We start from the raw sequence: 71,085 nt of genomic DNA, 5'->3' as shown, positions 1-71,085 counted from the left end.
TAGGGTCAGGGAGGGACAGGTAGGGACAGTCTTTAGGGATAGGTAGTTAGCATTAGGTTGGTAGTGAGGGTCAGAGAGGGACAGGTAGGGACAGGTAGGGAAAGATTGGTAGGGCGGTAGGGACAGGTTTTTCTTTTTCCTTAATAGGGAGGGACAGGCTGTTTGTGTGTTAGAGCAGGGTGAGAGCCTCTGTAGTCTCCAGTTTCCTGGTGGTGGGCTGCTCCCCTCACATTTGTAGTTTTTTGTTTTACGGTTCAGAATCTGAATATAGGGCTTGCAAGCACTGAACTTGGGTCTGATCCTTTGGTTCATGTTTAGTAGTCTTACGGTTAAGTTGTTATGTCATGATGATTTGGTTAGTTGTTGTTACATCGTTATGTTGTGTTGTATATAAATAATGTATGTGTATTGTGTGTGTGGGGGGGTTAGTTTAGGTTGGGTGGGGGGCTTTAGGGGGGAGGGGGGAGGGGTTTGCGGTGGTTTTGTGAAAAATGTGGACGTCCTGCGGGATGCCGGAAGAGGCAAAGGGACCTTTTTGTGTGTGAAATGGCCACAAACTTTAGTGGGGCTTGTTGTGATAAGGCCACAGACTCTCGTGGGACCTTGGGTGTTAAAAAATGGTGGTGGGGAAAAAAAAAAAAAAAAAAAAATAATATAAAAAAACTACAAAAAAAAGGTTTGCTGTGCATTAAGTTTTGTTTCGGCCAGGTGGCCTATTTCTTTGTTTTTGGCAGTGGGCCAGTTATTTAGTTTTCCTTTTTTGTTAGGGGGTTAGGTATGAATGTGCAGGTATGGATGTTGTGTATGCTGGGGGTCGGGTGCGTTTTAGGGCGCACCCTGGAGTTATGGTAGGGTCTTCCCTTGCTGGGGGGTCTCCTACAGAGTCTGCTGGAGGACTTGAACTTTGTGTCGTCTTATATTTCTTTGTTGGACTCTATATAATTTCAGATTTTAGGTTATGTCTTGCTGGGGTTTTGTTGGTTGTTAGTTGTTTGTTTGTTGTATAATTGTATCTGTGGTTTGGTTTTTGTGTTTTGTATATGTGTTTTTGTACTTTTATAATAAAAGAGCTCCAGTTCAGCCTGCTGCAGTTCCCTACAGGAAGTGGTGGAGGTGGAGCCTGCAGTGAGCTGTGTGCCGTGTGCTTCCTGGACTGTGTGGCTGCGTTTGGAGAGAGCTCCTGGGAAGGGAGGTTTTTTTTTCCATCTGGGACTTTTTGTCTGCCCCCTTCCCAGGAAGGAAAGCTTGTGGTGGGACTGGCCTCCGGGGCTGGGCCCCCGGCTCCCACCTCCCGGTCCAAGCTGGCGGGGGGTGGGAGAAACACCAAGCCGGCTAAGGCCACAAGATCTGGCCAAGGCAGCAAGGGGTCCGGCATGAGGACCCGGAGGACCCCCGAGGCTATGACCGCGGCGGCTCCTCCCTCCGGAGGTGGGTCGAGTATGAGCGGAGGTGCTGCAGCGGTGCCCCCTGATTGGGGTACCAAGGCGTCGAGGGAGGCAACCGTCACCTATGCCTCCCGTATACATGCACACCTCTGCGAGTATGAGGACGCCACAAAGAAGCTGAGTTCCCTCTGGGGGGAGTTGAGGGTGGCTCAGGAGAGGTCCGTGAGGGCCTCTGGCAGTAAGAAGCCTGAGCTATCCGCCGCGGTCCGGAAGATCAAGCGGGCCATACAGGACCTGGAGGACCGCAGGAACACCATCATGGCGGGCAGCGGACCATTTAAGGAAAAGCTGCAGAATGATAGCCGGTTCAGAGCCATGACCGGTGGGGCTCTGGAGGGGTCGCAGGGCCCCGGCCAGGCGGTGGAGGAGGAGGAAGAAGAGGTATGCGTGGAGGAGGTCGCACCCTACCCACCGCCTGGTGGCCTGGTAAGTGATCTCCAGGCATCGTATAGCGGGATAGCCCCTGAGCAGATGGCTCTCCCGTCGGATTCTAGCCCTTCAGAGGGCAGCGGGAGCGAGGGGGAGGATGAGGAGGATGGGAGCAGTAGCAGTGAGGGGGGCTGCCTTATCATGCAGCAGATCCAGCAGATCGAGTCCCCGATACGTTTTGGTCAGCTTACGTTCGGGGATGAGATCTGCGAGGATGAGGCACCCGTGAGGGGGATGAAGAGAAAAGCAAAAAAAAAGAGAAAAACAACTGTTGCGCACAAATTTGTGTATGTCCCCCTCTCTGGGGCCCCCCTGTCCCGTTGTGCGGCACCCGCTACCCACCCCGGCTTGGACTCTGTTGTGGGTCCACAGCGAGGGAGCGGGGAGAACATAGGCCATGGCACGCAGAGCGCTGCCTCTGTTTGTGGTAATGGAGGCAGTGGGTCCAAGGTGTCTGATATGGAGCATGGCGCGGAGGGCGGCCCGATGGTGGGAGTCATCAGTGGAGGTGCTCGGGCTGGATCCCCTGTAAAAGGGGGGTCTGGCCTGGCACCTGGTGCGCCTGCTGGCGTGCGGGGGGCGGCGTGTACATCCGCCGCTGCCTCCTGCGCTGCCGGCGGTGCACCGACAGCCGGGGCCGCATCTCCGGCGGCGTGTGCTGGGGTGTCTGGGTCCCTCACGCACGGATCCACTAAATCTGGATCACTTTCAGGGACCCAGAGACCTGGTAAGGTGAAGGGCGCGGGGCCTGCGGCTCCGGCAGAGCCGGCTCATAAACGAAAGGTGGGGCTTGCTCCCCTGGCAAAATCCGTGGCGAGGTCGGGGCCCCCTGCGCAGGGGCCCAGTAATGGGTCAGCGCGGGGGGCTCCACCGCCGCTGGGTGCCGAGGGGGAGTGGCCTAGCCTGGGGCCGGCCACCGGAGCTGGGGTGGCCAGGCTTTTTGTGGCAACGGGTGTGACGGTAGGGGGTGCTATGCCCCTGAGAGCTGGTGCCGCTGGTCCAGGGGCCCCTGTGAGTAGACCCGGCTCCGGGTCAGCTTCGGGGGTCCCTGCGCGGCCGGCTTCGGGGGGTGTGGCCTCCCAGCCGTCCACAGCGCCAGTGGGAGTGGCCTCTGGGGCCCCCACCGTGCTGCCTGGTGCGGGGGGCGTGGCCTCCCTGTCACCAAAGGCACCGGTGGGAGTGGCCTCTGGGGCCCCCGCCGTGCTGCCTGGTGTGGGGGGCGTGGCCTCCCTGTCATCCACGGCACCGGTGGGAGTGGCCTCTGGGGCCCCCACTGTGCTGCCTGGTGCGGGGGGCGTGGCCTCCCTGTCACCCACGGCACCGGTGGGAGTGGCCTCCGGGGCCCCCACCGTGCTGCCTGGTGTGGGGGGCGTGGCCTCCCTGTCATCCACGGCACCGGTGGGAGTGGCCTCTGGGGCCCCCACTGTGCTGCCTGGTGCGGGGGGCGTGGCCTCGCGGGTAAATCCCGCACAAGTGGGCGTGGCTTCACCCGAAAAGGGGCGGGGCTTAGCGCCGGCAGCTGCTGGGAGCAGTGGTGCCACAGTTGTGGCTAAAAATGGAGGTGGTGCCTGCCTGCCGGTGTCCTCTGTGCCCACGGGCTTATCTGGGGCAGGGGCGCCGGCAAAAATAGCTGCAGCACCAGGCTCCCAAAACCCCCCGGCAGGGAAGGTGCTGCCAGCAGGTGGCAGCAGTAGTAATGCTGGTGGAAAACCTGCTGGCAGAAAGTGTGTGGAGAAAAGAAATAACTGTGACCCCAGTGTGCATGTGAGTGGGAGTGGGGCAAGTGGGGTCACTGTCGGTATGGATGTGTCTGTGGTGGAGGAAGCGAGTGCTGGTGTGTCTGTTGCTAGTGGGGGGAGTGGGGGTGGGGCTGGTCCATCTGCCCCCCCGGCTGCTGGTCCCCGGAGTTTTGCGGGGGTAGTAGCCGGGGCCTCGGGGTCTTCTCGGGGGGCTTCCTCACCTCTGGACCTCAGGGATGGTGACTTGCGACGCCGTTTCCTGGAGGCCCTCAAGAAGGGAGAACGGACGATCCAGGTAGAGGGAAGAGAGGTGGACCTGGCCTTTTGGCTAGATAGGCATGGCCTGGCCGCCTTCCAAGATAAAAAGGAGGGGGAGACAGCGTGGTCCCTCCCGACAGCCGGGCAGGGGGTGGCCAGGAGGAATGTAGTTCGTCTTCGGTGGAGGGGCAGTGAAGCGTGCCCGCCAAGAGCAAGGGTCGTGGAGCTCCTCCTGAAGATGAATTTCAGGGCGACTGACATCTTTGCCCTGATCCATCCTTTTGGTACCCCCATCTTCGACATCAGTTTTGTTCGGCCGGAGGGCCTAGAGCTTTTTTGGTCGAATTTTGAACTGGTGAAGGGGGAGCCCGGCTGGCGAGACTTTGCCGTGCAGGCGGTGTCTCGCCAAAATGGAGTAAAGAGAGTGACCGTTCTAACTAATAACGAGTCACTCTCTGGGGTCGATATTATGACGTGGCTTTCCCGCTATGGGGAGGTCACGGACGTCCCAAAAAAGAACAGGGACGAGTTTGGCATCTGGTCAGGGGGCTGGACCTTCATGATGAGGTTGAAGGTCTCAGGCGGTACTGTCACCCACATCCCCTCCTCAGCATTCCTGGGGAGGGACAGGATCCTGATCTTCTACCAGGGGCAACCAAAGGTCTGCCACAGGTGCGGTGATCCCCGCCACTTCAGCGCGGGCTGCAAGGTGCAGAAATGTGCCTTGTGTGGCGGGGTAGGTCATCTTGCCGCGGCCTGTGGTGACATTAGGTGTCACCTGTGTGGTGACCTAGGTCACCCGTACAGCCGCTGCCCCCGCTCCTTTTCTAACACCATCTCTGGTCAGGCGGGGGAGAGCCATGGGGGGGTCCCCAGCGGTGCATCCTCTGCTGGAGGTGGGGGCGGGAGAGGAGCTGAGGGGTCGGTGAAGGAAGGCGTGGCCAGTACATCTGCCCACCAGTGGCATCAGGTGAGGCGCCGTGGGGGTAGGGGGCAGGATAAGCCCCAGGCGACTGGGGTGATGTCTGTACCCTCCTTGGAAGCGGCAGCCGGTGCCCCTGAGGCCCTGGGGGAGGAGGCGGTGAGCGAGGAGATCAGGAGGATGGAGAGGGAGGAGGTGGCTGCTTCTGATGACTCCTCCCAGTATGAAAGTCTGGACGAGGAGGTGGTGGAGCAGCCTAAAACAAAAGGTGACAATAAGACCAGTAAGAGTCGGAGGAGGAAACGAAAAGGGGCAAAAACATCTAAGGCCCCCCCCCTGGCCACTAAGGTGCCTACGGAAGGGCTCACCGGCTCCCCTCTGATCCCCCTCTCCAACCGGTTCCATGCCCTCGATGACTCTGCTGTGTCGGAGGTCGGGGGTGAGGGACCGGCAGTAACATCTGAGGTGCCTTCAGGGAGCGGCGGGGTCCGTCCTCCGGAGGGCTCACTTTCCTCTGGGGGGGGGACTGCCCTGGGGTCCAGGGGTGAGGAACCCGGTACTGGGAGGGTGGTGACGGGTGCTATGGACACCTCGGTGTCACTAAAGAGGAGGGGAGAGTCTGGCTCCTCCTCTGAGGGTGAGCACAAAAAATCTGGGGGTACGGTCAAAAAGAAGGCCGTCTAACTCAATCACCCATGATGGCGGAACCTACCCCGTTGACTCTGGCGTCGATTAATGTCGCCAGTATAAAGTCAGATGCGGCCAGATTTATGGCCTTTGATTTTTTCAACCGAGTTGAGGCTGACATTTTATTTTTGCAGGAGACCAGACTAACAGACATGGGGGCCATTTACAAAGCAAGGAGGGAGTGGAGGTGCGGGCCCTCATACTGGTCTCTTGCGGCCGAGCCGTATAGCGGGGTAGCGGTCCTTTTTAAGGCTGCTTCGGTGGAATGCAGACGGGTGATCGAGGTAGAAATGGGGAGGTGCTTGGTCCTTGACGTCTTCATGGGGGGACAGGAGCTCCGGCTCATTAACATCTATGGTCCACAGTCAGAGTGGGACCGTAAATGTCTCTTCCTGAAGATCAAGCCCTATCTTTTTACCAGCCGGCAGGTGGTCTTCGGTGGGGACTTTAATACTATAACTAGACCCCGTGATAGGGGAGGCCCCGGAGACCGAAGGCTGGCTTTTGATAGTAATACCCTCAACAGCATAGCAAGCGAAGCTCGCCTGGTGGATGTCCACATCCGGCACACCCCAGGTCACGGGGGTTTCACCTTTCATAGGGGTAGTTGTAGGTCTAGGATAGATAGGTTTTTTTTAAAGGAGGAAGCCGTCTCTTCTGCAGTGTCCGCTGTTGAGGTGGAATTCTCCGATCACTGTTTCATTTCCTTTTCTTTGAATGTTGCAGAGACTCCCCGGATAGGGAGAGGCCTATGGAAGCTGAATTCGTCCCTGTTGGAAGAAGCGGATGTGAGACAATCCTTTGAGGAATTTCTTCAGAGCCAGGTACCTCTCTTGGGTCTCTGTAGCAGTAAGTCTGAGTGGTGGGAGATCTTCAAAACAAGGGTTGCGGGGTTCTTCCGTCGGCTTTCGAGCCTCAGAGGCCTGAACAGGTACCGCCTGTATCGGGAGCTGGGGAGGAAACTCGAGCAGCTCGTCTCGACTGGAGGGGACCGTGAGGAAATCTCCAGGGTGAAGGCCTTGCTCAAGGGGTGCCAGTATGATAGGCACACATCCTTAGTTTTTGAGAGGGATTTCGGGAGGTACCGCTCGCCCGACCCCTACAGGAACTGCAGGATGTCAGTGAGTTGCAAGATGGTAACAGGACTGATCGACAGTACAGGTTCCCTGAACAGATCCAAATCCGGGATCCTGGAGGTGGTCAGATCCTTCTACTCGCATCTCTTGGGAAGGAGGGATCCAGATCGGGATGAGATGTCGGCTTTCCTGGCTGAAACCATCCCTGAACCAGGGGATGACCCCTCTCTTCATGGTTTGGCAGAAGCAATCAGGGAAGAGGAAGTGAGACGGGCCATTGATGGGCTCCGGCCCAAAAAATCGCCCGGTCCGGATGGCTTAACATCCGAGTTTTACAGGACTTTTAGGGACTCTTTGGTCCCCCTCATGACTGAGGTTTTTAATGAATGTCTCTCCTCGGACATTCTTCCCGGTTCAATGAGGAAGTCCGCCCTGATTATCCTGTCAAAGGGTAAAGACTCGTCCCGTATTGAGAATTGGCGTCCCATAGCGCTTCTCGATACGGACCGAAAGGTTCTGGCAAAGGTGCTTTTCAATCGGTTGGTGAAGTTTGCACCCCGGCTCCTTTCGGGGGCCCAGCACTGCTCTGTTCCAGGCCGCAGTACTTTTAGTGCTGTGCTCGGTGTCCGAGAGGCAGTGGAGCAGGGCAGGGCAGGTCTCTGGAAGGGGTACTTGCTGTCCTTAGACCAGGCGAAGGCCTTTGACCGGGTTAACCATGAGTACCTCTGGTCCGTCCTTCTGAGGTACGGTCTGCCCGGGAGGTTTGTTGATTGGTTGAGAGTATTATACAATGGGGCAGAGACTTTTCCGCTTGTGAACGGTTGGGTCGGACCCCCTTTTGAGGTGAGGTCTGGTGTCCGCCAGGGCTGTCCTCTGAGCCCACTGTTATACGTGTTCGCGATCGACCCCTTTTTAAGGAGAGTGGAACGCGGACCGTTGGTGGGAGTCGGGATGGACTGGGCGGAGCCAGAGGCCACCTTGAGGGTAGTGGCGTACGCCGACGACGTTTCCCTCTTTGTATCCTCGAGAGAGGAGGCGGACTGGGTCATGTCTGAAGTTGAGCGCTACTCGGTGGCTTCTGGGTCCATGATCAACCGGGATAAGTGTGAGAGTCTCTGGCTGGGAGGGGGAGATCCAAGTTTCGATCTCCCGGACACCCTCCCAGGGCCTCAGGCCACAGCAAAAATTTTAGGCATCAGTTTCGGCCCGGGGGACTATCCCCAGCAAAACTGGGAGGGCAGACTTAAGATTGCCGCCCAGAAGGTGGATCAGTGGAAGGGTTGGTCCTTGACCCTGAGGGAAAGGGTTAACCTGGCCAAGGGGTATTTGCTCCCTTTATTAATATACCTGGGCAGCGTCTGCATCTTGCCAGAACCTCTTTGGACACGGGTCTACAGCCTGTTCTTCCAACTATTATGGGGGAATAGGCTGAACCTGATCAAGAGGGAGGTCACGTACCGCACGAGGAGACTAGGAGGGTTGGGTATGGTCAACCCGGTGGTGTTTCTAGTAAACACCTTTCTTAAGGCAAACATCGCCAACCTCTGGTTAGAGAGGGCTCCTCCGTGGGTATTCTCCTGTAGGGGGTGGTTTCGGCCTTTCTTCCAGGAATGGGAGACAGGAGGGCGGGTGAAGGACCTTCGCACGCCTCATGGGCATCTTCCGGCTTATGCTACCCTGGTTGTGAAGGCGATCCGCCGGTGGGGTCTGGGAGTGTGGGAGATCAGGACCTTGTCAAGGAGGTTACTTGACAATAGGGTTCTGTTGACCCACTTCCAGAAGCCCCTGGCCCTCAAGGATTGCCCAAGCCGGGATCTGGAGGTGGGGCTCGGGTTATTAAACTCTAAGCGGATCCCCTTGAAGTTTTGGGACTTGACTTGGCGCTGCTTCCATGGGAGACTGTATGTGAGGGGCAACCTGAAGTACAGGAACTCTGATGACCGGGATTGTCCCCGCGAGGAGTGTGGCGGCATGCTTGAAAGCATGGAGCACTTCCTGCTTCAATGTCCCTTTAATACAGAGGTCTACAGTAGGGTGGGTGCTTCCATTGGCTGGCCTAGGCTGGCAGGCCTTTCCTATGCGGAGTGGGCCTATGGGGCATTCAGGTCCCTTGGTGGCCGAGATCGGGGCACTGTCTTCTTAGTTAGTTTAGTGACTAGGTTTTACACGTGGAATGCACGGTGTTTAGTGTCCACCCAGCATAAAGTCCTCCCCCGGGAAGAGGTGATTAGGAACATCCTGGGTGACCTGGCAAAAGTGCGCTCGCTGGAGTATGAGAGGCTGGGTGCAGGGAGGGCTTCCCTTCTATGGAGGGGGTTCTCATTTAATGTGCCCTAGGGAGAGTTAGGGTATGTGTGTCTGTGATAGGGTTAGTTTAGTCCTTTCTATATTTTATATTTATTTGTAGGGTCAGATGGATGTGTAGGGTCAGGGAGGGACAGGTAGGGACAGTCTTTAGGGATAGGTAGTTAGCATTAGGTTGGTAGTGAGGGTCAGAGAGGGACAGGTAGGGACAGGTAGGGAAAGATTGGTAGGGCGGTAGGGACAGGTTTTTCTTTTTCTTTAATAGGGAGGGACAGGCTGTTTGTGTGTTAGAGCAGGGTGAGAGCCTCTGTAGTCTCCAGTTTCCTGGTGGTGGGCTGCTCCCCTCACATTTGTAGTTTTTTGTTTTACGGTTCAGAATCTGAATATAGGGCTTGCAAGCACTGAACTTGGGTCTGATCCTTTGGTTCATGTTTAGTAGTCTTACGGTTAAGTTGTTATGTCATGATGATTTGGTTAGTTGTTGTTACATCGTTATGTTGTGTTGTATATAAATAATGTATGTGTATTGTGTGTGTGGGGGGGTTAGTTTAGGTTGGGTGGGGGGCTTTAGGGGGGAGGGGGGAGGGGTTTGCGGTGGTTTTGTGAAAAATGTGGACGTCCTGCGGGATGCCGGAAGAGGCAAAGGGACCTTTTTGTGTGTGAAATGGCCACAAACGTTAGTGGGGCTTGTTGTGATAAGGCCACAGACTCTCGTGGTACCTTGGGTGTTAAAAAATGGTGGTGGGGAAAAAAAAAAAAAAAAAAAAAAAAAAAAAAATATAAAAAAAACTACAAAAAAAAGGTTTGCTGTGCATTAAGTTTTGTTTCGGCCAGGTGGCCTATTTCTTTGTTTTTGGCAGTGGGCCAGTTATTTAGTTTTCCTTTTTTGTTAGGGGGTTAGGTATGAATGTGCAGGTATGGATGTTGTGTATGCTGGGGGTCGGGTGCGTTTTAGGGCGCACCCTGGAGTTATGGTAGGGTCTTCCCTTGCTGGGGGGTCTCCTACAGAGTCTGCTGGAGGACTTGAACTTTGTGTCGTCTTATATTTCTTTGTTGGACTCTATATAATTTCAGATTTTAGGTTATGTCTTGCTGGGGTTTTGTTGGTTGTTAGTTGTTTGTTTGTTGTATAATTGTATCTGTGGTTTGGTTTTTGTGTTTTGTATATGTGTTTTTGTACTTTTATAATAAAAGAGCTCCAGTTCAGCCTGTTGCAGTTCCCTACAGGAAGTGGTGGAGGTGGAGCCTGCAGTGAGCTGTGCTGAGTGTGCTTCCTGGACTGTGTGGCTGCGTTTGGAGAGAGCTCCTGGGAAGGGAGGTTTTTTTTTCCATCTGGGACTTTTTGTCTGCCCCCTTCCCAGGAAGGAAAGCTTGTGGTGGGACTGGCCTCCGGGGCCGGGCCCCCGGCTCCCACCTCCCGGTCCAAGCTGGCGGGGGGTGGGAGAAACACCAAGCCGGCTAAGGCAACAAGATCTGGCCAAGACAGCAAGGGGTCCGGCATGAGGACCCGGAGGACCCCCGAGGCTATGACCGCGGCGGCTCCTCCCTCCGGAGGTGGGTCGAGTATGAGCGGAGGTGCTGCAGCGGTGCCCCCTGATTGGGGTACCAAGGCGTCGAGGGAGGCAACCGTCACCTATGCCTCCCGTATACATGCACACCTCTGCGAGTATGAGGACGCCACAAAGAAGCTGAGTTCCCTCTGGGGGGAGTTGAGGGTGGCTCAGGAGAGGTCCGTGAGGGCCTCTGGCAGTAAGAAGCCTGAGCTATCCGCCGCGGTCCGGAAGATCAAGCGGGCCATACAGGACCTGGAGGACCGCAGGAACACCATCATGGCGGGCAGCGGACCATTTAAGGAAAAGCTGCAGAATGATAGCCGGTTCAGAGCCATGACCGGTGGGGCTCTGGAGGGGTCGCAGGGCCCCGGCCAGGCGGTGGAGGAGGAGGAAGAAGAGGTATGCGTGGAGGAGGTCGCACCCTACCCACCGCCTGGTGGCCTGGTAAGTGATCTCCAGGCATCGTATAGCGGGATAGCCCCTGAGCAGATGGCTCTCCCATCGGATTCTAGCCCTTCAGAGGGCAGCGGGAGCGAGGGGGAGGATGAGGAGGATGGGAGCAGTAGCAGTGAGGGGGGCTGCCTTATCATGCAGCAGATCCAGCAGATCGAGTCCCCGATACGTTTTGGTCAGCTTACGTTCGGGGATGAGATCTGCGAGGATGAGGCACCCGTGAGGGGGATGAAGAGAAAAGCAAAAAAAAAGAGAAAAACAACTGTTGCACACAAATTTGTGTATGTCCCCCTCTCTGGGGCCCCCCTGTCCCGTTGTGCGGCACCCGCTACCCACCCCGGCTTGGACTCTGTTGTGGGTCCACAGCGAGGGAGCGGGGAGAACATAGGCCATGGCACGCAGAGCGCTGCCTCTGTTTGTGGTAATGGAGGCAGTGGGTCCAAGGTGTCTGATATGGAGCATGGCGCGGAGGGCGGCCCGATGGTGGGAGTCATCAGTGGAGGTGCTCGGGCTGGATCCCCTGTAAAAGGGGGGTCTGGCCTGGCACCTGGTGCGCCTGCTGGCGTGCGGGGGGCGGCGTGTACATCCGCCGCTGCCTCCTGCGCTGCCGGCGGTGCACCGACAGCCGGGGCCGCATCTCCGGCGGCGTGTGCTGGGGTGTCTGGGTCCCTCACGCACGGATCCACTAAATCTGGATCACTTTCAGGGACCCAGAGACCTGGTAAGGTGAAGGGCGCGGGGCCTGCGGCTCCGGCAGAGCCGGCTCATAAACGAAAGGTGGGGCTTGCTCCCCTGGCAAAATCCGTGGCGAGGTCGGGGCCCCCTGCGCAGGGGCCCAGTAATGGGTCAGCGCGGGGGGCTCCACCGCCGCTGGGTGCTGAGGGGGAGTGGCCTAGCCTGGGGCCGGCCACCGGAGCTGGGGTGGCCAGGCTTTTTGTGGCAACGGGTGTGACGGTAGGGGGTGCTATGCCCCTGAGAGCTGGTGCCGCTGGTCCAGGGGCCCCTGTGAGTAGACCCGGCTCCGGGTCAGCTTCGGGGGTCCCTGCGCGGCCGGCTTCGGGGGGTGTGGCCTCCCAGCCGTCCACAGCGCCAGTGGGAGTGGCCTCTGGGGCCCCCACCGTGCTGCCTGGTGCGGGGGGCGTGGCCTCCCTGTCACCAAAGGCACCGGTGGGAGTGGCCTCTGGGGCCCCCGCCGTGCTGCCTGGTGTGGGGGGCGTGGCCTCCCTGTCATCCACGGCACCGGTGGGAGTGGCCTCTGGGGCCCCCACTGTGCTGCCTGGTGCGGGGGGCGTGGCCTCCCTGTCACCCACGGCACCGGTGGGAGTGGCCTCTGGGGCCCCCGCCGTGCTGCCTGGTGTGGGGGGCGTGGCCTCCCTGTCATCCACGGCACCGGTGGGAGTGGCCTCTGGGGCCCCCACTGTGCTGCCTGGTGCGGGGGGCGTGGCCTCCCTGTCATCCACGGCACCGGTGGGAGTGGCCTCTGGGGCCCCCACTGTGCTGCCTGGTGCGGGGGGCGTGGCCTCGCGGGTAAATCCCGCACAAGTGGGCGTGGCTTCACCCGAAAAGGGGCGGGGCTTAGCGCCGGCAGCTGCTGGGAGCAGTGGTGCCACAGTTGTGGCTAAAAATGGAGGTGGTGCCTGCCTGCCGGTGTCCTCTGTGCCCACGGGCTTATCTGGGGCAGGGGCGCCGGCAAAAATAGCTGCAGCACCAGGCTCCCAAAACCCCCCGGCAGGGAAGGTGCTGCCAGCAGGTGGCAGCAGTAGTAATGCTGGTGGAAAACCTGCTGGCAGAAAGTGTGTGGAGAAAAGAAATAACTGTGACCCCAGTGTGCATGTGAGTGGGAGTGGGGCAAGTGGGGTCACTGTCGGTATGGATGTGTCTGTGGTGGAGGAAGCGAGTGCTGGTGTGTCTGTTGCTAGTGGGGGGAGTGGGGGTGGGGCTGGTCCATCTGCCCCCCCGGCTGCTGGTCCCCGGAGTTTTGCGGGGGTAGTAGCCGGGGCCTCGGGGTCTTCTCGGGGGGCTTCCTCACCTCTGGACCTCAGGGATGGTGACTTGCGACGCCGTTTCCTGGAGGCCCTCAAGAAGGGAGAACGGACGATCCAGGTAGAGGGAAGAGAGGTGGACCTGGCCTTTTGGCTAGATAGGCATGGCCTGGCCGCCTTCCAAGATAAAAAGGAGGGGGAGACAGCGTGGTCCCTCCCGACAGCCGGGCAGGGGGTGGCCAGGAGGAATGTAGTTCGTCTTCGGTGGAGGGGCAGTGAAGCGTGCCCGCCAAGAGCAAGGGTCGTGGAGCTCCTCCTGAAGATGAATTTCAGGGCGACTGACATCTTTGCCCTGATCCATCCTTTTGGTACCCCCATCTTCGACATCAGTTTTGTTCGGCCGGAGGGCCTAGAGCTTTTTTGGTCGAATTTTGAACTGGTGAAGGGGGAGCCCGGCTGGCGAGACTTTGCCGTGCAGGCGGTGTCTCGCCAAAATGGAGTAAAGAGAGTGACCGTTCTAACTAATAACGAGTCACTCTCTGGGGTCGATATTATGACGTGGCTTTCCCGCTATGGGGAGGTCACGGACGTCCCAAAAAAGAACAGGGACGAGTTTGGCATCTGGTCAGGGGGCTGGACCTTCATGATGAGGTTGAAGGTCTCAGGCGGTACTGTCACCCACATCCCCTCCTCAGCATTCCTGGGGAGGGACAGGATCCTGATCTTCTACCAGGGGCAACCAAAGGTCTGCCACAGGTGCGGTGATCCCCGCCACTTCAGCGCGGGCTGCAAGGTGCAGAAATGTGCCTTGTGTGGCGGGGTAGGTCATCTTGCCGCGGCCTGTGGTGACATTAGGTGTCACCTGTGTGGTGACCTAGGTCACCCGTACAGCCGCTGCCCCCGCTCCTTTTCTAACACCATCTCTGGTCAGGCGGGGGAGAGCCATGGGGGGGTCCCCAGCGGTGCATCCTCTGCTGGAGCCGGAGGTGGGGGCGGGAGAGGAGCTGAGGGGTCGGTGAAGGAAGGCGTGGCCAGTACATCTGCCCACCAGTGGCATCAGGTGAGGCGCCGTGGGGGTAGGGGGCAGGATAAGCCCCAGGCGACTGGGGTGATGTCTGTACCCTCCTTGGAAGCGGCAGCCGGTGCCCCTGAGGCCCTGGGGGAGGAGGCGGTGAGCGAGGAGATCAGGAGGATGGAGAGGGAGGAGGTGGCTGCTTCTGATGACTCCTCCCAGTATGAAAGTCTGGACGAGGAGGTGGTGGAGCAGCCTAAAACAAAAGGTGACAATAAGACCAGTAAGAGTCGGAGGAGGAAACGAAAAGGGGCAAAAACATCTAAGGCCCCCCCCCTGGCCACTAAGGTGCCTACGGAAGGGCTCACCGGCTCCCCTCTGATCCCCCTCTCCAACCGGTTCCATGCCCTCGATGACTCTGCTGTGTCGGAGGTCGGGGGTGAGGGACCGGCAGTAACATCTGAGGTGCCTTCAGGGAGCGGCGGGGTCCGTCCTCCGGAGGGCTCACTTTCCTCTGGGGGGGGGACTGCCCTGGGGTCCAGGGGTGAGGAACCCGGTACTGGGAGGGTGGTGACGGGTGCTATGGACACCTCGGTGTCACTAAAGAGGAGGGGAGAGTCTGGCTCCTCCTCTGAGGGTGAGCACAAAAAATCTGGGGGTACGGTCAAAAAGAAGGCCGTCTAACTCAATCACCCATGATGGCGGAACCTACCCCGTTGACTCTGGCGTCGATTAATGTCGCCAGTATAAAGTCAGATGCGGCCAGATTTATGGCCTTTGATTTTTTCAACCGAGTTGAGGCTGACATTTTATTTTTGCAGGAGACCAGACTAACAGACATGGGGGCCATTTACAAAGCAAGGAGGGAGTGGAGGTGCGGGCCCTCATACTGGTCTCTTGCGGCCGAGCCGTATAGCGGGGTAGCGGTCCTTTTTAAGGCTGCTTCGGTGGAATGCAGACGGGTGATCGAGGTAGAAATGGGGAGGTGCTTGGTCCTTGACGTCTTCATGGGGGGACAGGAGCTCCGGCTCATTAACATCTATGGTCCACAGTCAGAGTGGGACCGTAAATGTCTCTTCCTGAAGATCAAGCCCTATCTTTTTACCAGCCGGCAGGTGGTCTTCGGTGGGGACTTTAATACTATAACTAGACCCCGTGATAGGGGAGGCCCCGGAGACCGAAGGCTGGCTTTTGATAGTAATACCCTCAACAGCATAGCAAGCGAAGCTCGCCTGGTGGATGTCCACATCCGGCACACCCCAGGTCACGGGGGTTTCACCTTTCATAGGGGTAGTTGTAGGTCTAGGATAGATAGGTTTTTTTTAAAGGAGGAAGCCGTCTCTTCTGCAGTGTCCGCTGTTGAGGTGGAATTCTCCGATCACTGTTTCATTTCCTTTTCTTTGAATGTTGCAGAGACTCCCCGGATAGGGAGAGGCCTATGGAAGCTGAATTCGTCCCTGTTGGAAGAAGCGGATGTGAGACAATCCTTTGAGGAATTTCTTCAGAGCCAGGTACCTCTCTTGGGTCTCTGTAGCAGTAAGTCTGAGTGGTGGGAGATCTTCAAAACAAGGGTTGCGGGGTTCTTCCGTCGGCTTTCGAGCCTCAGAGGCCTGAACAGGTACCGCCTGTATCGGGAGCTGGGGAGGAAACTCGAGCAGCTCGTCTCGACTGGAGGGGACCGTGAGGAAATCTCCAGGGTGAAGGCCTTGCTCAAGGGGTGCCAGTATGATAGGCACACATCCTTAGTTTTTGAGAGGGATTTCGGGAGGTACCGCTCGCCCGACCCCTACAGGAACTGCAGGATGTCAGTGAGTTGCAAGATGGTAACAGGACTGATCGACAGTACAGGTTCCCTGAACAGATCCAAATCAGGGATCCTGGAGGTGGTCAGATCCTTCTACTCGCATCTCTTGGGAAGGAGGGATCCAGATCGGGATGAGATGTCGGCTTTCCTGGCTGAAACCATCCCTGAACCAGGGGATGACCCCTCTCTTCATGGTTTGGCAGAAGCAATCAGGGAAGAGGAAGTGAGACGGGCCATTGATGGGCTCCGGCCCAAAAAATCGCCCGGTCCGGATGGCTTAACATCCGAGTTTTACAGGACTTTTAGGGACTCTTTGGTCCCCCTCATGACTGAGGTTTTTAATGAATGTCTCTCCTCGGACATTCTTCCCGGTTCAATGAGGAAGTCCGCCCTGATTATCCTGTCAAAGGGTAAAGACTCGTCCCGTATTGAGAATTGGCGTCCCATAGCGCTTCTCGATACGGACCGAAAGGTTCTGGCAAAGGTGCTTTTCAATCGGTTGGTGAAGTTTGCACCCCGGCTCCTTTCGGGGGCCCAGCACTGCTCTGTTCCAGGCCGCAGTACTTTTAGTGCTGTGCTCGGTGTCCGAGAGGCAGTGGAGCAGGGCAGGGCAGGTCTCTGGAAGGGGTACTTGCTGTCCTTAGACCAGGCGAAGGCCTTTGACCGGGTTAACCATGAGTACCTCTGGTCCGTCCTTCTGAGGTACGGTCTGCCCGGGAGGTTTGTTGATTGGTTGAGAGTATTATACAATGGGGCAGAGACTTTTCCGCTTGTGAACGGTTGGGTCGGACCCCCTTTTGAGGTGAGGTCTGGTGTCCGCCAGGGCTGTCCTCTGAGCCCACTGTTATACGTGTTCGCGATCGACCCCTTTTTAAGGAGAGTGGAACGCGGACCGTTGGTGGGAGTCGGGATGGACTGGGCGGAGCCAGAGGCCACCTTGAGGGTAGTGGCGTACGCCGACGACGTTTCCCTCTTTGTATCCTCGAGAGAGGAGGCGGACTGGGTCATGTCTGAAGTTGAGCGCTACTCGGTGGCTTCTGGGTCCATGATCAACCGGGATAAGTGTGAGAGTCTCTGGCTGGGAGGGGGAGATCCAAGTTTCGATCTCCCGGACACCCTCCCAGGGCCTCAGGCCACAGCAAAAATTTTAGGCATCAGTTTCGGCCCGGGGGACTATCCCCAGCAAAACTGGGAGGGCAGACTTAAGATTGCCGCCCAGAAGGTGGATCAGTGGAAGGGTTGGTCCTTGACCCTGAGGGAAAGGGTTAACCTGGCCAAGGGGTATTTGCTCCCTTTATTAATATACCTGGGCAGCGTCTGCATCTTGCCAGAACCTCTTTGGACACGGGTCTACAGCCTGTTCTTCCAACTATTATGGGGGAATAGGCTGAACCTGATCAAGAGGGAGGTCACGTACCGCACGAGGAGACTAGGAGGGTTGGGTATGGTCAACCCGGTGGTGTTTCTAGTAAACACCTTTCTTAAGGCAAACATCGCCAACCTCTGGTTAGAGAGGGCTCCTCCGTGGGTATTCTCCTGTAGGGGGTGGTTTCGGCCTTTCTTCCAGGAATGGGAGACAGGAGGGCGGGTGAAGGACCTTCGCACGCCTCATGGGCATCTTCCGGCTTATGCTACCCTGGTTGTGAAGGCGATCCGCCGGTGGGGTCTGGGAGTGTGGGAGATCAGGACCTTGTCAAGGAGGTTACTTGACAATAGGGTTCTGTTGACCCACTTCCAGAAGCCCCTGGCCCTCAAGGATTGCCCAAGCCGGGATCTGGAGGTGGGGCTCGGGTTATTAAACTCTAAGCGGATCCCCTTGAAGTTTTGGGACTTGACTTGGCGCTGCTTCCATGGGAGACTGTATGTGAGGGGCAACCTGAAGTACAGGAACTCTGATGACCGGGATTGTCCCCGCGAGGAGTGTGGCGGCATGCTTGAAAGCATGGAGCACTTCCTGCTTCAATGTCCCTTTAATACAGAGGTCTACAGTAGGGTGGGTGCTTCCATTGGCTGGCCTAGGCTGGCAGGCCTTTCCTATGCGGAGTGGGCCTATGGGGCATTCAGGTCCCTTGGTGGCCGAGATCGGGGCACTGTCTTCTTAGTTAGTTTAGTGACTAGGTTTTACACGTGGAATGCACGGTGTTTAGTGTCCACCCAGCATAAAGTCCTCCCCCGGGAAGAGGTGATTAGGAACATCCTGGGTGACCTGGCAAAAGTGCGCTCGCTGGAGTATGAGAGGCTGGGTGCAGGGAGGGCTTCCCTTCTATGGAGGGGGTTCTCATTTAATGTGCCCTAGGGAGAGTTAGGGTATGTGTGTCTGTGATAGGGTTAGTTTAGTCCTTTCTATATTTTATATTTATTTGTAGGGTCAGATGGATGTGTAGGGTCAGGGAGGGACAGGTAGGGACAGTCTTTAGGGATAGGTAGTTAGCATTAGGTTGGTAGTGAGGGCCAGAGAGGGACAGGTAGGGACAGGTAGGGAAAGATTGGTAGGGCGGTAGGGACAGGTTTTTCTTTTTCTTTAATAGGGAGGGACAGGCTGTTTGTGTGTTAGAGCAGGGTGAGAGCCTCTGTAGTCTCCAGTTTCCTGGTGGTGGGCTGCTCCCCTCACATTTGTAGTTTTTTGTTTTACGGTTCAGAATCTGAATATAGGGCTTGCAAGCACTGAACTTGGGTCTGATCCTTTGGTTCATGTTTAGTAGTCTTAAAAAATCGGTTAAGTTGTTATGTCATGATGATTTGGTTAGTTGTTGTTACATCGTTATGTTGTGTTGTATATAAATAATGTATGTGTATTGTGTGTGTGGGGGGGTTAGTTTAGGTTGGGTGGGGGGCTTTAGGGGGGAGGGGGGAGGGGTTTGCGGTGGTTTTGTGAAAAATGTGGACGTCCTGCGGGATGCCGGAAGAGGCAAAGGGACCTTTTTGTGTGTGAAATGGCCACAAACTTTAGTGGGGCTTGTTGTGATAAGGCCACAGACTCTCGTGGGACCTTGGGTGTTAAAAAATGGTGGTGGGGAAAAAAAAAAAAAAAAATAAAAAAAATAAAAAAATAAAAAAACTACAAAAAAAAGGTTTGCTGTGCATTAAGTTTTGTTTCGGCCAGGTGGCCTATTTCTTTGTTTTTGGCAGTGGGCCAGTTATTTAGTTTTCCTTTTTTGTTAGGGGGTTAGGTATGAATGTGCAGGTATGGATGTTGTGTATGCTGGGGGTCGGGTGCGTTTTAGGGCGCACCCTGGAGTTATGGTAGGGTCTTCCCTTGCTGGGGGGTCTCCTACAGAGTCTGCTGGAGGACTTGAACTTTGTGTCGTCTTATATTTCTTTGTTGGACTCTATATAATTTCAGATTTTAGGTTATGTCTTGCTGGGGTTTTGTTGGTTGTTAGTTGTTTGTTTGTTGTATAATTGTATCTGTGGTTTGGTTTTTGTGTTTTGTATATGTGTTTTTGTACTTTTATAATAAAAGAGCTCCAGTTCAGCCTGTTGCAGTTCCCTACAGGAAGTGGTGGAGGTGGAGCCTGCAGTGAGCTGTGCTGAGTGTGCTTCCTGGACTGAGTGCTGCTGTGGAGAGAGCTCCTGGGAAGGGAGGTTTTTTTTTTTCTATCTGGGACTTTTTGTCTGCCCCCTTCCCAGGAAGGAAAGCTTGTGGTGGGACTGGCCTCCGGGGCTGGGCCCCCGGCTCCCACCTCCCGGTCCAAGCTGGCGGGGGGTGGGAGAAACACCAAGCCGGCTAAGGCAACAAGATCTGGCCAAGGCAGCAGGGGTTCCAGCATGAGGACCCGGAGGACCCCCGAGGCTATGACCGCGGCGGCTCCTCCCTCCGGAGGTGGGTCGAGTACGAGCGGAGGTGCTGCAGCGGTGCCCCCTGATTGGGGTACCAAGGCGTCGAGGGAGGCAACCGTCACCTATGCCTCCCGTATACATGCGCACCTCTGCGAGTATGAGGACGCCACAAAGAAGCTAAGTTCCCTCTGGGGGGAGTTGAGGGTGGCTCAGGAGAGGTCCGTGAGGGCCTCTGGCAGTAAGAAGCCTGAGCTATCCGCCGCGGTCCGGAAGATCAAGCGGGCCATTCAAGACCTGGAAGACCGCAGGAGCACCATACTGGCAGGAAGTGGACCCTTCATGGAGAAGCTGCTTAATGATGACCGGTTCAGAGCCATGACCGGTGGGGCTCTGGAGGGGTCGCAGGGCCCCAGCCAGGCGGTGGAGGAGGAGGAAGAAGAGGTATGCGTGGAGGAGGCTGCACCCTACCCACCGCCTGGTGGCCTGGTAAGTGATCTCCAGGCATCGCATAGCGGGATAGCCCCTGAGCAGATGGCTCTCCCGTCTGATTCTAGCCCTTCAGAGGGCAGCGGGAGCGAGGGGGAGGATGAGGAGGATGGGAGCAGTAGCAGTGAGGGGGGCTGCCTTATCATGCAGCAGATCCAGCAGATCGAGTCCCCGGTACGTTTTGGTCAGCTTACGTTCGGGGATGAGATCTGCCAGGATGAGGCACCCGTGAGGGGGATGAAGAGAAAAGCAAAAAAAAAGAGAAAAACAACTGTTGCGCACAAGTTTGTGTATGTCCCCCTCTCTGGGGCCCCCCTGTCCCGTTGTGCGGCACCCGCCACCCACCCTGGCTTGGACTCTGTTGTGGGTCCACAGCGAGGGAGCGGGGAGAACATAGGCCATGGCACGCAGAGCGCTGCCTCTGTTTGTGGTAATGGAGGCAGTGGGTCCAAGGTGTCTGATATGGAGCATGGCTCGGAGGGCGGCCCAACGGTGGGTGTGATCTGTGGTGGTGCTCAGGCTGGATCCCCTGTAAAAGGGAGGTCTGGCCTGGCACCTGGTGCGCCTGCTGGCGTGCAGGGGGCGGCTTGTACATCTGCCGCTGCCTCCTGCTCTGCTGGCGGCGCACCGACAGCCGGGGCCGCATCTCCGGCGGCGTGTGCTGGGGTGTCTGGGTCCCTCACGCACGGATCCACTAAATCTGGATCACTTTCAGGGACCCAGAGACCTGGTAAGGTGAAGGGCGCGGGGCCTGCGGCTCCGGCAGAGCCGGCTCATAAAGGAAAGGTGGGGCTTGCTCCCCTGGCAAAATCCGTGGCGAGGTCGGGGCCCCCTGCGCAGGGGCCCAGTAATGGGTCAGCGCGGGGGGCTCCACCGCCGCTGGGTGCCGAGGGGGAGTGGCCTAGCCTGGGGCCGGCCGCCGGAGCTGGGGTGGCCAGGCTGTTTGTCGTAAAGGGTGTGACGGTAGGGGGTGCTATGCCCCTGAGAGCTGGTGCCGCTGGTCCAGGGGCCCCTGTGAGTAGACCCAGTTCCGGGTCGGCTTCGGGGGTCCCGGCGCGGCCGGCTTCGGGGGGCGTGGCCTCCCAGCCGTCCACGGCACGAGGGGGGGTGGCCTCCGGGGCCCCCACCGTGCTGCCTGGTGTGGGGGGTGTGGCCTCCCTGTCATCCACGGCACCGGTGGGAGTGGCCTCTGGGGCCCCCACTGTGCTGCCTGGTGCGGGGGGCGTGGCCTCCCTGTCACCCAAGGCACCGGTGGGAGTGGCCTCTGGGGCCCCCACTGTGCTGCCTGGTGCAGGGGGCGTGTCCTCGCGGGTAAATCCCGCACAAATGGGCGTGGCTTCACCCGAAAAGGGGCGGGGCTTAGCGCCGGCAGCTGCTGGGAGCAGTAGTGCCACAGCTGTGGCTAAAAATGGAGGTGGTGCCTGCCTGCCGGTGTCCTCTGTGCCCACGGGCTTATCTGGGGCAGGGGCGCCGGCAAAAATAGCTGCAGCACCAGGCTCCCAAAACCCCCCGGCAGGGAAGGTGCTGCCAGCAGGTGGCAGCAGTAGTAATGCTGTTGAAAAACCTGCTGGCAGAAAGTGTGTGGAGAAGAAAAACAACTGTGACCCCAGTGTGCATGTGAGTGGGAGTGGGGCAAGTGGGGTGACTGTCGGTATGGATGTGTCTGTGGTGGAGGAAGCAAGTGCTGGCGTGTCTGTTGCTAGTGGGGGGAGTGGGGGTGGGGCTGGTCCATCTGCCCCCCCGGCTGCTGGTCCCCGGAGTTTTGCGGGGGTAGTAGCCGGGGCCTCGGGGTCTTCTCGGGGGGCTTCCTCACCTCTGGACCTCAGGGATGGTGACTTGCGACGCCGTTTCCTGGAGGCCCTCAAGAAGGGAGAACGGACGATCCAGGTAGAGGGAAGAGAGGTGGACCTGGCCTTTTGGCTAGATAGACATGGCCTGGCCGCCTTCCAAGATAAAAAGGAGGGGGAGACAGCGTGGTCCCTCCCGACAGCCGGGCAGGGGGTGGCCAGGAGGAATGTAGTTCGTCTTCGGTGGAGGGGCAGTGAAGCGTGCCCGCCAAGAGCAAGGGTCGTGGAGCTCCTCCTGAAGATGAACTTCAGGGCGACTGACATCTTTGCCCTGATCCATCCTTTTGGTACCCCCATCTTCGACATCAGTTTTGTTCGGCCGGAGGGCCTAGAGCTTTTTTGGTCGAATTTTGAACTGGTGAAGGGGGAGCCCGGCTGGCGAGACTTTGCCGTGCAGGCGGTGTCTCGCCAAAATGGAGTAAAGAGAGTGACCGTTCTAACTAGTAACGAGTCGCTCTCTGGGGTCGATATTATGACGTGGCTTTCCCGCTATGGGGAGGTCACGGACGTCCCAAAAAAGAACAGGGACGAGTTTGGCATCTGGTCAGGGGGCTGGACCTTCATGATGAGGTTGAAGGTCTCAGGCGGTACTGTCACCCACATCCCCTCCTCAGCATTCCTGGGGAGGGACAGGATCCTGATCTTCTACCAGGGGCAACCAAAGGTCTGCCACAGGTGCGGTGATCCCCGCCACTTCAGCGCGGGCTGCAAGGTGCAGAAATGTGCCTTGTGTGGCGGGGTAGGTCATCTTGCCGCGGCCTGTGGTGACATTAGGTGTCACCTATGTGGCGACCTAGGTCACCCGTACAGCCGCTGCCCCCGCTCCTTTTCTAACACCATCTCTGGTCAGGCGGGGGAGAGCCATGGGGGGGTCCCCAGTGGTGCATCCTCTGCTGGAGCCGGAGGTGGGGGCGGGAGAGGAGCTGAGGGGCCGGTGAAGGAAGGCGTGGCCAGTACATCTGCCCACCAGTGGCATCAGGTGAGGCGCCGTGGGGGTAGGGGGCAGGATAAGCCCCAGGCGACTGGGGTGATGTCTGTACCCTCCTCGGAAGCGGCAGCCAGTGCCCCTGAGGCCCTGGGGGAGGAGGCGGTGAGCGAGGAGATCAGGAGGATGGAGAGGGAGGAGGTGGCTGCTTCTGATGACTCCTCCCAGTATGAAAGTCTGGACGAGGAGGTGGTGGAGCAGCCTAAAACAAAAGGTGACAGTAAGACCAGTAAGAGCCGGAGGAGGAACCGAAAGGGGGCAAAAACATCTAAGGCCCCCCCCCTGGCCACTAAGGTGCCTACGGAAGGGCTCACCGGCTCCCCTCTGATCCCCCTCTCCAACCGGTTCCATGCCCTCGATGACTCTGCTGTGTCGGAGGTCGGGGGTGAGGGACCGGCGGTAACATCTGAGGTGCCTTCAGGGAGCGGCGGGGTCCGTCCTCCGGAGGGCTCACTTTCCTCTGGGGGGGGGGACTGCTCTGGGGTCCAGGGGTGAGGAACCCGGTACTGGGAAGGTGGTGACGGGTGCTATGGACACCTCGGTGTCACTAAAGAGGAGGGGAGAGTCTGGCTCCTCCTCTGAAGGTGAGCACAAAAAATCTGGGGGTACGGTTAAAAAAAAGGCCGTCTAACTCAATCACCCATGATGGCGGAACCTACCCCGTTGACTCTGGCGTCGATTAATGTCGCCAGTATAAAGTCAGATGCGGCCAGATTTATGGCCTTTGATTTTTTCAACCGAGTTGAGGCTGACATTTTATTTTTGCAGGAGACCAGACTAACGGACATGGGGGCCATTTACAAAGCAAGGAGGGAGTGGAGGTGCGGGCCCTCATACTGGTCTCTTGCGGCCGAGCCGTATAGCGGGGTAGCGGTCCTTTTTAAGGCCGCTTCGGTGGAATGCAGACGGGTGATCGAGGTAGAAATGGGGAGGTGCTTGGTCCTTGACGTCTTCATGGGGGGACAGGAGCTCCGGCTCATTAACATCTATGGTCCACAGTCAGAGTGGGACCGTAAATGTCTCTTCCTGAAGATCAAGCCCTATCTTTTTACCAGCCGACAGGTGGTCTTCGGTGGGGACTTTAATACTATAACTAGACCCCGTGATAGGGGAGGCCCCGGAGACCGAAGGCTGGCTTTTGATAGTAATACCCTTAACAGCATAGCAAGCGAAGCTCGCCTGGTGGATGTCCACATCCGGCACACCCCAGGTCACGGGGGTTTCACCTTTCATAGGGGTAGTTGTAGGTCTAGGATAGATAGGTTTTTTTTAAAGGAGGAAGCCGTCTCTTCTGCAGTGTCCGCTGTTGAGGTGGAATTCTCCGATCACTGTTTCATTTCCTTTTCTTTGAATGTTGCAGAGACTCCCCGGATAGGGAGAGGCCTATGGAAGCTGAATTCGTCCCTGTTGGAAGAAGCGGATGTGAGACAATCCTTTGAGGAATTTCTTCAGAGCCAGGTACCTCTCTTGGGTCTCTGTAGCAGTAAGTCTGAGTGGTGGGAGATCTTCAAAACAAGGGTTGCGGGGTTCTTCCGTCAGCTTTCGAGCCTCAGAGGCCTGAACAGGTACCGCCTGTATCGGGAGCTGGGGAGGAAACTCGAGCAGCTCGTCTCGACTGGAGGGGACCGTGAGGAAATCTCCAGGGTGAAGGCCTTGCTCAAGGGGTGCCAGTATGATAGGCACACATCCTTAGTTTTTGAGAGGGATTTCGGGAGGTACCGCTCGCCCGACCCCTACAGGAACTGCAGGATGTCAGTGAGTTGCAAGATGGTAACAGGACTGATCGACAGTACAGGTTCCCTGAACAGATCCAAATCAGGGATCCTGGAGGTGGTCAGATCCTTCTACTCGCATCTCTTGGGAAGGAGGGATCCAGATCGGGATGAGATGTCGGCTTTCCTGGCTGAAACCATCCCTGAACCAGGGGATGACCCCTCTCTTCATGGTTTGGCAGAAGCAATCAGGGAAGAGGAAGTGAGACGGGCCATTGATGGGCTCCGGCCCAAAAAATCGCCCGGTCCGGATGGCTTAACATCAGAGTTTTACAGGACTTTTAGGGACTCTTTGGTCCCCCTCATGACTGAGGTTTTTAATGAATGTCTCTCCTCGGACATTCTTCCCGGTTCAATGAGGAAGTCCGCCCTGATTATCCTGTCAAAGGGTAAAGACTCGTCCCGTATTGAGAATTGGCGTCCCATAGCGCTTCTCGATACGGACCGAAAGGTTCTGGCAAAGGTGCTTTTCAATCGGTTGGTGAAGTTTGCACCCCGGCTCCTTTCGGGGGCCCAGCACTGCTCTGTTCCAGGCCGCAGTACTTTTAGTGCTGTGCTCGGTGTCCGAGAGGCAGTGGAGCAGGGCAGGGCAGGTCTCTGGAAGGGGTACTTGCTGTCCTTAGACCAGGCGAAGGCCTTTGACCGGGTTAACCATGAGTACCTCTGGTCCGTCCTTCTGAGGTACGGTCTGCCCGGGAGGTTTGTTGATTGGTTGAGAGTATTATACAATGGGGCAGAGACTTTTCCGCTTGTGAACGGTTGGGTCGGACCCCCTTTTGAGGTGAGGTCTGGTGTCCGCCAGGGCTGTCCTCTGAGCCCACTGTTATACGTGTTCGCGATCGACCCCTTTTTAAGGAGAGTGGAACGCGGACCGTTGGTGGGAGTCGGGATGGACCGGGCGGAGCCAGAGGCCACCTTGAGGGTAGTGGCGTACGCCGACGACGTTTCCCTCTTTGTATCCTCGAGAGAGGAGGCGGACTGGGTCATGTCTGAAGTTGAGCGCTACTCGGTGGCTTCTGGGTCCATGATCAACCGGGATAAGTGTGAGAGTCTCTGGCTGGGAGGGGGAGATCCAAGTTTCGATCTCCCGGACACCCTTCCAGGGCCTCAGGCCACAGCAAAAATTTTAGGCATCAGTTTCGGCCCGGGGGACTATCCCCAGCAAAACTGGGAGGGCAGACTTAAGATTGCCGCCCAGAAGGTGGATCAGTGGAAGGGTTGGTCCTTGACCCTGAGGGAAAGGGTTAACCTGGCCAAGGGGTTTTTGCTCCCTTTATTAATATACCTGGGCAGCGTCTGCATCTTGCCAGAACCTCTTTGGACACGGGTCTACAGCCTGTTCTTCCAACTATTATGGGGGAATAGGCTGAACCTGATCAAGAGGGAGGTCACGTACCGCACGAGGAGACTAGGAGGGTTGGGTATGGTCAACCCGGTGGTGTTTCTAGTAAACACCTTTCTTAAGGCAAACATCGCCAACCTCTGGTTAGAGAGGGCTCCTCCGTGGGTATTCTCCTGTAGGGGGTGGTTTCGGCCTTTCTTCCAGGAATGGGAGACAGGAGGGCGGGTGAAGGACCTTCGCACGCCTCATGGGCATCTTCCGGCTTATGCTACCCTGGTTGTGAAGGCAATCCGCCGGTGGGGTCTGGGAGTGTGGGAGATCAGGACCTTGTCAAGGAGGTTACTTGACAATAGGGTTCTGTTGACCCACTTCCAGAAGCCCCTGGCCCTCAAGGATTGCCCAAGCCGGGATCTGGAGGTGGGGCTCGGGTTATTAAACTCTAAGCGGATCCCCTTGAAGTTTTGGGACTTGACTTGGCGCTGCTTCCATGGGAGACTGTATGTGAGGGGCAACCTGAAGTACAGGAACTCTGATGACCGGGATTGTCCCCGCGAGGAGTGTGGCGGCATGCTTGAAAGCATGGAGCACTTCCTGCTTCAATGTCCCTTTAATACAGAGGTCTACAGTAGGGTGGGTGCTTCCATTGGCTGGCCTAGGCTGGCAGGCCTTTCCTATGCGGAGTGGGCCTATGGGGCATTCAGGTCCCTTGGTGGCCGAGATCGGGGCACTGTCTTCTTAGTTAGTTTAGTGACTAGGTTTTACACGTGGAATGCACGGTGTTTAGTGTCCACCCAGCATAAAGTCCTCCCCCGGGAAGAGGTGATTAGGAACATCCTGGGTGACCTGGCAAAAGTGCGCTCGCTGGAGTATGAGAGGCTGGGTGCAGGGAGGGCTTCCCTTCTATGGAGGGGGTTCTCATTTAATGTGCCCTAGGGAGAGTTAGGGTATGTGTGTCTGTGATAGGGTGAGTTTAGTCCTTTCTATATTTTATATTTATTTGTAGGGTCAGATGGATGTGTAGGGTCAGGGAGGGACAGGTAGGGACAGTCTTTAGGGATAGGTAGTTAGCATTAGGTTGGTAGTGAGGGTCAGAGAGGGACAGGTAGGGACAGGTAGGGATAGATTGGTAGGGCGGTAGGGACAGGTTTTTCTTTTTCTTTAATAGGGAGGGACAGGGTGTTTGTGTGCTAGATTAGGGTGAGAACCTCGGTAGTCTCCAGTTTCCTGGTGGTGGGCTGCTCCCCTCACATTATAGTTTTTTGTTTTACGGTATTGGAAACCCGAATATAGGGCTTGCAAGTACTGAACTTGGGTCTGACTTTTGTTCATGGTTATGGTCATTTGTTTATATTGTGCTATTGTTATGTTGTGCTTGCTTTGGTTATGTTGAGTACTGTATATATATATGTATAGTTTTGTGTATTGTATGTATGTGTAATTTGCGCACGGGGGGGTTTAGTGTAGGTTGGGTGGGGGGTTTCAGGGGGGGAGGGGGAGGGGTTTTTGGGAGAATGGACGTCCTACGGGATGCGGGAAAAAGGACCCGTTATTTGTGGGCCACAAACTTTCGTGGGACCTAAAAAGAGATGCTGTGATAAGGCCACAGACTTTCGTGGGACCTTGGGTGTTTTAAAAAATGGTGGTGGGAAAAAAAAAAAAAAAAAAAAAAAAAAAAATATATAAAAAAAAACTACAAAAAAAAAAAGGTTTGCTGTGTAAGTTTTGTTTCGGCCAGGTGGCCTATTTCTTTGTTTTTGGCAGTGGGCCAGTTTGTTGTTTTGTTTTGGGGGTTTAGGTATGAATGTGGAGTGAAGGGGATATTTTTGGAAAAAAAAGGTTTAAGGTCTTCCCTTGCTGGGGGGATTTTGGGAAATGGACTTTATATTATGAACATTGTAGGACATTTTTGCTTTGCTTTATAATTTATACTGGACATTATAATTTTGGATTTGTTTGTGTTTCATTGGGGTTTGTGTCTTGGTTATTTGTGTAGTGTGTTTTTATGGTTTGTTTTATATTTTTATAATAAAAGAGCTCCAGTTCTGTCTGCTGCTGGTGCTTTTACAGATATTTCTAGAAATAGCCCCAGGTATCAAGGGTCAGAAATTTTTCTTTTGGGATCTTAATCCTGATCATTTGCTTAAAAAGCAATCCAGAGAACATGATTTTTCTGCACCATTTGCTTGTTGGCACTGCAGAATACAACCAGGTCCTTTCCATATTACAGCGCTAGAAATCCATCTATTTAAAACTGTGGTTTGTCCATCACACGGATCACATATAATTGCGCTGAAAATTCTGCCATTTCTGGCCTCCATTGAAATTTTGTTGCAGTGTGTCAGCAAAGTTATTGACACCAGTCTGCTGTGAAAAATAGTTACCTACAGGCTATTTAAAACTGTGGTTTTCCATCACATGTATCACATATCACTGTGGTTCAAATCCAGCCACTTGTAGTGAATGTGGAAAATATTGTCCTCCATTTAAAATGGGCAAGGCGCGTGGCAAGGGACGGGGAAGTGGATGTGATGGTGATGATGGTGCATGCAGAAGAAGAGGCAGTGGACTAGCTGAAATTGTACCACAACAAACACCCACATCTTCTCGCTCGACCTTCCTGTCCCAATTAATAGGGGACCGCAGGACACCACTATTGAACCCAGAGCAGTGTCAAAAGGTTATTGGTTGGATAGCAGATAATGCTTTCAGTCACTTAGCCACCACCACCACCCTGTCTTCCACACGGTCAAGTGTCAGTAGCCGTGAGTCTGGACCGCATATTCCTCACCCTCATGCTCCTTCCTCCCACCATGCCGAGTGCCAGGAGACAACTGATCCCACATTTGGACACTCCGAAGAGCTGTTCACTTTTCCCATTTATAGATACGGGCCTCTCGTGCGGTCCACTTGAAGCAAGGCAAGAGGAGATTGCATGGAGTGATGCCCAAATATTTGAGCAGCCACGGTCACACGAAGGCGACGGTGGGAAACTGTCACAAGAGGTGGACGATGATGAGACACAATTGCCAGAAAATCAGGAGGAGGACCAGGGTGCGGAAGTGGAAGACGAGGTGGTGGATGATATAGTAACTGACCCAACCTGGCAGGGAGACATACAGAGCGAGGACAGCAGCACACATGGGGGAGGGAGGCGTAGCACCACAACAGGCAGGAAGAAGCAGTGTGGTGGCTGAAGACAGAAGGCGGGCAACCGTTCCCAGTAACATCAACATGACGGAAGTTGCCAGTACAACTGTTAGGTCTTCCTGAGTTTGGTTGTTTTTTTAACCCAAAAGGCCATTTGCACCACCTGCCAGGCTAGCATCAGCAGGGGTAGCAAAACTAGCAGCCTGACCACCACCAGCATGATCCGGCACATAGCAGCAAAGCACCCCACTAAGTGGGCAGAACCCCAGGGTCCAGGAACAGTGTCTGCGGGTGGCATCACTGCTTCTTCTGCTGTTGTGCGTGCAAGCCAATCCCTGTCCATGGCGCATGCGAAGATGCCTCCTGCCCTGCACCTGTCATTGCACACTCTCAACTAGCACCTTCAGCAAGCACATCCACGTCCTTCTTCGAGGAGGTGGAGAAGGCAGGACACTTAAGGTACCGTCACACTTAGCGATGCTACAGCGATGCCGACAACGATACGACCTGGCAAGGATCATTGCTGCGTCACTATGTGGTCGCTGGTGAGTATCAAATCGCCAGGACTTGACGGGCTTCCCACAGAAATATATAAGAAATTTGGAGATATTCTACTTCCCCACTTACTGGCTACATTCGAGGAAGCGGTGAGGTGGGGAACCCTACCCCATTCAATGCAAGAGGCGGTGATAGTAGTCATACCTAAGCCAGGTAAAGACCCTTTAATCCCTGACTCATACAGGCCCATATCCTTGTTATCAACTGATGTTAAAATTATTGCGACGGTTCTGGCATCTAGATTGAATACAGTAATTTCTACAGTTATCCATACTGACCAGTCAGGCTTCATGCCTGCTAGATCCACAGCTCTTAACATCCGGAGATTGTTTCTTAATCTTCAATTGCCGGTGGATGGTGATAGAGCTGTACATTCTCTGGACGCCGCTAAGGCATTCGATTCTGTTGAGTGGGAATATTTATGGGCGGTGTTGGAAAAGTTTGGTATAGGACCTAGTTTTATTTCATGGGTTAACCTGTATGGTAGGCCGGTGGCTAGAATTTGGCTTTTGGATTGAGTAGAGGAATGAGGCAGGGGTGCCTATTGTCCCCCCTGCTCTTTGCAATGGCCATTGAACCCCTGGCATCGGTTATCAGGGAGCATCCAGGAATAGTTGGATTTCGTAGAGGGAACAGCGAAGATAAGGTCACTTTATACGCTGACGACACTCTATTATTTTTGGCTAAAACTTCTGAGTCCCTTCCTATAGCAATGGAAACGATATAAACATTTGGAAAATACTCTGGTCTGAAGATAAACTGGAGCAAATCAGTCATACTTCCATTGGATAATACAGATGAGAATGCTTCCCACTACATTAACTCAGGTTTACAAGTGGTATCGGAGTTTAGGCTTCAATATATCGGCAAAAATAAATGATTATGAGAAGTTGAATCTTGATCCAGTCTTAATTAAATTTAGAGGTAAACTAGGCGCCTGGTCTAAGTTACCGTTGTCGGTGGTGGGCCGTGCTGAACTGGTCAAAATGATCTGGATGCCACAATTGCTGTATGTTCTACACAACTCCCCAATATGGATAAATCGGACACTTTTCAGTCAGTCAGGAGTTTAGAAAATTAATATGGGTCAAACAGACTCAGAATTAAACTGGAAACATTGCAAAGAAACAAAACAATGGGAGGGCTTGCGTTTCCTAACCCATGGGTATATTATATGACATCTCAGCTTCAACATATCCGGGGATGCGACGACCCTGGGGGAGGGGGAGCTCAGCGTATGTGAAGATGCGACGACCCTGGGGGAGGGGGAGCTCAGCGTATGTGAAGATGCGACGACCCTGGGGGAGCGGGAGCTCAGCGTATGTGAAGATGCGATGACCCTGGGGGAGGGGGAGCTCAGCGTATGTGGAGATGGGACGACCCTGGGGGAGCTCAGCGTATGTGAAGATGCGACGACCCTGGGGGAGCGGGAGCTCAGCGTATGTGAAGATGCGACGACCCTGGGGGAGGGGGAGCTCAGCGTATGTGAAGATGCGACGACCCTGGGGGAGGGGGAGCTCAGCATACGTTGCTACAGCATTATTTCCAATCAGATAAACTCTATGAGGTACTGGAGGCGCATAAGTTTGGGACACTTGGAGCCAAAATACCGTCTATGCTGTTATGTCACAAACTTTGAGGGAAGGTAAAAAAATTATAAGGATTAAAATGGTGTTTCGCAATTTACTTCATTATGGAACACTCCATGGCATCCAAACCTATACCAATTGGTGGGATTTGGTTCCTGGAGCGCCAAGGGATTAAACAGACTTAATCAAGTGCTGACAGGTGATGTGATTAAGGACTTCTCACAGCTGCAAAACGAATATGGGTTACCTCCCTCTGAATCCTATAAATACTTACAATTTAGGCATGCAGAAGGCTTTGTTCTGGAAGGAGGGATACCTCGAAACTCAATAATACAGAGAATAGCTAATCTACACAGTTCTCGTGGACTGATCTCATTACTTTATAACATTCTCTTAGACATTATATTGACAAACCAGCCGATGCGATCAAAAGAGAAATCGAGAGTGTAATGGGACCCATAGAGGAAAATCACTGGTCAGATATACTGGAAAGAGTTCCACAACTGTCTTTAAGTGAATCCCATAGACTGTCCCATATATATGTGACACACCAGGTATACAGGACACCTCAATTCTTATTTAGCATAGGATTTCGCTCAAGTCCCCACTGTCCTAGATGCAAGACTAACATAGCAGATATGCTTCATATGATGGGGAACTGTCCTAACTTGGTGTCCTTTTGGAAGAGTGTTGTAGCAATGATTAACAGGGTTTATTCAACTGATGTGGAACTTTCACCATTGGTATGTATACTGGGATATGTTGAAGATCTGACTACTGATGAGTATGGCACAATTGCGGTGGAAGGTATGTTATACATGGCAAGAAAATCGATAGCCCAAAAATGGATAGCAGATCAGGAGCCTATGATATCAGAATTTATTGATAAAGTTAACTGGCTAGTAAATTTGGGAAAAGGTATATACCTAAAAAGAGATGCTAAATTTGACAAGATATGGTGTTTATGGATTGATGGTGTAGCATCGGCGTCTCTGCCCCCTGACAGGTAGAGACGCCGCCCCCCTTACCGCCGTGCTCCCGGCGTCTTCCTGCTCTCCTGCTGCTGCTGCTGCCAGCGCTCGCAGCTTCCCGGGCACTGTGCTTAGGGCGCATGCGCGCTCCCTCTTAAAGGGGCCGCACGCGCCGTCCTAAGGAGTCCCTGGCCAATGGCCGGAGGACCTCTCATATAAAAGGCACCTCCTCCAAAATGGAGGTGCCCGTGCAAGGTTGTAGCTTTGTGTTCTAAACTCTGCTTCAGCCCTCAAGTCCCGCTGCTAGTCTGACTACCAGTCCAGCCCGCCAGCCTGACTACCAGTCCAGCCCGCCAGCCTGACTACCAGTCCAGTCTGTCAGCCTGACTACCAGTTCAGTCTGCCAGCCTAACTACCAGTTCAGTCTGCCAGCCTGACTACCAGTCCAGTCCGCCAGCCTGACTACCTGTCTCCGCCAGCCAAATGTACTCTCCAGCCCGACAGTCTGCCTACGATCCAAATCCGCCAGTCTGTCTATGGGCCAGGCTTGCCACCCTACCCGGAGAATGTACCAGTTACATGCCGTGCCTACCAGCCAGCCTACCTGGAGGCTCCTACCAGTTACCTGCCGTGCCTATCTGCCAACCTACCTGGAGGATCCTACCAGTTACCTGCTGTGCCTACTAGCCAGCCTACCTGGAGGCTCCTACTAGTTACCTGCTGTGCCTACCAGCCAGCCTACCTGGAGGCTTCTGCCAGTTACCCGTGGGAGTCACCTGCTCTCATACAAGGACTGGCCCAGAGTAGCACCTGGTCCCTCTGCTCGGTCCTTCCCTGGTTAACGGAGTCGATTGAGCCGCCGTGCGACCTTGGTCAGTCCAAGTTGATACCTAGTTACGCCCCTCTAGTCCCTCCTTGCACCGCAGCACAGAGGTTCCACCACCCGGATCCGTAACAGTTTGCACGGGCCATGGAACCCGGTGGCCCCCAGGCTCCTTCGCTTGCTAACCTGTACCAGGAGGTTTCTCGTCAGAGATCCCAACAAGAAACCATCCTGACCTACCTGCGGTCTGTCAACTCTCGCCTTGACACGCTGTCTGTCCCACCTGTGCCCGCCTTGAGCCGAGCGACACCCGCTCCGTCAGCGCCTCTCCCTACCAATACCACGGCATCCAGCTTAGGACCCCGGCTTTCTGCGCCTCCTCGTTTTGGGGGTGACCCCATCTTATGTCGGGATTTTCTGAACCAGTGCACGCTGCACTTTGAACTTCTGGCACATCAGTTTCCCTCCGACCGGGCCAAGGTGGCGTTCATCATGTCTCACCTCACCGGGGAAGCATTGGCATGGCTAAACCCTCTATGGGATAGAGGGGATTCCCTGGTGTCTGATCTTCCGGCTTTCCTCACTGCCTTCCGGAGGGTCTTCAATGAGCCCGGACTTAGGACTTCTACTGCCTCCTCATTGCTCCGTCTCCGCCAAGGGAGTCTCACCGTGGGCCAGTATGCCATACAGTTCCATACCCTCGCTTCTGAGCTTGCCTGGAACAACGAGGCCCTGGTGTCCACCGGCCGGGACATTCCTACTACCCTGGATGACCTGGTGTCACTAGCTACCCGGATTGACATCCGTTTCCTAGAACGTGCTAAGGAGACTACCCGGGAGAGAAGATTTCCTTGTCTTGCTCCTGTTTTCCAGAAATCTGCCTCCCAACCAGCAGCTCCCCGGGCACGCTCGCCCGAACCCATGCAGATCGACCAGATCAAGATGGTCAAGTCTCGCCAAGAAACACGCCGAGCCGAGGGGAGCTGTTTCTACTGTGGTAGTAAGGAGCACCTGATCCGTTCCTGTCCGGTGAAGCCGGGAAACTCCAGTGTCTAGGACCGCTCGAAGAGGTCATCCTAGGCAAGAGTAAATCCTCTCCGTTCTTGACTTTATCCATCTCTATTTCCTGTGGAGAGAACCGCTTCTTTGAAACCGCCTATCTGGATTCCGGAGCCGCTGGGAATCTCATTTCCCAGTCCCTTGTAGAGAAGTATCAGATTCCTACCAAACCTCTGGCTGAACCATTGGCAGTCGCTTCCGTGGATGGAAGACTCCTTCCGGTGACCATCTTGCTCATCACTGAGCCCGTAACTCTTCAGGTGGGAATGCTGCACTCAGAGAGGATTTCCTTCCATGTGCTTTCTGGACTCTCTCACTCCCTTTTGCTAGGTCTACCCTGGCTACAGAGACATGAACCCGTTCTGAATTGGCAATCTGGTGAGGTGCTCCATTGGGGGCAGGATTGCCATGAGACCTGCCTGGTCCCGGTTCGCCCGGCTCGACCTCCGTCTACCGGCACCTTACTGGTCCTATGCAGATGTCTTCAACAAGAAGGAAGCAGAGACACTGCCACCTCATAGGCCATATGATTGCCTTATCGACCTGGTACCCGGTGCCACTCCACCCCGTGGGCATATCTACCCGTTGTCGTTGGCCGAAACCCGGGCCATGTCGGAGTACATCAAAGAAAATCTGGCTAGGGGATTCATCCAGAAATCTACCTCCCCGGCTGGAGTCGGATTCTTCTTCGTAAAAAATAAAGACGGTTCACTACGCCCCTGTATCGATTATAGAGGACTCAACCAGATTACCATCAAAAACAAATACCCCCTGCCGCTCATCTCTGAGCTGTTCGACTGCCTTAAAGGCGTGAAGATCTTCACCAAGCTCGATCTTCGTGGGGCGTATAACTTGTTCCAGATCCGCCAAGGAGACGAGTGGAAAACGGCATTCAATACCCGGGATGGCCACTATGAATACCGTGTGATGCCCTTCGGCCTCTGTAATGCTCCAGCCGTCTTCCAAGAATTAGTTAACGACATCTTCCGTGACCTTATATTCTTGCGTGGTGGTGTACCTGGACGACATCTTGGTCTTCTCTCCGGATCTTCCCACACACCGGAGGGATGTTCGTCAGGTCCTGCTTAGGCTCAGGCCAAATCACCTATACGCAAAATTTGAGAAATGCCTCTTCGAGCAGACCTCTCTTCCGTTCCTGGGCTATATTATCTCTAAGACAGGTCTACGGATGGACCCCGAGAAGGTCTCTGCCGTCTTAAAGTGGCCCCGTCCGGAGGAGTTGAAGGCGATTCAGCGATTCCTGGGCTTCGCCAACTATTACCGTCTCTTCATCCCACATTTCTCTTCCCGGACTGCTCCCATCTCTGCGCTCACCCGTAAGGGAGCAAATCCTAAGGAATGGCCGCCCGAAGCGGAGGAGGCCTCCCTCTCCTTAGAACAAGCCTTCTCTTCTGCCCCAGTGCTGCACCGTCCGGATTGCAACAAACAGTTCTTTCTGGAGGTTGATGCTTCCTCTTCCGGAGCCGGAGCGGTGCTCACCCAGAAATCTCCGTCCGGGAGAATTGTAACCTGCGGCTTCTTCTCCAAGCTCTTCTCCTCGTCCGAGCACAACTACTCCATAGGAGACCGAGAACTGCTAGCCATCAAATTGGCACTGGAGGAGTGGTGTTACCTGCTTGAGGGGGCTCTGCACCCGGTGGTCATCTACACTGACCACAAAAACCTGGCATATCTACAGAATGCCCAAAGACTCAATCCGCGTCAGGCCCGGTGGTCTTTGTTCTTCGTCCGCTTCAACTTTACCCTACATTACCGCCCTGCGGACAAGAACGTTAAAGCCGACGCCTTGTCCCGATCCTTCCTGTCTTCCGATCAAGAGGAGGAGCCTATGCATATCATCGATCCCTCCAAAGTGATGAATGTGGCTCCCTTGGACCTGTCTCGTCTCCCACCCGGTAAGACGTTTTTAGCGGTTCCGGATCGTAAGAAGGTTCTTCACTGGGGTCATTCATCTAAACTAGCCGGCCATGCTGGCCAGAAGAAGACCTTCCTGCTCATTACCCGGCATTACTGGTGGCCTACCCTGTGCAAGGATGTTGTAGACTTCGTCACGGCCTGTTCGTCCTGTGCCTGCAACAAGGTTCCCAGACATCTTCCAGCCGGCCGTCTCCTGCCTCTTCCAGTACCTGCTGCCCCGTGGCAACACATTGCTATGGACTTTATTATTGATCTCCCTGTTTCTGCCGGTTGTACTGTCATTTGGGCGGTCGCTGACCACTTTTCTAAAATGGCCCACTTCATCCCCCTGCCTGGTCTCCCGTCTGCTTCTGTGCTGGCTAAGGACTTCATCCATCATATCTTTCGTCTTCAAGGCCTACCCCTCCACATTGTGTCTGATCGCGGGGTCCAGTTTACTTCACGTTTCTGGAGAGCTACATGTAAGCTGCTAGATGTCACCCTGGATTTCTCCTCTGCTTACCATCTACAGGCCAATGGCCAAGTGGGACGTATCAACCAGATCCTTACCAACTTCCTCCGGCACTTCGTCAACGCTCACCATACCGATTGGGTAGAGCTCCTACCATGGGCCGAGTTCTCCTATAACAACCATGAGAGCGAATCTTCTTCCAAGTCCCCGTTCTTTGTGGTCTACGGTCAACATCCCCGGATTCCGTTTCCCGTCTCCACTTCAGTGGACAACCCTGCCGCGGAGTCTCCGGTCAGCGAATTTTCCACCATTTGGGAGGACACTAGATCCGCACTTCTTCAATTCTCCGAGCGGATTAAGAAACATGCTGATAAGAGACGCCTGGACCCACCTCAATTCCATCCGGGAGACTAGGTTTGGCTCTCCTCCAAACATGTTACTCTCAAAATACCCTCCTATAAGTTGGGTCCACGGTTCATGGGTCCATTTGAAGTCCTCAAGCAAATCAATCCAGTAGCCTACAAGTTAAAACTCCCGGCCACCTCCTTACGGATTCCCAATTCCTTCCACGTATCTCTCCTCAAACCAGTTGTGCTTAATTCTTTTTCCGACAATCCAGCTACCTCCCAAGCTCCGGTCTCCGCTGTGGACGTCTATGAGGTAGAGAACATTCTGGACACCAAGAGGGTAAGAGGAAAAACCTTTTTTCTGGTGGATTGGAAGAGGTTTGGCCCAGAGGAGAGAACTTGCGAACCCAGGGAGAACATCCAAGCCCCGCTTCTCCTTAAAAAATTTCTTTCCGGCCTAAAAAGAGGGGGTGTAAAGGGGGGGGTACTGTAGCATCGACGTCTCTGCCCCCTGACAGGCAGAGACGCCGTCCCCCTTACCGCTGCGCTCCCTGCCCGGCGTCTTCCAGCTCTCCTGCTGCTGCCGGCGCGCAGCTTCCCGGGCACTGTGCTTAGTGCGCTCCCTCCCTCTTAAAGGGGCCGCGCGCGCCGTCCTAAGGAGTCCCCGGCCAATGGCTGGAGGACCTCTCATATAAAAGGCACCTCCTCCAAAATGGAGGTGCCCGTGCAAGGTTGTAGCTTTGTGTTCTAAACTCTGCTTCAGCCCTCAGGTCCCGCTGCTAGTCTGACTACCAGTCCAGTCCACCAGCCTGTCTACCAGTTTAGTCCGCCAGCCTGACTACCAGTCCAGTCCGCCAGCCTGACTACCAGTCCTGTCCGCCAGCCTGACTACCTGTCTCCGCCAGCCAAGTGTACTCTCCAGCCAAACGGTCGGCCTACGATCCAAATACGCCAGTCTGTCTATGGGCCAGGTTTGCCTGCCTACCCGGAGAACGTACCAGTTACCTGCTGTGCCTACCAGCCAGCCTACCTGGAGGCTCCTACCAGTTACCTGCCGTGCCTATCTGTCAGCCTACCTGGAGGCTCCTACCAGTTACCTGCCGTGCCTACCAGCCAGCCTACCTGGAGGCTCCTACTAGTTACCTGCTGTGCCTACCAGCCAGCCTACCTGGAGGCTCCTACCAGTTACCTGCCGTGCCTACCAGCCAGCCTACCTGGAGGCTTCTGCCAGTTACCCGTGGGAGTCACCTGCTCTCATACAAGAACTGGCCCAGAGTAGCACCTGGTCCCTCTGCTCGGTCCTTCCCTGGTTCATGGAGTCTATTGAGCCGCCGTGCGACCTTGGTCAGTCTGAGTTGATACCTAGTTACGCCCCTCTGGTCCCTCCTTGCACCGCAGCACAGAGGTTCCACCACCCGGATCTGTAACAGATGGCTCTGGTTTCACGTCTAGAGAACTGAGGAGATGTCGCCTTGGCTCACTTTGAGTTACGTTTATATGATCCTCAAATCAAACTTCTCTGAATATTAAAAAGCATGTTATTATTGCTTCCACAAGTTATGTTTCTTTGGATTGACTATCGTTATTATGTTCAAATATTCGTCCACCAAGTTATGCTGGTTTTGCAGAGCCAAGATGTATAAATAACTCATATTTAATGTTTCTGAATGTTAAAGGGGTGGAGAACTGTGCTTCTCCAATGTTTTTCTTGTTGAGTTTTTTTTTATTTTTACCTTTTTGAGAATCTTTATAAAAATCAATAAAAAAACATTTGATTTAAAAAAAAAAAAAAAAAAGGACAGACCACTATTTGTATAACCCTGATTGTTGTCTTCTCTTGGTTCTGAAACAATGAGGTTTGTTACCATGCTAATTGCATATAATACTAAAGCCTGCTAGATGTTGATTTAAAGAGCCCCCCCTGCTATGACGACTGTGTGGGTTTATTGAACGCTCAAACAATGAGACCTGAGCCCTGTGGAATAATACCCTCCTCATCCCTTGCCCTTTGGATGTGTACTTGGAAGAACAAATGTGAACTATTTAAGGTAACATATGCCTCTGTAGCAGCCATATTTGAAACAGAGAATTGAAAGAGACTTTACAAGGGTTAGGGTTATGCTATCAGACCATCAGCTTGATAGCATGGCTTTATCCAAAGAGACACAGATTTGGATTCTACATGATTCCAGCTTAACGGTAAATTACCCTGACTGGAAAGATACGGATCTGCTCCATTGACCATCAGAGAGCCTATGGATACATTTGGGAGACCAGGTTAGGGCGATGAAGTCATCTGGCCCAATGGATATGTTTTTGGGGTTGCCTGGTGGGACCCTCAGGTCACCTGGAACCCATGGAGACATTCAGAGAAGCCAGATTGGGACCAGCAGGCTATTTTGATGATGGCTCCTCACATGTCCAGGCCCCGTTGAAGGACACCAATGACTATCTGGATGATCCAGAGGAGGCATCGGAGAATGTCATTTGGTCAGATGAGACCAAAATAAAACTTTTTGATATCAACTTCACTCACTGTGTTTGGAGGAAGAAGAAGGATGAGTACAACCCCAAGAACATCGTCCCAACAGTGAAGCATGGTGGAGGAAACATCATACTTTGGTAGTGCTTTTCTGCAAAGTGGACAAGACGACTGCACCGTTTTGAAGGGAGTGGCTCCGTAAGAAGTATTTCAAGGTCATGGAGTGGCCTAACCAGTCTCCAGACCTGAACCCAATAGAAAATCTTTGGAGGGAGCTGAAACTCAATGTTGCTCAGGGACAGCCCTGAAACATGAAAGATCTGGAGAAGATGTGTATGGAGGAGTGAGCCAAAATCCTAGCTTCAGTGTGTGCAAACTTGGTCAAGAACTACAGAAAACGTCTGACCTCTGTAATTGCAAATAAAGGTTTCTGGACCAAATAATAAGTTCTGTTTTTCTATTGTAGTAAATACTTATTTCATGCAATAAAATGCAAATTAATTATGTAAAAATCATACAATGTCATTTTCTGTTTTTTAATTTTAGATTCTGTCGCTTACAGATGAAGTGTACCTACGATAAAAATTAGACCTCTCAAGTCTCAAACTTGCAAAATTGGAAGTGTATCAAATACTTATTTTCCCCACTGTACACACACATATAGCACATACGGTACATACCAGCCCATCTCCTCTTCAGTCCCTATAGACTCACATGACCGTGATGTCAACAAAGGTCTTTAAGCAGTCTTAACCTCAGAACAGAAATACTGATGGCTCCTAGGAGAGTGAGAACCTTGAAAAATTGCCCAGTGTGTCCTCCCCCTTCCCTCCAATACCAGCCCTGCATACCAGCCCGTCTCCTCTTCAGTTCCTCTAGACTCCTGCAGTTTAAGAACCTTTTTGGCATATGACTACTTTGCCGGTAACTATTGTATTTTTTGTATGATCTGTCAAATGAATACGTTTAAAAAAATAAAAATGATTATTTCCCCTTGTGAGCGCTTTGAATACTATGAAGTTGTGTGGGTAAACATTTCCAACATACTAAACATAATTATGATTTACCCACAATGTGAGATTTTAAGATGGTGTATAAGACTTGATCTCCTGCTAAAACATTTCTCACATTCTGGGCATGAAATGGCTTTTCCCTTGTGTGGCTTCTTTGATGTGTAACGAGATCTACTTTACCCCTGTAACATTTCCCACATTCTGAACATCACTATGGCTTCTCCCCGTATGAATTCTGTGATGTATAACAAAATCTGATTGACAGCGAAACCATTTCCCACATTCTGAAAATGAAAAAGGCTCCTCCTATGTGTGAGTTTTCTCATGCTCAACAAGATTTGATCTCCGATAAAAACATTTCCCACATTCTGAACATGAAAAAGGCTTCTCCCCTGTGTGGGTTCTCTGGTGGATATCAAGATCCGCTTTCCGAATAAAACATTTCCCACATTCTGAACACGAAAAAGGCTTCTCCCCTGTGTGGGTTCTCTGGTGGATATCAAGATCCGCTTTCTGAATAAAACATTTCCCACATTCTGAACATGAAAAAGGCTTCTCCCCTGTGTGGATTCTCTGATGTTTGATAAGAGTTGATTTCTCTGTAAAAGATTTCCCACATTCTGGGCATGAAAAAGGCTTCTCCCTTGTGTGGGTTCTCTGGTGGATATCAAGATTCGCTTTCCAAATAAAACATTTCCCACATTCTGAACATGGAAAAGGCTTCTCCCCTGTGTGGGTTCTCTGGTGGATATCAAGATCCGCTTTCCGAATAAAACATTTCCCACATTCTGAACATGGAAAAGGCTTCTCCCCTGTGTGGGTTTTCTGGTGGTAATCAAGAGGTTCTTTCCGAATAAAACATTTCCCACATTCTGAACATGAAAAAGGCTTCTCCCCTGTGTGGGTTCTCTGGTGGATATCAAGATGTGCTTTCCGAATAAAACATTTCCCACATTCTGAACATGAAAAAGGCTTCTCCCCTGTGTGGGTTCTCTGGTGGATATCAAGAATCGCTTTCCGAATAAAACATTTCCCACATTCTGAACATGAAAAAGGCTTCTCCCCTGTGTGGGTTCTCTGGTGGATATCAAGATGCGCTTTCAGAATAAAACATTTCCCACATTCTGAACATGAAAAAGGCTTCTCCCCTGTGTGGGTTTTCTGGTGGTTCTTAAGATGCGCTTTCCGAATAAAACATTTCCCACATTCTGAACATGAAAAAGGCTTCTCTCCTGTGTGGGTTTTCTGGTGGTTCTTAAGATGCGCTTTCCGAATAAAACATTTCCCACATTCTGAACATGAATATGGCTTCTCCCCTGTGTGAATTCTCTGATGCATAACAAGATCTGATTTATAATGAAAAGGTTTCCAACATTCTGAACATGATAGTGGCTTCACCCCTGAGTGAGCTCTCCGCTCCTTAGCTTCCTTTCTGTGACTTTTACTTTGCTCAGCATTCTGTAATGAATCAGAAGATAAGACCACTTGATCATAAAATAGATCTTTTCTGTGAAGAGCTGAGGTTGTATCTGAAGCAATGGCATGCTCTTCATATGTATCTGGTGTGATACCGTGATCATCGGCTTTCAAATCTAAGGATATCATATGTCTCTCTGAGTTCCCGGTAAAGACGTCTGCCAAGAATAAAACAAATATATTTGTAATAATGTAACTGTATCTTTATATTGTTAATGTTATATTTATTAGTATTTCTATATGAAATAGCAAAATTCAGTTATTAACCAACTAAAAGTGTGATGTCAAAATAGATCTCAATCTATCGATAGAGCAAGATACTGATATTAGGGCACTACACAGTTTTCTAGCAGTTTTCTGATTTCACAGTTGACCGTTAAATGCACTTCAGCAGAGAGCAGGGCAGCGCGGTGGAGCAGGGCAGCGCGGAGGGGCAGGGCAGCGCGGTGGAGCAGGGCAGCGTGGTGGAGCAGGGCAGCGCGGTGGAGCAGGGCAGCGCGGAGGGGCAGCGCGGTGGAGCAGGGCAGCGTGGTGGAGCAGGGCAGCGTGGTGGAGCAGGGCAGCGTGGTGGAGCAGGGCAGCGCGGTGGAGCAGGGCAGAGCGGAGAGGCAGGGTAGTGTGGTGGAGCAGGGCAGAGCGGAGGGGCAGGGCAGCGCGGTGGAGCAGGGCAGCGCGGTGGGACAGGGAAGCGGTGGAGCTGGGCAGCGAGGTGGAGCAGTATGGTAATGAATGGAGAAGCACTGCCATTGAACGTGATGCAAGACTGAACTTATTTTTTAATCTATTTGCAATCACATAATGTAAAATTATGCCATGCGGTCGAGGCGGTGTAGGAATTTTGTTACACAGTCCCCAGTGGCTCCCAATGCGCGGACGGTGTACAGAAGACACTGGCTGTATGATGTCAGCCAGGTACGTTTGATTCGGAAACTCTGCAGTATTTCAGAGAAATTCATACTTTAATAGACTAGTCGGACAGGCGGGTTCCCAGCGGCTTCTCTCCGCCCGCTGTCTTGGATTGACAGGTCTCTGCCTACGTGATCTATTACTTGTATATGGGGAATTATTTTTGCATAAAGAGCTGTGGTTTTTAATTTATTGGCAGAATTGGGAATTTGGGCATTTTTCTACATTGCTTAACAATTTTTTTTAGACTTTATTTTCAGAATAATGTAATTGATTGTTTAGATAATACAGCGCGGAACCAGAATAGATTCTTAGTTAGAAAAAATATATTGGCACAATAGAGGGGCACAGGGCCGGCGTCAGCACCCGGTGCACCCGGGCAAGTGCCAGGGCCAGAGCAGGCGGGGGGGGGGCCCACTCGCCGTCGGGCTCCCAGCCAAGCTATGGGACCCATGAGTGGAGGAGAGCGGTGTCAGCGCCCGCCACCCCCCGCTAGCTCAGGGCCCCGGCACAATATTTACCTCTCCCCGTGCCTCTGCAGCAGCTCCGGTCTCTACCGCGTCCTCTGACTGTCGTCTCAGGTCAGAGGGTGCGGTGACGTCTTTACACCGTGCTCTCTTCTGAGCAGTCACAGCGCAGAGCAGGAAGACGCCGGCGACGCTGAGGGGTCTGGAGCAGCGGCAGCAAGTGAGAAGTGAGGTGAGTATTTGATTTTTTTTTATTTAATGCATGGGGCATTATATGGAGGGGGGGGCTGACATCCTGTATGGGGCATTAAAAGGTGGGGAAGTGACATCCTGCATGGGGCACTATAAGGGGGGGGTAGAGAGGTGACATCCTGCATGGGGCATTAAAAGGAGGGGGGAGTGACATCCTGCATGGGGGCATTATAAGGGAGGGGGGTCACATCCTGCATGGGGCATTATAAGGGAGGGGGGTCACATCCTGCATGGGGCATTAAGAGGGGGGGAGTAAGTGACATTCTACATGGGGCATTATAAGGGAGGGGGTGACATCCTGCACGGGGCATTAAGAGGGGGGAAGTGACATCCTGCACGGGGCATTAAGAGGGGGGGGAGTGACATCCTGCGTGGGGCATTAAAAGGGGGGGGGGGGGGGAGTGATATCCTGCATGGGGCATTAAGAGGGGGGGAAGAGACATCCTGCATGGGGCATTAAGAGGGGGGGGAAGTGACATCCTGCATGGGGCATTAGGAGGGGGGGAGTGACATCCTGCATGGGGCATTATAAGGGAGGGGGTGACATCCTGAATGGGGCATTAAGAGGGGGAGAAGTGACATCCTGCATGGGGCATTATAAGGGGGGGGTAGAGAGGTGACATCCTGCATGGGGCATTAAAAGGAGGGGGGAGTGACATCCTGCATGGGGGCATTATAAGGGAGGGGGGGTCACATCCTGCATGGGGCATTATAAGGGAGGGGGGTCACATCCTGCATGGGGCATTAAGAGGGGGGGAGTAAGTGACATTCTACATGGGGCATTATAAGGGAGGGGGTGACATCCTGCACGGGGCATTAAGAGGGGGGAAGTGACATCCTGCATGGAGCATTATAAGGGAGGGGGGTGACATCCTGCATGGGGCATTAAGAGGGGGGAAGTGACATCCTGCATGGAGCATTATAAGGGAGGGGGGTGACATCCTGCATGGGGCATTAAGAGGGGGGAAGTGACATCCTGCATGGGGCATTAAGAGGGGGGGAGTGACATCCTGCATGGGGCATTAAAAGGGGGGGGGGGAGTGATATCCTGCATGGGGCATTAAGAGGGGGGGAAGAGACATCCTGCATAGGGCATTAAGAGGGGGGGGAAGTGACATCCTGCATGGGGCATTAGGAGGGGGGGGAGTGACATCCTGCATGGGGCATTATAAGGGAGGGGGTGACATCCTGAATGGGGCATTAAGAGGGGGAGAAGTGACATCCTGCATGGGGCATTATGAGGGCGGGAAGTGACATCCTGCATGGGGCATTAAAAGGGGGGGAAGGGACATCCTGCATGGGGCATTAAGAGGGGGGGGAGTGACATCCTGCATGGAGCATTATAAGGGAGGGCGTTGACATCCTGCATGGGGCATTAAAAGGGGGGGAAGTGACATCCTGCATGGGGCATTATATGGGGGAAGTGACATCCTGCATGGGGCATTATAAGGGAGGTGGGGTGTGACATCCTGCATGAGACATTAAAAGGTGGGGAAGTGACATCCTGCATGGGGCACTATAAGGGGGGGGAGAGGTGACATCCTGCATGGGGCATTAAAAGGGGGGGTGACATCCTGCATGGGGCATTATAAGGGAGGGCGGTGACATCCTGCATAGGGCATTGAAAGGGGGGGAAGTCACATCCTGCATGGGGCAATATATGGGGGGAGAAGTGACATCCTGCATGGGGCATTATAACGGAGGGGTGGTGTGACATTCTGCATGGGGCATTAAAAGGGGGGGGGGAGTGACATCCTGCATGGGGCATTATAAGGGAGGGGGGGTGACATCCTACATGGGGCATTATAAGGGGGGGGACATCCTACATGGGGCATTATAAGGGGGGTGACATAATGTATGGGGCATTATAAGGGGGGGTGACATCCTGCATGGGGCATTATTGGGGGGTAACAGCCTGCATGGAGCATTATATGGGGGCACAGCCTGCATGGAGCATTATATGGGGGCCAATATCCTGTATGGAGCATTTTATGGGGACCAGTATTCTGTATGGAACGATTCGCCAGTTTCTGAGCTATTGTGGAATTTACAATAGATATCACTGATATAATGTAAGAAGTGAAATCTTTGGCATTGTACTATATATACAGTGGGTATGGAAAGTATTCAGACCCCTTTCAATTTTTCACTCTTTGTTTCATTGCAGCCATTTGGTAAATTCTAAAAAGTTCATTTTTTTTCTCATTAAAGTCCACTCTGCACCCCATCTTGACTGAAAAAAACAGAAATGTAGAACTTTTTGCAAATTTATTAAAAAATAAAAGCTGAAATATCACATGGTCATAAGTATTCAGACTCTTTGCTCAGCATTGAGTAGAAGCCCCCTTTTGAGCTAGTACAGCCGTGAGTCTTCTTGGGAATGATGCAACAAGTTTTTCGCACCTGGATTTGGGGATCCTCAGCCATTCTTCTTTGCAGATCCTCTCCAGTTCCGTCAAGTTGGATGGTGAACGTTGGTGGACAGCCATTATCAGGTCTCTCCAGAGATGCTCAATTGGGTTAGGTCAGGGCTCTGGCTGGGCCAGTCAAGAATTGTCACAGAGATGTTCTGAAGCCACTCCTTTTTTATTTTAGCCATCTGCTTAGGGTCATTGTCTTGTTGGAAGGTGAACGTTTGGCCAAGTCTGAGGTCCAGAGCACTCTGGAAGAGGTTTTCATCCAGGATATCTCTGTACTTGGCCACATTCATGTTTCCCTCAATTGCAACCGGTCGTCTTGTCCCTGCAGCTGAAAAACACCCCCATAGCATGATGCTGCCACCACCATGTTTCACTGTTGGGATTGTATTGGGCGGGTGATGAGCATTGCCTGGTGTTCTCCACACATACCGCTTACAATTATCACCAAAAAGCTCTATCTTCATTTCATCCGACCAGAGAATCTTATTTCTCATAGTCTGGGAGTCCTTCATGGGCTTTTGAGCAAACTCTATGTGGGCTTTCATATGTCTTGCACTGAGGAGAGGCTTCCATCGGGCCACTCTGCCATAAAGTCCCGGCTAGTGGAGGGCTGCAGTGATAGTTGACTTTGTGGAACTTTCTCCCATCTACCTACTTCATCTCTGGAGCTCAGCCACAGTGATCTTGGGGTTCTTCTTTACCTCTCTCACCAACGCTCTTATCCCACGATTACTCAGTTTGGCTGGACGGCCAGGTCTAGGAAGACTTCTGGTGGTCCCAAACTTCTTCCATTTAAGGATTATGGAGGCCACTGTGCTCTTAGGAACCTTGAGTAACGCAGAAATTCTTTTGTAACCTTGGCCAGATCTGTGCCTTGCCACAATTCTGTCTCTGAGCTCCTTGGGCAGTTCCTTTGAGCTCATGATTCTCATTTGGTCTGACATGCACTGTGAGCTGTGAGGTCTTATATAGACAGGTGTGTGCCTTTCCAAATCACGTCCTATCAGTTTAATTAAACACAGCTGGACTCCAATGAAGGAGTAGAACCATCTCAAGGAGGATCACAAGGAAATGGACAGCATGTGACTTAAATGTGAGTGTCTGAGCAAAGGGTCTGAATACTTATGACCATGTGATATTTCAGTTTTTCTTTTTTAATAAATTTGCAAAAATTTCTACATCTGTTTTTTTAAGTCAAGATGGGGTGCAGAGTGGACTTTAATGAGAAAAAAAATGAACTTTTTAGAATTTACCAAATAGCAGCAATGAAACAAAGGGTGAAAAATGTAAAGGGGTCTGAATACTTTCCGTACCCACTGTATATATATTTCTCTGCGGTATCTGTGCATCATGAATCGTATGTGTTAAAGGGGCCACTGAGACTCTTTTGCCCGGGGCCCACAAAAACCTTGAGCCGGCCCTGAAGGGGCATTCATTTTATATAATTCATCAATTAAGTTTACAAAACTCATTCCAGATATTTTCGACCTGCAGCACTTGCCACAAGAACAGTATCCATGTCGGCCTTCTATAAAGTCATCTAAGTCGCAGTATTCTTTAAGAAACAATTAATATACAGATAACAAATCCGGTCAGGACACAGATTATTACATGATTTTATTTCACCTGTGACCTCTATGCATTTAGTGGTCTCTACTCACCTGGGTGGTCATATGTAGGAATCTCCTCTTTACACCGCTCATCACCCCTCACATATGTCTCTGTAGTATTAATATGGGCCAGATCTTCACCCTGAAACAAATATTGTAAAAGTCACAGACAGATGGAGAAGTCCCATCTATGATCAGCTCTAATCCTGCCATCTCCACCGTTCTCAAGTATAAAACATATAATACTGGGGGATAAAATCTTAGTTACTTACTGGTAATGGGATTTTACAGAGGCCATGACAGCACCACCTGATAGAGAGGGTATCCACCCATCAACGACGGAAAACCTACTGAATAGGCGGTACCTCTCCTCCGCATCAGTTGGGTTTCAGAGCATGAGAGGACCTCCAGACAGTTACTAATACAATCATCACCAACCAAAATATTCCCAACTATACACCCAATAACGTAGAGCACACCAACCAGTGATAAAAGGGAGGGAATATAAGGGTGCGGTCATGGGCTCTGTAAAATCCCGTTACCGGTAAGTAACTACAATTTTTCCCCTTCTCCCATGACAGCACCACCTGAGAGATTTATATAGAACAAACACCTTAGGGAGGGATCACAACGCTTATAACACCTTTCTTCCAAAGGATAGATCATCAGAGGAAGACATCAAGTCGGTAATGCTTATAGTAGGTGGAAGGAGAGGACCATGTAACCGCCTTACATATCCTGCCGATAGACACTTCCTCCTCCTCTGCCCAGGAGGTCGCTACGACCCTAGTAGAATGAGCCTCCAAGTTCTCTGGAACTGACCTATTACTAGAGGAGTAGGCTAACCTAATGGCCTCCCTGATCCATCCAGCTAGGGTACCCCTTGTTACTTTCCTAACTCCCTGGAAGGAAACAAACAAAGTTTAATTTTTTTCTCTACTGTTTTGTCACAGCCAAGTACTCAACCAGAACCTGTTTAGCATCTAGGGGGTGAAGCCGCTGCTCCTCTGCATTTTAATGATTACTAAAAAAAGGAGGGGGGAGAACAATTTCTTGGCTTCTATGAAATTTGGTGGCCACTTTCAGAAGATAGAGTTGTATTAAGACTAGACCCAGCCTATCATCAGCAATCTGCGTAAACGAGTGGTTAACCGATAACGCCTGTATGTCGCTGATTCTACGGGTCGAAGCTACCAATATCACCATCTGTCTTGACTGGCAATCCTTTTAGTGGTTTAAAGGGGGCTTTAGTTAATGCTTCCAAGACAAGATGTAAATCCCAGGGAGGTATTCTTGGGGCAGGTTTTGGCCTGCATCCGTCACATGCTTTGATGAATCTAATAATCCACCTGTTAGCCACCTAATTATAGTTATATAAGGCCCCATAGGGCCGACACCTGCACCGTAAGAGTACTAGTAGCTAAGCCCATTTCCATACCTTTCTGGAGAAATTGTAATATGGCATTTATTGGTATTTCACCTCCCAAGTTTTGTCCCGACCTAGCCCTAAGCTTTACCCAGGTTCTACCATATATCTTAGTTGTTACTGGTTTTCTTCTTTTAAGCAGAGTAGTGACTAAGTTCAGAGAGAAACCCTCGTGAATCAAGAATGCCTTTTCAAACTCCAGGACGTCAAATGAAGGTTCGATCTCTGCGGATGGAAAACTGGACCCTGACTGAGGAGATCTGGAACATCTGGGAAGATCCATGGATCCGATAATGACATCATCCTTATCCATAAGAACCTTGGTCTCTTGGGACAGAATGGAGCAATCAGAATGATCCGCGCTTGCTCCTCCCTGACTTTCCTCAACACCGTGGGAATCAACATCAATTGGAGAAATCCGGAGGACAGGTTGAAGTCCCAAGGAATCTGCGGAGCATCCACTGCGTAGGTTTTATTTCTTGGATCTAGAGAACAGAACTTCCCTATTTTCCTGTTTTGTCTGTTTGCAAACAGGTCTACATTTGGCTGACCCCAACGATCCACAATCTGTTGGAATACTGCCGTATTTAGTTCTCATTCCCCTTGTTTTAGTGGGATTCGATTCAGGAAATCTGCTCTTTCGTTTTCCTTCCCCTTTATGTGAAGTGCTGTCAGTATCAACCAATGTTGTTCCGCAAACTGAAGGATCTCTTCTGCCACCACCATTAGAGAGCGGGATCTTGTGCCCTCTTCATGATTGATGTAGGCGACTCTTGTCCGGTTGTCTGTCATGATGCAAACATGATGCCCTTGCAGGAAATAAAGGAACTTCATTATTGTGTTCCTTACTGTTACTGTTCCTTACTTCCTTAATATGAAGCAACTCCTTCATATTTGACGAATAACCTTTTTCGGTTTTTCACCAGACTCCCAGGACTACGCAATCCCTCAGAAGTGCACCCCAGCCATCCGAGCTTGCATCTGTCGTTATTGTATCCTTGATCTGATATGGCCAAGGGACTCCCTGTGACAGATTCTCTAGTTCCGACCACAATGTCATGGAATCGATAGTCACCGGGGAAAGTGTTTCCCTCCAAACAGCCCTTGAGTCTTTTTCGCCCCTTAGAATGTCCTGTTGTAAAATCCTGGAGTGTATCTGGGCCCATTGAACTGCTGGAATACAGTAAGTCACTGTCCCTAGTAGTGACATTGTCCTTCTTAGAGTCATAACAGGTTTTGTGACTGCTGCTGAGACTTAGACTATGAACTTGTCCTTCTTTTCTTCCGGCAGTAGATAAGTATGCTCCCTTGCGTTCAAGATAAGTCCTGAGAAAGATTGAACCCTCTGTGGTTCCAGTTTTGATTTTTTCAGGTTTAGTAGTCCTCCCAGCCTGGTCAGGATGGTCCTGATTGTTATCAGTTGACAACGGCAGTGCTCTATTGACCTGCCCACCACTAGAATATCGTCCACGTACAGGACTATTAGGGTACTAGATGGTGGCCCGACCGGGCGCTAACAGCAGAGCGGTGTTTAAATTTGGCGGCAATATCGGTGGTTGGTTGCAGGCGGCGGCCGCGACCAATCAGCAAACCGTGTTAGTGAGGACTGGAGAGCATGTTTAAATTTGGCGCCATAATCGCTGATTGGTCACGGCCAGCGAACGTGACCAATCAGCAGAGCGGTGTTTAAATTTGGCACCAATACTGCTGATTGGTTGCGGGCGGCGGCCGCGACCCATCAGCGAACCGTGTTAGTGAGGACTGGAGAGCATGTTTAAATTTGGTGCCAAAATCGCTGATTAGTCGCGACCAATCAGCAACGCGGGGTTTAAATTTGGCGCCAATACTAGTGCCGCTGATCTCCCGACGGTGGCCTGCGTGTTTAAAATCCGGCGCCAATTTGCGGCCGTGCTGCGGGAGTCGCTGATTGATCGCGGCCGGCTGGACGCGACCAATCAGAGAAGCGGGCTTTTAAATTTCACGCCAATATCGCTGATTAATCGCGGCCGCGACCAATCAGCTTCGTATTAGTGAGGACCGGGGAGCGGCGCTGCCTGTGCGGGTACTTCCGCTGCGAGCAGCTGGGAGATGAGCGGCTGCTCGCAGCAGAAGCATCTCGACCGGCGGCGCCGCTCCCCGGTCCTCCGTTCGCACTTGCCGTCGGGAGATCAGTGGGCCAAGCCGCTGATCTCCCGACTTTAGCCACATGGAGGTTAGCGGCGCCGCCGGGGTAGTTCTGCTTCTAGCGCCGCTCATCTCCCGGCTGCATTGCCGCTGAGCTCCATGCGGCAGATGAGCCACTAACGGCCGCCATCTTTTTTCTGAAATCCCGCGTCGCTGATTGGCCGCGGCCGGACCAACGAGCGACGCGGGATTTCCTGGACAGACAGCGGCCGGACCAATGAGCGACGCGGGATTTCCTGGACAGACAGCGGCCGGACCAATGAGCGACGCGGGATTTCCTGGACAGACAGACAGAAGGGATAAGACAATTATATATATAGATTCTGCTCCCGAAGATGCGCTGCGACTTCCGTATAATTTTTGTAAATACCCTCTGAGCCATAGATAGGCCAAAGGGTAGCGCTCTGTACTGGAAGTGCCAGACTTGTTAGTTTATATACAAGGCCAAGCTCAAGAATTTCTGTTCTTCCATATAGATTGAGACGTGGTAATACATGTCCTTCTGGTCTAGCAATCTCATAGAACACTCTGGAAATAGCATTTTTATGGCCGATTTTATGGTCACCATTTTGAAGGGCCTGTAAACTAGAAATTTGATCTCCCCTTTCTTTCAAGTTCACTATGGTCCTGAAGGTGCCATCTATTTCTTTTTTTATTAGGAATAAGGGGAACAGAATCCCTTCCCCTGCTCCTGCACTGGCACCTCCGTCAGCACTTGCTTCTGTACCAGGTTCAAAACTTCCGCCTCCAGAACCAATTATTCCCTGGGACCCCAGGGAGATGATATTCTGAAGGTGTGCCGGGGATCAGATTTGAATCACAGTCTTAGCCCTGATCGTACTATCCCAAGAATCCAGGTGCTGGATGAAATCTTCTCCCAGGCACGCAGTAAGTGGGACAGCCTTCCTCCTACCTGGGGAAGCCTGCCACTTGGAAGTCTTCCTTGTCTCAGAGGAAGTGCCCCCAAACATGAAACTTCCACTTTTTGGTTTCCTATCTTTCCTTAGGGGATTTGTTTCGATTATGCCTTCTTTTATGAAAGCACTTCCTATATTGTGGCATGGGCACACTGGGAAATCTTTTCTTCTTGTCTCCCACCTAGTCCAGTATATCATATAGTACTCGTCAAAGAGAAACTCTCCTTCGCATGGAATCAAGCATAGCTTGGCCTTGGACTGAACATCTCCCAGCCAGCTCTTGAGCCATAGTGCTCTATGGGCAGCATTTGACAGGTTTGCCGACCTGGCTGCAAACCTCACTGAATCTTCCAAGGCGTCTGCGAGGAAGGTAGCCGATTCTTACATTAACGGGAGATTAGACAGGATCTTATCCCTAGGGACGTTGTTCTTAATTTCATCCTCTAACTGCTGTAACCAAATCAGCATTGATCTGGCCGTGCAGGTTGCCCAAACTGCTGGTTTTAATGCCCCTGCTGAAGACATCCATGTCTGCTTCAGATACACATTCACTTTTTTATCAAGAGGATCCTTAAGAGTTCCCAGATCTTCAAAGGGCAGTGTGGATCTTTTGGATGACTTGGCCACCATCATGTCTATTTTAGGGGGTTTTGTCCCACATGGCCGCTTCTTCCTCAACAATCGGACACCTCCTTTTGGATGACGAGGGCAGCGGATCCTTCTTCTGAGGCTTCCTCCATTCCCTATTAATGAACATTTTAATTTTCTCGGAAATCTGCTTCTTTTCTTTTGTTCTAAACCCCGAAACATAATGTCGTGGACTGTTCTTGGGGTTTTAGGATCGGATATGCCCATAGTGGTTCTAACGGCCTTTACCAACTTATCTGTTTTCTATCTGTAAGTGACGCAGGAAAACACGACCTACCCCGTCTATCACTATCAAAGGATGAGTAGGAGGAAGAAGAGGAGTCCGATTCTTCTCTATCCTCAGATATTACCGACTCATCTGAATCAGCTGCCTGCCGTTTGGATCTTTTCTCCCTTTTACCTCTTTCCTGCTGAATCAGTGAATTAATTCCACCCCAATTACGGATTTTAAATCCATGGCAAAGTTGGGGGTTTCTTCGGAGATGGTCTTCAGAATACAATCAGGGCAGAGTCTCTTCATATATGTGCTGGGTAAGTTATCCCCGCACAGCGCCTTCTTAGGCCCCTCCTAGCAAAGATCACAGAGAGAAAGTCATAAGTTACTCACCGGTAACGGGATTTTTCGGAGACCATGACAGCACCACGAGAGACGGGATCCGCCCACCAAGGACAGGAAACCTACAGGCTTAAAAGGGGGCGGCGCTCTCTCTCGCCTCAGTTTGGATTACAGAGCATTGAGAGGACCACCAGGTTAGTAGACATAGCAAACAATCATAGAAATAATATTTTTATACAACACCACTAAGTGAGAAAAATTGTAATTAATAGATGAGGAGTGCTCCCATAAAGTGAAGGGAGGGAATATAAGGGTGCTGTCATGGTCTCCGAAAAATCCTGTTACCGGTAAGTAACTTATGACTTTATCGGTCGACCATGACAGCACCACGAGAGAATTGCAGAGATAAAAAAGTCTAGGGAGGGACCACAGCCTGGAGCACCCTTCTCCCAAATGTGAGGTCAGATGAAACACCCAAATCCAGTCTATAGTGCCTATAGAAGGTAGATGGAGAAGACCAGGTAGCAGCCTTACATATGTCTTCCATCGCCCATGAGGTTGCCGCTGCTCGGGTAGAGTGAGCCTTCAACCCCTGTGGCGCTTTGTCACCGCTGGAGACATAGGCTAGGGTAATAGCCTCCCTGATCCACCTAGTTATGGTGGACTTAGCAACCTTAAGCCCCGTTTTAACCCCTTGGTAGGAGATAAACAAGGAACTATCTTTCCTGAAAGCCTGGGGACCTATTTAACATGGTGAACATATATGAAGATCACTCACCACTCTGCCATTCAGTCTAGGGTACCGGAGATGGAGGCTGGATCAGTTCACATGGCCGTTCTCCCCTGGAGATTTCCCTCTCCACCCCCCCCCCCCTTTTTTTTCCTCCCTCTCCATTTTTATCCCCTTTTCTTTCTTTTTCTAACAAACTAGACTACTATACGTAGATCATTATCCCATTTATTATTTTTTTTTTATATATACCGTATTTTTCGGATTATAAGACGCACTTTTTTCCCTCCAAATTTGGGGGGAAAATGGGGATGCGTCTTATAATGCAAAATCACCGGCATTGATGGAGCCAGGATCGCTGCAGTCGGAAGATGACTTGCGATGCCCTGCGCTTGCGGTTCCCTGCGCTGCGGTCTGGTAGGAGCCTGGTGGTGCGGGCCGACATTTTGTAGACAAAGGAGCCCCGCACCTTCCATACTGTTACATGCAGCGGTCTCCGGGAAAATGGCCGTAGGAGGCGGCGCATGCGCAACCGAGATCTCGGTGCCGTGATCTCAATCTGAGCATGCGCCGCCTGAGGCGGCCATTTCCCGCCGCATGTAACAGTATGGAAGGTGCGGGGCTCCAGCGTTTACAAAATGTCAGCGGCGCCCCCGAACCACACGACACCTGCCGGACCGCAAGACAGTGCAGGCAAGTCAGGGGACAGCAGCCCAGGGCATCGCAAGCCAGGGGACCGCAGCCATCCTCCGACTCCTGCCTCTGCCGGAAGGCTGAAACTTCCGGCAGCACCGATCTCCCGACTCCTGCCTCAACCCTGCCACCTGGGACCCCGCTCCACCCAACACCTCAGCCCCCCAGGTAAGCCCATTATAACATGCACTGGTTTATTAAAAAACATTTTTTTCCTATTCTTCTCCCCAAAATTTGGGGAGCATCTTATATACCCGATGCGTCTTATAATCCGCAAAATATGGTATTTCAAAAAAAAATTTTCATCACACCCGCAATTTTCATAAATATATTTCATACATATTCAGAATGACCTGAGTTACATGCCTCCCACCCATATGATGTGATTAAACAAACACTTGATTCATTTCATGCCATGATTGACAATGACTGGAAATCTACAGCACCCTGAAGTCCCTACCATCAGAATACCTGCATTCTATCATTTTCTATGAACATTTGCCTATATTGCTACTGAATAAAAGAAGTTGTATAGTTTCGATGGAGCGCATTATCCTATGTAATATTTATTTAATTTTTTTTCTCTTTTTCTTTGTTTAATTTTCTATTTTGTTTTTTGTAGTCTGATGAAGGTCAGAATGTTATGGCCGAAACGTTACACATATAATGGATTGCAGGTTCCGAATAAATTATCTTCTCTTCTGCATAAAGAGTTTTATCCTTTATATCATAAGGAGTAGTTTCCTTTCTGTGCACCAAATACCACAGAGAGTGACGTATATATCCAAATCCATCTACCTTGTTCTTCTGGCCACTTGTATGGCCGCCGCTGCTGCGTCTCTGATGATGACGCTGCAGCTGCCATGGTGGCTATGGCATCAGGAAGAAAGTTGCAGACCTCCACCATCTGGTAGTCATCCCTCCATTACATACCAGAGGGACGCCACAGCCACATCTCCAACGTCCGCTCCCGACCTCACCCAGAAATCTCACATTATTTCCGGGTCAGACTTTTCCTTTCGGCGCGTCGTTTGCAGGGAGCCGACTGGCGAGCCTTGCGCATGCGTAGACCCAACATTTTACTGCTTCATTGCTTTCTGGCACGCTTCATCACCAGGGCCACACTGGATATCTCACTAGCGTGCCACGCGCTTGCACAGACCCGGGTTGCCGTGGAGCCTGCGCACTCAACACATGGCATGCCAACCACATGGTGCCCCGGCATGCGTAGACAAGGGACAGCGTGTCGGATGGAGGTCAACAATGAGGTCATGTAACCACACACCCCAACCTCCTGGCCGGCAGTGGCGTCTCCATACCTGTCAGCATCCCGGATCCTTGTGGACACTAACCAGACTTGGGTAAGTTCAATCGTAGAGTTCCTTTACTCTTTAAGTTCCTTCAAGGACAGGAAGCCAAACTGACGCGGAGGAGAGGTACCATCCTTTTGTTCAGTAGGTTTCCTGTCCTTGATTAGCGGATACCCTCTCTCTCAGGTGGTGTTGTCATGGGAGAAGGGGAAAAACAAGACTGAGAATAAGACCTTCACAGCCGTCTACACATCATAGGGGAGATCTCATGACACCTTCTCTCCATCTACCTGATGATCCTGAGGAACATTGGGATCTTCTTGTTTACAGTCCTGTGGAAGAAGAGGACGCGGACATCTCTCTGGTGTTGTCCTCTTACTGGATAGATCTGGAGGAAACACATACAGGGACTGAATTCATTCTTTACATTCAGATACTTATAGGCCGTGTGTATTTAGTCCTGTCTATTACCTGGTGTGGGGTGCATGCACGTGTCTTCTTCAGCAAAGTGTCCTGTTCGACAAATGTCTGACAGTCATTTCAATGGCAGTCATTCAGGGCAGGAGTCAGGTAACTCACACTTTGTACTCTCGTCTAACTATGTACTTTATTCCTGCCTCCATATTCCTGTGTGCTTTTTTCATCCACATTCACCGCCCTATCCTCCCTCCATCACCACTCATCCATATCTGCCCCACTCTCCTTCCCTCTCCCATGTACAGCTCCCATGCTCTTTTGAACTTCATGACAAATCTCACTCTGTCTCATCCAAAGGTATTGCACAAGAAACCATGTCACAAATCCAAAAACTATCTGCTCTTTCTCTTTTTACTGCTACTACTCATTTCAGGGGATATCTCTCCTAACCCCGGACCACCCTCTGCCAACCTGAACCCTCCCCCCACCTCATATCGAAACCCTGCTAACCTTATTAACATCAGCTGTACTCCTTCGTCTCCCTCCTTCAGTTGCGCACTGTGGAATCCACGGTCTATATGCAACAAGCTTCCTTTCCTGCACAATTACTTTCTGACCAACTCTCTCAATCTGCTGGCCCTCACTGAAACCGGGATCGAGGATTCTGACACTGTCTCCCCTGCCGCTATTTCTCATGGTAGCTTGCATTTTTCCCATTCCCCGAGACCTGCAAACAGACTTGGTGGTGGGGTCGGCATACTCCTGTCCCCACATTGCACCTTCCAGGTCATCCCCCCTGTACCATCACTCTCATTCCCTTCTTTTGAGGTCCACACCATCAGGCTCTTCCATCCCCTCTCCCTCAGAGTAGCGGTCGTATACCGTCCCCCAGGCTCACCCACCCAGTTCCTTGACCATTTTTCTGCCTGGCTGCCGCACTTCATGTCCTCAGATTTACTGACCCTTATCCTGGGAGACTTCAACATCCCCATAAACAGCACCACCTCCTCATCCGCATCCCAGCTTCTATCTTTAACCACTTCTCTTGGCCTCTCACAGCTTTCAACCTCTGTGACACACAAACATGGAAACACCCTTGATCTGGTCTTTGTCCGGCTTAGTTCAATCCCCCACCTAAATAACTCTCCTCTTCCCCTCTCTGATCATAACATTCTCTCCTCCACGCTCACAAATCCTCGCCCGCCCCAGCACACTCCTATCTATCACACATTCAGAAATCTACAAGCCATTAACCCTCATACACTTACAGACTCCCTTCACTCATCACTGTCCCCAATCTCCTCTTTTTCCTGTCCTGATCTGGCTGTAAACCACTACAATGACACTCTCAGAAGCACGCTGGACCAAGTAGCGCCCCTCACCCTCAGAACCTCTAAACACAGAGTAAAACAGCCCTGGTTCACACCGCAAACCCGATTTCTCCAGCGTTGCTCTAGAAGTGCCGAAAGCCTATGGAGGAAAACTCGGACACCATAAAAGTTTATCCACTACAAATTTATTTTAAAAACATATAACTCTGCCCTTCACCTCGCCAAACAGACCTACTTCACCACCCTGATATCCTCACTATCCAACAACCCCAAAAAACTCTTTGATACCTTTCACTCCCTCCTCAGTCCTAAAGCACAGGCCCCCATCACGGACATTTGTGCCGAGGACTTGGCCTCCTACTTCACAGAGAAAATAGACACCATCCGTCAGGAAATCAGCTCCCAGCCACCAAGTGCATTGACTCCCATCCCCCCCACATCACTTCTGGATCACTCTCCACATTTGACCCAGTCACAGAAGACGAAGTCTCCAGGCTCCTCTCTTCTTCTCATCCCACTACATGCACCACTGACCCCATCCCCTCTCATCTACTCCAGTGTCTTTCTTCAGTCGTCACTACTCACCTAACTAAAATTTTCAACCTCTCCGTCTCTTCTGGTATTTTCCCCTCCTCCTTCAAACACTCCATCATTAAAAAATCCCTCTCTTAACCCTTCCTGAACAAACAACTACAGACCAGTCTCCAATCTTCCCTTCATCTCTAAACTCTTGGAGCGCCTGGTCTACTCCCACCTTACCAGTTACCTCTCCACTCACTCTCTTCTAGACCCATCACAGTCCGGCTTCCGCCCCCTACATTCTACAGAAACTGCACTCATCAAAGTAACCAATGACCTTCTGACAGCAAAACGTAATGGCGATCACTCTCTGCTCATTCTTCTTGACCTCTCTGCTGCCTTCGACACCGTTGACCACCACCTCCTACTCTCTATGCTCCACTCAATCGGCATAAAAGACACTGCTCTCTCCTGGTTCTCCTCCTACCTATCTGACCGCTCTTTCAGTGTATCGTTTGCTGGCTCCACTTCTTCCCTTCTTCCGCTCACTGTTGGGTTTCCTCAGGGTTCAGTCCTTGGCCCTCTTCTCTTCTCTCTCTACACAGCCCCAATTGGACAGACCATCAGCAAATTTGGTTTGCAGTACCATCTTTATGCTGATGACACACAACTATACACCTCATACCCTGACCTTACCCCTGCTGTACTACAGAACACCAGGGACTGTCTGGCCGCAGTTTCTACCATCATGTCCGCTCTCTACCTGAAACTGAACCTTTCCAAAACTGAACTTCATCTACTCCCGGCGTCTACTCACCTCTCTAAATCTGACATCTCTCTCTCTCTGTGTGGCACCACAATTATGCCGAGCCAGCAGGCGCGTTGTCTGGGCATTGTGTTTGACACCAATCTCTCCTTCACCTTCCACATACAATCTCTTGCCCGCTCTTGTCGCTTGCACCTGAAGAACATCTCTAGAATCCCCCCCTTTCTCACCTTGGAAACAACAAAAACCCTCACTGTTGCCCTGATCCACTCCCGCCTTGACTACTGTAACTCTCTATTAATTGCCCCCCCCCCCCCCCCCCCACTCGACTCTCCCCCCTCCAGTCCATCCTTAATGCTGCAGCCAGGAACATCTATTTGGCTAACTGTTACTCAGACTCCTCCGCTCTGTGCCAGTCATTGCACGGGCTACCCATGAATTATAGGATCCAACTTAAATTGCTTATTCTCACCCACAAAGCCCTCCACAGTGTGGCACCCCCCTACATCTCTTCCCTCATTTCTGTTTATGGGCCCACCCGTTCTCTACGCTCCGCAAGCGACTTTAGACTAACATCCGCACTAATCCGTACCTCCCACTCCCGGCTTCAAGACTTCTCCCGAGCTGCACCTATTTTTTGGAATGCTCTACCCCAAGAAATTAGGATGAACCACAACTTACGCAGTTTTTGGCGCTCCCTAAAAACACACCTGTTTAAAGCAGCCTATCACCTTCCCTAATAGAAGTCCTTTTATATTCTTATAGCCCATCCCTTATTTCTCCAAACATAAGTCTCCACCGAACCCAAAAGCACTACAGATACTGGCTGGTGATGAGCTCATGCAGCCTTTATCTATCCCTCATCCCCTCAAGATGGCCGGACCATCCTTGTAAATAAGCCATTGTCCGTTGTGTCACCCCCACCTCATTGTAGATTGTAAGCTCTTACGAGCAGGGTTGTCATTATTTTTGCTGTAACTATTGTATTATCTTTAGCTATGTTACTTATGACTGTTGTATATGAACCTGTGAATTGTTAAGCGCTGCGGAATATGTCGGCGCTATATAAATAAAGATTATTATTATTATTACCTGGTGATGTGAGGGGCTGGGGATCCCCCATCATGACGTCCTTGTACAGATCTTTGTGTTCTTCGAAATACTCCCACTCCTCCATGGAGAAATAGACAGCGACATCCTGACACCTTATAGGAACCTGACACACACAATGATACCGTCATCCCCCCGATCCCTCCATAGCGTTACTGTATAATGTCCCAGCATTCCCAGCAGTGTCACCTCTCCAGTCAGCAGCTCAATCATCTTGTAGGTGAGTTCTAGGATCTTCTGGGCATTAATGTCCTCATGTATCAGGGGGTGAGGTGGAGGCCCCGTGATTGGGCTCAGGGGTCTTCCCCATCCCTCAGACACAGGGTCCTGACAGCGCTCACTAGAGGTCTTCTTCACTACTGTGTAATCCTGGTTATGGAGAGACACATTAATAAATCTCCCTCCAGACATTTCCAGAGTCCTCACCTCTCCAGTTCTGTCCATCTGTTATTCCCATAGATAAGAATGATGTAATGTGACGTCATCAGAATCTCTCACCTCTCCAGTAATCCGGAAGAGGATCTCTAGGGTGAGGTGGAATATCCTCTCCGCCATCTTCTTCTTCTCCTTCTCCATCCACTAAGGTTTAAGGTAAATTTTCTAGAAGATGGAAGATAATGATGAGAACGACTGAATCTACAGGATCCTAAATGGAAGGAAGATGGCTGCTCTGTGCGCCCAGGAGCTGTGATGAGGTCACAGGAGGGGAGGAGTCAGGGGTCACATGATCAGGGGCCTCAGTGGATGCAGGACTCTGCTGTGCTGGTTGTCATGGTGCTGGATGAGCTGAAGTTTATGTGTGGGGTCAGGAGGGGTTTACAGTGTGGATGTAGCAGAGCCGCGTGTGTACGAGGTGTACGGAGCAGAGCCGTGTGTACGAGGTGTACGGAGCAGAGCCGCGTGTGTACGAGGTGTACGGAGCAGAGCCGTGTGTACGAGGTGTACGGAGCGGAGCCGTGTGTGTACGAGGTGTACGGAGCAGAGCCGCGCGTGTACGAGGTGTACGGAGCGGAGCCGCGCGTGTACGAGGCGTACGGAGCGGAGCCGCGCGTGTACGAGGCGTACGGAGCGGAGCCGTGTGTGTACGAGGTTTACGGAGCGGAGCCGTGTGTACGAGGTGTACGGAGCAGAGCCGCGTGTGTACGAGGTTTACGGAGCGGAGCCGTGTGTACGAGGTGTACGGAGCAGAGCCGTGTGTGTACGAGGTGTACGGAGCAGAGCCGTGTGTACGAGGTGTACGGAGCAGAGCCGCGTGTGTACGAGGTGTACGGAGCAGAGCCGCGTGTGTACGAGGTGTACGGAGCAGAGCCGCACGTGTACGAGGTGTACGGAGCAGAGCCGCACGTGTACGAGGTGTACGGAGCAGAGCCGCACGTGTACGAGGTGTACGGAGCAGAGCCGTGTGTGTACGAGGTGTACGGAGCAGAGCCGCACGTGTACGAGGTGTACGGAGCAGAGCCGCACGTGTACGAGGTGTACGGAGCAGAGCCGCGTGTGTACGAGGTGTACGGAGCAGAGCCGTGTGTGTACGAGGTGTACGGAGCAGAGCCGTGTGTGTACGAGGTGTACGGAGCAGAGCCGCGCGTGTACGAAGTGTACGGAGCGGAGCCGCGCGTGTACGAGGTGTACGGAGCAGAGCCGCGCGTGTACGAGGTGTACGGAGCGGAGCCGCGCGTGTACGAGGTGTACGGAGCGGAGCCGTGTGTGTACGAGGTGTACGGAGCAGAGCCGCGTGTGTACGAGGTGTACGGAGCGGAGCCGTGTGTGTACGAGGTGTACGGAGCGGAGCCGCACGTGTACGAGGTGTACGGAGCAGAGCCGCGTGTGTACGAGGTGTACGGAGCGGGGCCGCGCGTGTACGAGGTGTACGGAGCAGAGCCGCGTGTGTACGAGGTGTACGGAGCAGGGCCGCGCGTGTACGAGGTGTACGGAGCGGAGTCGCGTGTGTACGAGGTGTACGGAGCAGAGCCGTGTGTACGAGGTGTACGGAGCAGAGCCGCGTGTGTACGAGGTGTACGGAGCAGAGCCGCGTGTGTACGAGGTGTACGGAGCGGAGCCGCGTGTGTACGAGGTGTACGGAGCGGAGCCGCGCGTGTACGAGGTGTACGGAGCGGAGCCGCGCGTGTACGAGGTGTACGGAGCGGAGCCGCGCGTGTACGAGGTGTACGGAGCGGAGCCGCGCGTGTACGAGGTGTACGGAGCGGAGCCGCGCGTGTACGAGGTGTACGGAGCGGGGCCGCGCGTGTACGAGGCGTACGGAGCGGGGCCGCGCGTGTACGAGGCGTACGGAGCGGGGCCGCGCGTGTACGAGGCGTACGGAGCGGAGCCGCGCGTGTACGAGGCGTACGGAGCGGAGCCGCGCGTGTACGAGACGTACGGAGCGGAGCCACGTGTGTACGAGGTGTACAGAGCGGAGCCGCATGTGTACGGAGCAGAGGCGTGCGTGTACGAGGCGTACGGAGCCCCGTAGCCAATTTTGTAAAGCTGAAAAACCCAACCACATCTGCCATTGTTGTATGAGCTTGTATCGTACCTTCCATACTCCGTGAATATTATATGCCTTACAGCATACATGTCAAACTCTGGCTTGTGGGCCAAATCTGGCCAGCAGGGTTGTTATATTTGGCTCGCAACACCAGAACCGCCACCCCCATGTGGGGCTATTATTTGTATGGAGAACTATATGGAGCCCATCATACTATATACTGGTTGACCCGTGACTTTGTCCTATTTTTTCATTTTGGGCCTCTGTGTGTTGGATCTTGACATCCCTGCCTTACAGCAATGTTCTCAGGATTATATACTTTGCCAAACTGTCTTTATCTGGTAATAAACATCACAAGAAGGGGTTAAACAATAAAGTCCCAGTTTGTTTTCTTGTACCATATACCCCCCATAATAAAACCTTCAGATAAGCTTTAGTGGTTCCTGAAATGACCCCGATAGAGGACTCAAACCTGCACAATGGCTACAAGACTGAAGAATGTTCAAGTTACCTCTGTGTCAAAAGAACTGGGGTGAATATGGAGAGTTGTGTCCAGTGGCGGAAAACTGAGGCTTCAGATGATGGGCAAGCTCAGATGATGTTCATCACCATTATACACAAGCTTGTGAATCAACTTGTGAAGACTCAGCATGATGGGGAGTACAGATGATTAAAGTGGTTGTTTGGTCACAGAATACTGATTCATTGGATCGGTCATCCATAGGAGATCGGTGGGGTTCAACATCTAACAACCCCGTAATCAACTGTTATTTGTTCTGGTGTCTGCAGGTTAGAAACACTAAGAGCAAAGCTGCAAAGTATAGCTGCATTTAATCTGTAGTAGTCACTACAAATTACTTGTGAGGCCACATCTAGAATGTGGGATCCAGTTTTGGGCTTCGCATTTTAAAACAGATATTCAGAAGTTAGAGCTAGTTCAAAGGCGGCAGCTAGATTATTACAAGGGACGGAGGCCTCTCATATGATGAGGGGTTGGAACAGTTGGGCTTGTTTAGCTTAGAAAAAAGACGTCTCCAGAGGAGATCTCACTTATATGTATAAATACACGTGAGATCAATACAAAGGACTTGTGTAACGGGACGGGTGGTGGAACCACTGTGCCATGGTGTGAGGAGAGCCTAGGGGTGTAACTAGAGACCTCACCAAATCCAACTTGGTATCTACAGCGGCTTGTCTACTCCGTGACCCAAGGAGGGACGAGGAATGTGGACAACGTGCTACTCCAGGACTGACCCCGGGAGGATGGCAAATGACCCCCAAGTGACAAGAGGCAGGCACGGCTGGTGGACAGGCAGGCAGGCACAGTTGGTAGACAGGCAGGCTGATAGACAGGCAGGTGGGCATGGCAGGTTGACAGGCATGCTGATGAACAGGCAGGTAAATGGAGATACATGCACTGGGACCTGAGAACTAACAAGAGTGTGTAGCAAACAAACTTACAACTTTGCACAGGCTCCTCCATGTTGGAGGAGGTGCCTTAAGTAGTTAGTGTAATCCAGTCATTGGCCGGGGACACTTCAGAATTGCGTGCGGCCCCTTAAGAAGCAGGGAGTGCGCGTGCCCCCCAAGCACAGTACTCGGGGATCTGTTAGTTGTGCGTGTACCCCGGGCAGTGTCAGTGTGTAAGGAGGACGGAGGAGTGGGACACTCTAGGCGGGGGCCGCAGCGGTAAGGGGGTCGGCGTCTCTGCCGGGGGAGAGGGGCAGGAGGCAGAGATGCCGGCGGTACAACTTGCACATGGCTTATTCCTTCCAAGAACCACGGGCACTCATTACGTTTGGAGGAAAGGAGATTCCGGCAGCTAAATAGGAAAGGGTTCTTTACAGTTAGAGCAGTCAGACTGTGGAATGCCGACCACAAGAGGTAGTTGTGGCTGACACTAGAACAGTTTTTAAAAAATGGCTGAATATTTTTATCACAACAAATGGCATTGTGGGTTTTACATAATCTAGTGATAGAGAATGTATAACTGGTGGAGGAAGGTTGAACTTGATGGACCGGAGTCTTTTTTTTACAATCTATATAACACCAGCTACTTAAGCTTGGCTACTATTGTTTGCGGCCACTGCAGCTCAGCTCCATTGCAGTGACTGACAGAGGGCGGAAATGTAGAGGGAGAAATTGTGCGAATGCCTGTACAGGTCAAATAAACTTGTTCATAAGATCCTTGCGAAAAGCGCGATATCCATTGAAGATGTTGATTAGGGTTAAGAGAATCAGCTGCTCAGTGGAACTCTGTCTCATAGTAATGGTTATCTCATTCACTTGAGTAGGATGGTACGTCAAGAGGAGGCAAGAATATATGCAAGAGAGCAGAAAGTAGTCATAGCTAAGATTGTAACTTTCATTACTGATGCTTCGCAGAGGTAAAATCTAGTACCATTGGATGGGAGACTCAGGGAGGAAACCTGAATCAAATGAATTATCAAGAAAATGGAAAATCTGTGAATCTGAGAAGGGAGTTGGCAAAATCCTGCTTTGACTCCCACAAAGACAGCTATTTATGAAGTACAACCAAAAGAGTCATTCCACAAACAGTTCCTGATGGTTTAAATGGGAATGACTCCACAACAGTTTCTAGGTGTCCATCATTTTTGAAGGTTGGTACTGTAAAATCTTTGGAAGTGCCCCCCCAGCCACCACCATGCTTCACCGTAGGCAGGGTGTTCTTTTTAGCATTTGCTTCATTCATCCTCTTTCAATAATATTTTTATCCATAGGCCTGAAAATGTTCAGTTTTGTTTCATCGCTCGACAGGACAGAATCCCCAAATTTCTGTGACTTATTGACATGATTTTGACAGTATTAGAGCAGACAACTCTTGTGCTTTTGGGTCAGTGAAGGTGTACTTCTTGGAGATGGGTCATGTTTCCTTCAAGTCCAGGTAGTGTAGCCAGTGTTCCTGGGACTTTGAATGTTCTTAGAGTTACAGCTGGAAGCAGTCTTTACAAGTTCAATGTCTTTGCAATCCTTTTGTATTCTTTTCCATGTTTCCAATAAGCAATGGTCTCTTCACAACTTTTTCAACCACTCTCGAGAACACAAGAATATTAATGAACCGAAGGGAGTTAACCATAAAGACTGGGCTAAGATTCCTCAGGAATGCAGCAAAGCCGATGTCTGGGTATGTAGCAATGTTTACAGCTGGTGATAACTGCCATAATAATAATAATTTTTATAGCGCCAACATGTTCCGCAGCACTTCACAATTTTAGGGGGGACTTATATAGACAATACAGACGTTACAGAATAAGCATAACTCATATCAAAAGGAGTGAGGGCCCTGCTCGCAAGCTTACAGTCTATGAGGACATAGGAGGTACACAAAAGGTATCATGTACATATGTTATATAATATAGCCATAATATACTGATATGGAATAACGTCTCAGTCTCCCAAAGGATGAGTGCACACACTTTCTCTGTAGATTAAAGAAAGTTTTATTGTAGCCAAAGGAATAGTATCTTCTGCCCTCTCTCCGAAAAGGAGGTATTTCAGAATTTTCATTTGCCGGAAGGAGATGAACGTTTAAGACGTTCTTGGGTCTTCGGATTTTCTTTATGGCCCACTTACATAATTTTATGAGCAATATGATGATGAACGCAAACAGACAAATTTGTAGGAACATGTGACCTACACCGACAATCCATCCTCCTATACCTTTAAACCAGTTAGCAGGGTTCAACCATTGTAACCAACTGCTAAAAATGGTTTCATCATCATGGGAATGTTCTTCTCTGAATCTTTCTTTTAATTCCATGGCTTTGGCGATGTGTTTATCTACTCTGACTGAAAATTTGGCATCTACATAGTTGCAACAGAGATAAGGGGGGGATTGTTCCTCTGTGAAGCAGAGAAACAAAAAGATGGCCACACAAGTTCAAAATTGTAAAGAAGTAAGAAAATTCCCTTGAAAAAGGTTTTCCTACCGAAACGTGCGTCGGGGTGACGGTAGCAGAGCCTGTCTGGTGGCCTTACCCAGGTACATAGCTATTTTAGCTTATTTATGACCAATTGGTTGTATTACTTCCATCTGTATAAGGGTTTTAACCCTTTTGTTTCTGGGTATTTTGATTGTGATGGGATATTATTGCTTTGGGGGTACTATTTGTAAAAGGTATTCATGATGGGTGGTATATATTTATTAATACATGTGACCCTGTTGCTGTCCCCCTTATATTTCCACTTGCTATATAGGCTGACCTTTCGGGCGCTGTGTCACAGTTTTTAACATTGTTTTATTCATGTGGATCCAGCACTCTGTGTCCACTCTGTCGTCCGCATTTATCTTTGTAATTTGTGTTTACTACATGTGTTAATAAAGGAATTTTCTTACTTCTTTACAATTTTGAACTTGTGTGGCCATCTTTTTGTTTCTCTGCTTCACAGAGGAACAATCCCCCCTTATCTTTATTGTTACAAGATGATGGCCCGTTCTCTTTATTAGTCCTATATGCAATAACATGGGTCCATTGGGATTAGATTTATCTTCACTGTGTTGTTTGCATCTGAGTTTCTGTCTCTCACTATATAGTTGCAACAGGCAGGACCGATTATCTGACACCTACCTCCTTGACTGGCCGTTAAATAGTCCAATACTATAGTATGTTGATTTAGTACTTTTGCATGAAACCGAGTTTGATTGTTTAGTATTAGGATGGCATCGAATACTTCATCTGTGACATTATCAAACAATTCTGCTAATTGTTCAATGTTATGAGAATTGTGGATAGCCAATCCTGTAATTGTGAGAGTGAGTCCAAACTTTGTGTACCATGGAGTGTGTATCAAAGGCTGGGTTTTAGCTCTTCTCTTCTGCATCATATGTCTTGGTATCTGATCAAGGTCTATCTCATCATGGGCGATGGTCCATGTAGCTAGGGTCAATCTTGCTAGGGTACATGTACCAACGCCATCATAAGGTAGAAATTTGTAAGCAAAAGTTCCACAAACATAATACATATTTTCTGGAAGAATGATATGTTCTCCACCTAAATGGGATAGTAACCTATAAGAAATTTCAGATGCATACCATATGAGGGGTTGTAACCTCGGGGACGGGCACCAGGGGTGTCTTAGTATTCCTCTTACTGTTTGATTGCATGTATTCGTATCTTCATTATATCCTGAACTATTTATTAAATCATGCAACAAACCTGATGTTCCTTCGGTTAATTCGTATACTAGGCCCCCGAATATAGTAGATCCTTCATTATTTTCTGATGTATAGGGGACATGACTTGGTAGAAATATAACCTGTAATGATTCTAGATTAACAGGTATGGATCCCAACTCATTATTTGTAATATTAATTCTATTACATCGTATGCTGGTAGATCCTGGGCCACATATAGCTATGCTGTGGGGTGTAATGAGGGATAGATCTCGAATCGCTACCCACCATGGTGGAGCTGTCCATCCTGCTATTGGAAGGGACACACGAGTGTTGTTATATCGTGAAGCACTTAGATTTGTGGGGAATGTGAAAGTTTCTTCCAATGACAGGATAAGTTCCTCCATTGGTACAGGAGTAGCTAAGAAAGGCATAGATTTTGAGGATATTGGTGAATGAGTGCATATCCAACAATCTTTAGTTCCTGTGCGCTTGGCTATAGTGTCATGCATATTTAACAATTTATTGTCCCAGGGCTCTTGTAGGTGTTCATGTAACTCCCGTTTACCTCGAAGGAATTCTCTATCATCAAAACACCAAACTATGCACCGGGCTTCATAACCATTAGGTTTACAATAGTATTCTATACAGTCATGAACATCTGGGATACCTCTTTTCTTCCTCCCTCCCAAGAATGGATCTAGTGGTATTATTGGATTATCAGTATCTGTGGACGTAGAACATTCACTTAAACTGTGTAAACACACCATTATCACCAAAAGACTACATAGGCCGATCACCGCTCCCCAGAGTCTTTTGCTCGCATGTGGTCCATATAACTGCTCATAGAGTGACATCTTCTTCTTTGTTTTATCCTGTTCACACGATGGAAGAACAGCGCTGGAATTATCTTCAGCTGTTACAGCAGCGACTTAGGTGGCAGCCTGAGAGAAGCGTATTTCTGCTTTGTCTCAGACCACAAAAACTTACTTAGGGGTGCAGCTCAGGGTGTGTGGTACAGATGATGTCAGCTGGATCTTCTTTATCTGGCGCAGATGAAGATGTCGTCTCGGCAGTGGGTTGCACTCTTTTGCAGTGAGATGCGTGGATCCACGTCCCTCTTCCTTCTACCTTAACGCTGGTAGGGGTTGTCAACAGGACTTGGTATGGACCTTCCCACCGTTCTGTAAGGGAACCAGATCTCAAGAATTTACGTACCAACACGTAGTCTCCTGGCTGTGTGGCACCCCAGGGGTCTGGTTTCCACAGTAACAAGCAATGTTATGTCTGAGAGCAGGTGGGAGGTCCTTTGGTCAGGGATCCTGTGCATGCCACACCTCCTGCCCAGTCTTGGGAGGGGAAGACCTTCCCCTATATAAACCCGGGGCTGAAGCAGGGTTAGTGAGTCAAGGAGAGTAGAGACAAGAAACAGTCACAGGAAGAAACAGCAGAAGCTCAGTGGGAGCAATACTACTACAAGTCAGGGGCTGGCAGCTGCAGAGCTCGCCCTGACTGAGAAGCTTTCTTACCAGACCCGGCGTCCGAGGCTGTGGGGACTAACTCCTACCCAGCAGCAGAAGCCGACCGGCAGGGGATTTCAGGTCCTCAGGCCCAGAAACCCAAAGGCACGGTCACACGCGTGGGACCAGCGCCGCCATCGTGGAGCGGAAGCCATTAGAAGGCCGCGAGTCACCGGCCATACGGGTGAGCACCACACGGTACACTCAGGGACGTGGGCTACTTATATCCGCTTCTAGCAAGGTAGCCAGAAGAGTACAGTCAGTTTGGGAGGCCTACAACTCCGCCTGGCCAGGGGAGATCCCATCTGCTCAAGGACTGACCAGGCCCCGTTCGCTAGCAAGTACTCCGGGAGGGTCTATCGTTGTTACCAGTAAAGACCCTGAATTACACCGCACCGTCTCTGAGTGGTTCCTGCTACCCTCATCTTCCACGTCGGCTGCCCTGAGGCCATACCCCTCCCGTTGGGGGTTATACCATCATGCTGCACAATTCTACACCGGCCTCAGCGGTCTGCCCTGCAGCGGCAGCTCCATAGCTGCAAATCAACGGGTGGCGTAGTCGACACTCAAATAACATCTATCAAGACTGCCACACACTGAGTTGACTCCCTGGGCACGGACCGGGTCCCCGCCACTCGGAGACTACAACCCACATCTGATCCGGTTCCGGGTAAGCCCCCGTGCGCGAGACGCTGCGCGACACAGCAGGCCCAGGGGCGCGTCAGCTGCACCTCGTGACAGGACAAAGTGACTTGTGGTTGCTGTAGATGTACACTCTGGGCAATGTCTTTTAGTTGTTTTTGCAAGCGTAAGACGTAGTCCACATTCAAGGTATTCTGAGCAGCCTGGGCAGTTTCTGGGGGTGAAAGTGGGTGATTAGGTATCTTGCCATACAGAATCTCAAAAGGTGATAACTGTAAAAGACCTCGTGGTGTTATTCTGATATCCATTAATACCAAAGGTAGGGCATCTGGCCACTTCATACCTGTTTCTTTACAACATTTTGCTAGTTTCTCTTTTATGGTTCGGTTATACCTTTCCACTTTCCCACTAGCTTGTGGGTGATAAGGAGTATGCAATTGTTGTTTTACTCCTATCATTGAACATACTTTTTGGAACACTTTACCTGTAAATGCAGGACCTTGATCACTAGATATTATCTGTGGAATACCATATCTACACACAAATTCCTTACATATCTTTGAAGCAGTTACTTCTGCTGTCTGTGAGGCTGTTGGATAAGCCTCCACCCACCCTGAGAATTGATCAACACATACCAAGACATATTGCAATCTACCGACTTTAGGTAGTTGAATGTAATCAATCTGCAGAATTTGGAAAGGACCCGTGGTGGATGGGAGGTGAGAAGGTGGGGCTTTCACAGCTCCTCCAGCATTTTGCTGGAGACATGTTTGACAAGACAAACATTTTCTTTTTGCAATAACTGTGAAACCTGGTGCACACCAGTACGTATATACCAAATTTCGCATCGCGGTTTTACCTCCATGGGTTAAACCATGTGCAGCATCTGCTAACGCTGTCAGCAGAGATTTTGGGGCCACTGGTTTACCTTCACCGTTTCTCCAGAGGCCTTCTGAATCCTGGGTGCATCCTATTTTCCTTCCATCGGGCCTTTTCCTGAGGAGAACAATTATTTTGCATTGTTTGCAGTTTTTCCCAATTTGGGATTTCAATCAGATTCATCATATGGGTGTTTAAAGTTTTGCTTGCTGCCGTTTTTGCAGCTGCATCAGCTCGGTTGTTTCCTTTTGCTACTGGATCTTGTCCAGTGGTATGAGCTTGACACTTGATGACAGCAATCTCCTTTGGGAGATTCACTGCATCAAGTAACTGAGCAATTTCTCCTGAGTGGCTTATTGGAGAACCACTAGTAGTGAGAAAATTTCTCATTTTCCATATAGTACCAAAATCATGTATTACACCAAATGCGTAC

At 51.6% G+C, this 71,085-nt stretch overlaps 1 protein-coding gene across 1 annotated transcript; it reads right to left on the bottom strand.

Annotated features, from left to right (window-relative positions):
* Window positions 1–40,050: 40,050 nt before the first annotated feature.
* Window positions 40,051–60,119, bottom strand: LOC141197766 (uncharacterized). The gene is made up of 4 exons (XM_073662856.1): window positions 59,975–60,119; window positions 56,140–56,237; window positions 47,437–47,527; window positions 40,051–41,888 (listed from the first exon to the last, which is right to left on the bottom strand). Exons 1-4 carry the CDS (start codon window positions 60,057–60,059, stop codon window positions 40,561–40,563), a joined length of 1,602 nt encoding a protein of 533 aa, XP_073518957.1. The 5' UTR covers window positions 60,060–60,119; the 3' UTR covers window positions 40,051–40,560.
* Between the last annotated feature and the right edge of the window lie 10,966 nt (window positions 60,120–71,085).

This window comes from Phyllobates terribilis, unplaced genomic scaffold (assembly GCF_046119375.1).
Source record: "Phyllobates terribilis strain yellow unplaced genomic scaffold, ASM4611937v1 Scaffold_86__1_contigs__length_6382490, whole genome shotgun sequence".
In the NCBI taxonomy this organism is placed as follows: domain Eukaryota; kingdom Metazoa; phylum Chordata; class Amphibia; order Anura; family Dendrobatidae; genus Phyllobates; species Phyllobates terribilis.
Note: the sequence above shows the minus strand (reverse complement) of the source record. Positions and strands in the feature narration are given on the sequence as shown.

What these genes read in the sequence shown, in the direction of transcription:
- LOC141197766 (XM_073662856.1), bottom strand. Translation starts at nt 60,059, where the DNA reads ATGGAGGAGTGGGAGTATTTCGAAGAACACAAAGATCTGTACAAGGAC. An exon ending in CCAGCCCCTCACATCACCAG is followed by an intron (nt 56,238 to 59,974) that starts GTAATAATAATA and finishes TGTTTCCTCCAG; the next exon opens with ATCTATCCAGTAAGAGGACA. An exon ending in TCCTACATATGACCACCCAG is followed by an intron (nt 41,889 to 47,436) that starts GTGAGTAGAGAC and finishes TATTCTTGGCAG; the next exon opens with ACGTCTTTACCGGGAACTCA.